The sequence below is a fragment of the Xenopus laevis genome, chromosome 3L (assembly GCF_017654675.1).
Source record: "Xenopus laevis strain J_2021 chromosome 3L, Xenopus_laevis_v10.1, whole genome shotgun sequence".
Taxonomy (NCBI): Eukaryota; Metazoa; Chordata; class Amphibia; order Anura; family Pipidae; genus Xenopus; species Xenopus laevis.
This window is the reverse complement of record NC_054375.1, coordinates 135442714-135514802: the sequence shown is the minus strand read 5'-3', so window position 1 is coordinate 135514802 and position 72089 is coordinate 135442714. Positions and strand designations below refer to the sequence as shown.

The following is a 72089-nucleotide window of genomic DNA, read 5'->3' as shown; positions in this document are numbered from 1 at the left end:
TCTGGGATATGTTCCTGCTCTTACTGAAACTCCCTCTAGTCCAGCTGGTTATGTTGGAAAGTCTAAAATATATAAACCTTGATGTATTCATTACCTGCACTGTACCGCAGTCACAGTCCTCTCCATTCTCAGTCAATTTATTCCCACACACGGGGGATGTCAGCATCCGAGTTTTATCTGGAAGTTCTCCTAAACTTGAAGGCGTACTATCCAGTGGTAATTCCTGCATGTTTCCGATATTAAAAATGAATTATAAGAAATATAGTAAATTAGGCCAAAAAGAAGACATTCCAGTAAGTTCAACCATTTCCATATGATAAAGGACTAAAGCTGCCCATAGACTTGCGGTTTTTATTCTCTGTCCGACGGAAGATCTTTGGTTTCAATGTAACAATCTACAACTGACCATTCAGATTAAATGAAGTAGTAAAAACGACAAATCGGATGATGTTCTGGCCATTAATTGACAGACAACATTCATACGAAAGTTATGTCTATGTGAGTAATAGTAGTGACAGCCACCCATGGATATCATCATATAGGCATTACATGCAAAGATATTAGTCGACAGAAATGTTCTGACCTGTCTGAAAGACTTCGATCGCCATGGTACAAACAATTTCAGGACGATAATTCTTAAACCCACAGAGGGTCCAAAAATCGTACGAAAATGAAGTTTAGTACAACTTTATCTTTGAGTCTATGGCCAGCTTTACCCTATTTCCTGGGCCCATAGACTTTAATGCAGTTGGAGCGATGAAAATTGTTGCATGCGTTTCGCAAATTTGACCTGACTGATTTGCTCATCACTAGTCAAAACCTGTCCAGGTGACACTGTTGTAACTAAATTCCTTTTTATTAACAGTACATATTTCCCTTAATATCTTTGATTCTTAGGACAGGGGCACACGAAGCTACTAAAGGGAGATTAGTCGCCCATCGACAAATCGCTTCTTCTTCAGGCGACAAATCCCCCCTGAACTGCCTCCCCGCTGGCTAGAATCTAAATCACCGGCGGTATGGCACTCTGAGTGCTTTGTTTTCCAAAGTCGCCTAAAATTGCCTCCTTCAGGCGACTTCGGAAAACGAAGCGCTCCGAGTGCCATCCCTACGGCGATTTAGATTCTAGACGGCGGGGAGGCAGTTCGGGGAGATTTGTTGAATGAAGAAGAAACGATTTGTCGCTGGGCGACTAATCTCCCTTTAGTAGCTTGGTGTATCCCTGCCTTTAAAGAAATAAATCAATAAATGTAAATTATAAAAGTGCTCAGAATTTTACTCTCATCAGTTTTAAGTTTACTTATGGCAACCGATGCTATAGAGGAAAATGTTCTAGAACACGTGGGAAACATAGTGCTTCTGTCTCACTGCAGAAGATTCCAAGGCCTATTAGCTGTGAATTAGTAAGAATTCCTGGCACCATCCTTTTTCATAGCAGAAATGAAGTGGCACACACCACAATGATCATCACTCTATATTTCTGGATGCCTCACCTTAGGTGGATGGGAGCCAGGTGATTTGTGACACCCTGCAGTAGAAGAATATAATGAATGGTGTCAATAATACACACAACCAGCCTTGCCCTTGTGGTACTCGTAAATGAAGCTTTTCAGCTAAAACCTGTTCAGGCTCCTAATATATATATACAAAGCCTCATGTACTACCACAAATACAAGTGCGGTCACATTTCTGTTGTGCGCCAATAATTCCACATAATCTCATACTGCAGGGGGTCCTGTTCAGTGTCGGACTGGGACACCAGGGGTCCACCCAAAAACCTTTGATCAGGGGCCCACCAATTAATCTTAGACCAGGGGCCCACTCTTAGAACTACTATTCTTCCTCTCCTCACTCAACCTCTATTCTCTTAGTATCTTTCTTTTACATACTATTATCTATTATTCCATCTATTTAGCCTGTTTGTTCTCATAGAATTTGGGAATGGCCATGAAACAGGCCAAATGTCTAGCAACATAAGGGCCCACTGACACCTTGGCCCACCGGGACTTTTCCTGGTATCCCGGTGGGCCAGTCCGACACTGGTCCTGTTTAGAATTAGTTAATATACATTTAGGATTGTAAGCATTTTTGAGCAGGGTTACCTCCAATATCAGTGAGTATTTGTATATACAGGTATGGGATCTATTATCCAGAAATCCATTATCCAGAAAGCTCTGAATTATGGAAAGGCCATCTCCCATTGACTCCACATCCAAATAATTCAAATTTAAATAAAATGAAAAGGATTTCCTTTAATAAAACAGTACCTTGTATCTGATCCAAACTAGATTTGAATTCATCTTTATTGGAAGCAAAATCAGCCTATTGGGTTTAGTTAATGGTAAAATGATTTTCTAGTAGACTTAAAGGGGTTGTTCACCTTCCCAATACTTTTTTTCAGTTCAGTTGTTTTCAGATTGTTCCCCAGAAATAAAGACTTTTTTTCAATTTACTTTCCATTTTTGCAGTTTTCAAAATGTAAGTGTAAAGTTGAATGTCCCTGTCTCTGGTGTTTCAGTCTGGCAGCTCAGTAATTCAGTAATTCAGATGCAGATTCTCTGTTACAATTTTGCAACATTTAAGGGGCAGATTTATCAAAGGTCGAGGTGAATTTTCGAATGAAAAAGAAATTGAATTTCGAGCTATTTTTTGTGTATTTTGACTAGGGAATAGTCCAAATTTGATTAGAATTTGAAAAAAATTAGAAAATTCGAATATTAAAATGTATCATGTACTGTCTCTTTAAAAATTCGACTTCAACCATTCGCCATCTAAAACCTGCCGAATTGCCATTTTAGCCTATGGGGGAGCTCCTAGAACCTATTTGGAGTCAATTGATGGACTGAGGGTTTTTTTTGGAAAAACTCCGAATCAAATTCGATCAAATGCACTATTCGAAAACGGACCCAAAAAAAACGTTGACTTAATTTCGGTTGGTCTTTTTGAATTCGAATTTCGACGTTTTTTTCAATTCATAATTCAACCCTTGATAAATATGCCCCTTAGTTTCTCAGCAGCATCAGTATTAGCAACTATTGTATCAAGTCTAACAGCTGCCTGTAATGAAACCCAGAGATTCTGCTCAGCAGGGACAACGATAAGAAAATTGATCAAACTAAATGTATCAATTTAGAACAAGTTACAGGGTCGGCGACCTCCCCCTCCCAGTGCTACTTTAGAAGATGAAAAATTACACTTTACACTTCAATATTAGGAAAATGGTGACACATAGAAAATAGAAAGTAATTGGAAAAAGTCCTTATTTCTGGTGAACCCACTAGTTGTTTGAAGGTAACGGACCCCTTTAAGTTATAAAGATCCATATTACAGTAAGATCCATTATCTGGAAAACCCCAAGTCCCGAACCTTCTGGATAAATGGTTACATATCTGTACTCTGTTTAATATTAAGGCACATCGCTGTACTCAGGGCTGGATTTACATAGCGGACGCCCCTAGGCCCACTGCCATTTGTCGCCCCTGTCCCCTCCCCTTTATTCGTGCAAATTTTCATGGAGATTGTATCTCCTGTGCATCCCCAGTGTTTTTGAACCAATGTGGATGTGGTTGGGCAGCATGCCGCCCCCCTAAAATCCTGCCGCCCTAGGCCCGGGCCTAGGTGGCCTTCCCACAAATCCGGGCCTGGCTGTACTCATAGGGGCAGGTGGGGGATGCACATACTGTAGGTGCCCCCCTATGTGCTCCCTAACTTGTGTGTCATTCAAATGTGCATCTTAGTGAGTGCTGGGGTGTACCTTGTAACTGTGCGCTCTGCACCTCTTGCCAGCTTTTTAGTGCTCACTGCACTTCTGCCCTGGGGCATAATAAATCAACCCCATTATCTCATTGTGTCTCAGCAAATGCCTCACCTTAGGATGGTCAGGGTGATGTGGCGATGGTCTGTGCCCTTCCAGGGGGTCAGATGTGAATGGCTGCAGAAGTGAAATTAAAGTTTATAACAGGTGGCCAATAAGTGCTGGTATATACTGTGTATATATATATATACTGTATATATATCAGGTGATCCCACTGGTGTCTAATAAAAGGGCAGCCAAGTATGGAGGTTTACTTTGAAAGCAGCAAGTAAGTTGCAGGTAAAACTTAGTCCCTTTGTAAAATGTATAATTAGGCAATAGAATTGTTAATGAATCAGATGAAAATTAAGCATAGGACTGGCCAGATATGGGATGACTTTGACGTAGTTGGCCAGCTTAAATATATTGCAATATATGGACAAACAATCCCTGTTTTGTTTAAAGGGTAAGGCATTTTTCAGTAGCAGTATGCACAAAATGTCTCTGTCTTAAATATATAGATAATGGGTTGAGTGCTGAGGACTCTTGTATTTGACTATATATATATATATATATATATATATATATATATATATATATATATATATATATATATATATATATATATATATATATATATATATATATAATATATATATATATATATATATATATGTATGTACTATAAATTTATATATACAGCCAAAAGTGTGCACTTCATTAAACAAGGTTACTTCTGGATATTATAAAACATCACATAACACCACACTCATGGGTTTCTAGTTATGAACAAAAAAATATATAAATTTATAGAACCAACATTTAGGTCAAGGTTACAGTACTGCACAAAGAACAGACCTAAATAACCTCCACACATATATATATATATATATATATTTACTAGATTATACAGCATCATATTACACCACACTCATGGGTCTTTAGTTATGAACAAAAAAAATATATATTCTTCACTTTTTCACTGCATTATGAATTTATGAAGATTGAAACGTTGGAATAATAATTAAAATGTTATCTCTTTTTCACCATATTCTAATATAATATATATATATTCACACTGCAGTTACCTGGTAATCTTGAGCTTGAAGTTTCTGTGGGTTGATAATCTCATGTTTCTGGGTTGCAGGTGATGCCCACACTTCCAACACTAAAATAAAAAGAGACAGTTACCATTGGCAATATATAGAAAGTTGAATGTTAATGAAAATGAACATACAAGAATTCCCACCATGAAAGAATGGTTACTTACTAAGAGCCTGGCATGTTAGTAGGCTGGTAAATAGCAGAGCTGGTGCTGGCATGGTCATATCAGTATTGTAACTTGCCTCAGCCGCAATCAGAGAAAGCACATGTCCCAGATGAGACGGATGATCCTAAATATATAGCCACTTTCTCAATTGGGCAAACAAATAACTGAATAATTGGAAAAGTCACTGTTTGTCTATCCTCAGGCGGTTTTGCCCTGTGTGCTAATGTAATGCTGTGTACCAGGACAGCCTGGCACAGAAAGAAGAAAATCTGCCGAAAACACCTGTTACTCCTCTCCCCGTCATTCCAAAACCAAATTTGTCGAAAGGGAAGATAACTCACCTTTATTTAAGGGCACAGAAGGTTATTCATGGAAATGTATTTCTACCTCGAAGACGGCAGACAGGTCCCTTGATCAATTTATGACTAGAGTTTATTTCAGTATTTTTTCACTGTCTAAAAAGGCATCTGACCATTTCTTAAAAGTATTTCATTTATCTGCCAGTACAACTGCCTCAGGGAGCAACTACCACGTCACACAGCAGTGGCGTAACTACCGAGGAAGCAGACCCCGCAGCCGCGGGGGGGCCGGAGTACAGGGGGCCCGGACAGGGCCTGCTTCCTCAGTAGTATGGGGATACCAGCATACCTCTCAACCGTTCCAACGGGACAGTTCAGTTTTTTACAGCTCAACCCGCTGTTCCCAGGGCCGGATTAACCGCTAGGCGCCCTAGGTCTAGGGGCCTGGGCCTGGATAACAGGAAAAATTCACATATGAATGTTCCGGGTTCTGGGCCCCCCCCCCGGCCCCATAACGTACTGGTGTGTTTATTCTTATTAACGTATTTATTCCCTGTTTGCTATAACTGCAGTAAAGCACTGCGTATCTTGACAGCGCTATATAAATAAATGATGATGATGATGATGGTGCAGTGACGCCGCGGCGCGTGAACGTCGCAGCATGGATTCAGTCTCCAGCAGAGAGAGAGACGTCACATCGCACAGCTGAACGTCTCCCTGGTTGTAACCCCTCCCACATTTCTCAATCCTCTTCTGTGTGTGCACGGAGGTTCAGAACAGTCAGTGCCCAACCGTGCCCTGCAGTGTGCAGCTTCCAAGTGTTCAGAAAACATTGTGTTTCAATGGTATTTGCTTTGTGGAAAATAAGCGGCACATGAAGATTTAAAAATCATGAATTTATTTTCAGATTTTTAAAAAATCTGAAAATGTGCGTAAAACGTGTAAAGTAACTGTTTAGTTAAGTCCCATAATGAAAGATACAAAAAGATGAAAGCAATTTCACCTCCCGTAATATGAAACTCTTCCACACAAAACTAGTCACAGCCTTTGAAAAGAAGGTCGTATTGCTGGTGCAGCATTAACCAATCACAAGGCAGATTACGAATGAGGCTTGGAACTCATCCAGTGTGTGTAGAAAACTTTGGTCTCCTTCTTCTGCGTGTGAGCACATAAATCAGGTAGGGGTCGCCCCGATTGTATTAATATTTCTGATGCTGCTATGGAATACCATTTTTATTATGTGTTCTGTTTGTCTTGCAAAGCTTGCCAAATATATATACAGACAGTTCAAATGATACTGTAGACCCTATTTTGGAAAAACAGAAAGCAGCAAAGACTTTGCACTTAGTCTAAAGGCAGCTGTGACATATTTGTACAGGGCTTGACGTGACGTTTTTTTTTTTTAATTGTTTTAGTATATTTTTGAAGAGTGGGATTGGGACTGTCTGACTGGCTCGTGAGAGGGTAGGAGGGGGCAGTCAGGGCAGGCTGGCAGGCTGTTCTGTAGCCATTTGAAAGTGATCTGGGGTTAAAATTGAAAAGGGTCTGTGGGACTGCTGGGGCAGTGTGTGGGACTGTTGAACTGTTGCAGGGAGGGGGGCAGTTAGAACTGAGAACTACAAAAAAAAAACTACAAAAAATCCAAAAACCTACAAAAAAATTATTTGGGGACAAAGTAATTTGTAAAGGGTCTCTGGGAGTGGGACTGTGCAAATTATATGTGAAATTGCCACTATACCATCCTTCTATGAGTTCAGAGGGTATTATACATGGAATTGCCACTGTACCAGCCTTCTATGAGTTCTGGGGGTATTATAAATGAAAGTCTCCCACTATTATATATGTGCAGAGGGGGGCCTGAAATTTTTTTTGCAGGGGGGCCCTGGCATCCGAAGTTACGCCACTGCGTCACAGCACTCGCTATAAAATACCTTACTATTAGTGATGTGCAGGTAAGCCTGATACACACGGGACACGCGGGTCGAGCAGGTTCAGACCAACCTCGCACCTCCATTTGTGGGTGGGTTGAGCGTTTCTTCTTGCTCTCCCCACCCGCCACCCGCAACTGCCGGCTTCTGACTTCCTGCTTGATTTTTTTACCCCTAAATAAACCTCCCTACAGCTTGCCCACAATAGAAGTCAGATTTACAGGAATGAGATTGTCAGGCTGATATTGTAAACCCTTTTTAGATATTGGAACTGCATCAGCTTTCCTCCAATCCATATGCACCATAACTGGTTAAAGTGAGTCTGAGAAAATCATATAACGTGGCCTAGCTAAAGCTAACCTAAGTACCCTGTTTTAGTTAGACCAGGGCTGTCCCCCCATTGTGTGGCCCTCCAGATCAAAGTCTGCCTTGCTGTGTCTTCTTACTGTACCTTGTGTAAACTTTAAAAAGTATCACTACAGAGATTAACTGGCCTCTGCATTGTTTAAACCTCAAATTCACACTGTAATCACCTGTATTGTTCACACCTGTGATCCCCCTCCATTGTTCACACTTGTAACACCTCTGTTGTTCACATAGTAAAGCCTGTACTGTTCACACCTGAAACCCAGACTGAAACTGGCCACATTGTTCACACCTTATTCAAAATGCTAATGGTGCACCAGCACTGTGTCACTGTATGTAGTACATTTAAGACTGTTCCTGATTTTCCTGTCTCCTGCTCTGTTCTGCCTTCCCTATGCTCCCTGTTTGTGACATACTTTGCCTGCTCTTTGCACCCTGTGCTTGCCATACTCTGCCTGACCATTAATTCCTATGGAACGTAAGTCTGGTATTTGTTCTGGGGGTTTGTTAGCATTTGAAAATTATTGTTAGGGGCCCATAAAATGTTTAATCATATGCTGGGGTACTGTATTATACACAGGGGAGGAGGAGGCATATGGATTTAAGGTTATGTCTTAATATGACTTAACTTTTATCACATATGTGTGACATCCCTGTCAGTGCCGGGCCAAGGTAGTTCGGCATCCTAGGTAAGAGCTTCAATCAGTGCCCCCTGTCCTGCATTACCATTTCCCTCCTTACCATGATGGTTTTTAAATAAAGAAAGCAAGAAAATGTACAACACTTTTTCATTTATATTACTGCCCCCTGTACCAGCAAGTTCAGCAGCCATCCATCATACAACCCTCCAGCAGCCATCATATTGCCCCCAATCTTTACCTGTGTCAGCAGCAGCCAAAAATAATTCTGATCACATCATGTTGCCCCCAGTATTTATGTACCTGTGCCAGCGCCCAGCCCCAGCAGCAACAGCAAACATATGGCCCCCAAATCTGTACGTGGCTGTGCCAGCAGGAAGCTTCACACTTTCACAGTAATAGAAAGAATGTCTTCAGTTCAGTGCAAATGTGCAAGGCCACGCAACCGCATCAGTGACGTCATTGATGCAAATACGCATGTCCCGCTGCACTGCCGCACCGCACAGAAGGAGCTATTACTTGCTGGCAAGAGGGAGAAGGTGAAGGAGGGGAATTCCACCCGAATGAGTGACCATCATTACTGTAACAAATTATTAAATAAACACTTGAAAAAAAGAAAAAAAAACCCCCATTAAAAGTGCGCCCCTCAACGATGGCGTCCTAGACAGCCGTTTACTCTGCCTACCCCTAGTTCCAGCCCTGATCCCTGCAGTGAGCACCAACCATCTGTTTTTTTGGTGTGCTATTAATGTGGACATGGTCTTGCGGTAACCTGGGTGTGGTTTAAAGTGGGCGTGGTCTAAAAACAGGGAGTGGCTAACACTGGCTTCCATTATCGGCCCTCCACCATGTAGATTAGAACAGTGTTTTTCAACCTTTTTTGAGCCAAGGCACATTTCTTTCATTGAAAAAATCCCGCGGCACACCACCAGCTGAAAATGTGAAAAAAAAGCTTATATTAACAATATAAGTGCTATTGTTAATATAAGCTTTTTTTTAAACATTGAAGAATGACGGTTATATTTATAACATCCTTAATAGGAATCAAATAAACACAAAGAAAAAAGTATTTTATAATCTTTGATATTTATACTCACTCAGTGTGAACCCTGGGCCTGTTTGGATGAACACAGAGCTGATATCCTGGCAGGAATCGATGAAAGACACACACGAAGATCTTCCTCCACAGCTCTCAGTCTTTCTCTGTTTTTAGATTTTACAGCAGTCAGGCTTGAAAAGCTCACCTCACACAGATATGTTGTGGAAAATGGGAGCAATGTCAAAATAGCTTTGTTGGCCAGCATGGGGAACTCCTTGACAGCTGCCAACCAAAAACTGTCCAAAGGTAGATCAGCAAAGTTTAGCTTGAGACCACGATCTTGTCTCAGTTCAGTTAGTTCCTCCTGCTCCTGTAAAGTCATGTCCTTTCCAACAGCTGATGCTGAGCTGAATGGGTCCCTAACCCAGTCAAGGCACTCCGTGGAGGCTGAAGAGAAATAAAATGACATCTTCTCCTGAAGAGTTTTCAAATGTTTAGCTATTAGCTCACACAGTACAGCAGTATTAACATCTTTCCATTTATCGGTGAGTGGGAACATTTCAAGATTGCCACTTTCCACATGTTGCTGCCAGAGTTGCACCTTTGAACGGAATCCATTTATTTTATCTGTACTTGTAAGCAGGTTTTCATTTCGGCCTTGCATTCGTGTGTTCAGCTCATTCAGATGATGAAAAATATCTGCCAGGTATGCCAGCCTTGCACACCACTCATCACTTGCAAGCAGCTTTGCGTAATCGGACCCCTCATTTGTCAGAAACACTTTAAGTTCCTCTCGCAGCTCATACACACGGGCCAGCACCTTGCCGCGCGACAACCATCGGACCTCCGTATGAAACAGCAAGGCTTTATGCTCCGCTCCCATTTCCTCACACAAAGCCGCAAATATGCGACTTTTCAGAGGTCGTGACTTCACAAAGTTTACCATGCGCACAGCATTATCCAACACAGGAACGAGGTCTGCTGGTAAAGTCTTGGCTACGAGAGCTTCGCGGTGTAAAAAACAGTGCGTAATGATCACATCTGGATTTTTTTCCTTCACTCTGCTTACAAAGCCTTTGGTGCGCCCGACCATGGCTGCAGCTCCATCAGTGCAGACACTCGTGCAGTTTTCCCACTTAAGTCCTCCTTTTTCCAGATATTCTGATGTGACCCGAAAAATTTCCTCTCCTGTTGTTTTTTCTGGCAAAACCTTGCAAAATAGAAAGTTTTCTCTGATTGCGTCTCCATCCACAAAACGCACATTGGCCAAGAGTTGAGCATGTCCACTTATATCAGTAGACTCATCAAGTTGCAACGCAAATTTATTACTGATACGGATCTTGTCCAAAACCAAACTTTCGATGTCTGCAGACATCTCATCAATACGTCTGGAAATCGTGTTATCTCAGAGAGGGATTTTGGCTATTTCTTTAGCCGCTTCGGGTCCGAGCATCTCATTTACAATGGCTTTGCAGGCAGGAAGTATTAATTGCTCTGCCACAGTGTGGGCCTTTTTTGATTTAACAAAGAATCGAAAGGCAGACGGCACTTCTGAAATTGGGGTTTATTGGAGTTCCTGCTGGAAAGACCTGACGCGTTTCGGGAGTTATCCCTTAGTCATAGGTTCACCTTTTTTGATTTAGCCACAAGTTCAGCGACGTGGTAGCTAGCTTTAAGGGCTCTCTCATTTACCTTTGCGGTTTTTCTCATGAAAGTTGCCTGTTTCTCCGTGTGTTCACGCAGGCGAACAAAATACTCCACATTTTTGTTTTGAAGTGAAGGGTGTTTAGTTTGGAGATGGCGTTTAAGTTTACTTGGGACCATAGCACTGTTGGAGAGCTTTTCACCACATACCAAGCACAACGGAATCGGTGTCGTTGCATCTCCTGTAAAAGTAAATCCAAATGAAAGATAGCTTTCGTTGTATTGCCTCGTGCCAGAAACTTTGCTTGACATCACCGTCTTTGCTTTCTTTTGACCTCCACTCATACTAGGGCCTTCATCTGGGTCCAGTTCAGAGTCAGCATTTTTCCTCTTCAAAAACGTATCCATCACTTTCACTGTCGTTCACAAATTGGATAATTTTTACAATGAGTTTTCAAACACAGTTCTGCAGGGGGGAAACATTAGGCACATTTTAATCATGTTTATGTTTCTCCTGTATACAGCAGGAGATAATCTGCCTCCCATGGTGTGCCATGTACATTTTCCTTCTTTCTAAATTTTAAGTAAGGTGTAAGTACTAAATAAATAAAATAATCAATAAAAAAAAATAATAAATCAAATGTTTTACAAAGAAATTGGAAGTAGCCCAGTGAGTAGCCCAGACACAGAGGCAGGGATGTGTGCAGACTAATAGTGTGCAGACTAATACTAATAGCATCCCCAAAGACATTAAAACTGGCAGCATTGGAGACCCCAGACTGCAGTGTCCCTGGGCATGCTGGGTAGAGGGGATCTAGTGATGCCGATGCATGGGTCTAACGAGACTATCATGTGGGAATGGATGCAGAAACAAATGTTTGATTGTTGTTTACTCATCCCAGATTATCTTCTGTTATAAGTCTTATAACCAGCAGATAAGTACATTGTACCTCCCTCTGGGTTCTGGCTCCTGCTTAAACAGATGGTAGCAAGTTTCAATTGAATAACCTACCAGCTTCTGCCAGGCTCTGCTATGCACAGTCACACATCGAAGCTGCGCGCAGTGCAGCCAGCGACTTCCCTGACCAGCCCAGGCACGCGCAGGTCACATGACGTCACGTCAGGTCCGCGCACTTCGGCCTTCGCATGCGCGCAGCAAAGCCGACTCCAGAGGTGAGGCGGTGAGGCGGCACACCTAACATTAGTTTGCGGCACACCAGTGTGCCGCGGCACACAGGTTGAAAAACGCTGGATTAGAAAAATTCGGCCCTCTGTACCATAGAAGTTGGACAGCACTGAGTTAGACCAATCTTTTGTGGTGGTTGAATTTGGTCAAAATGTCTCTTTTTGTATTAATTAGGCGTGATTTATACAATATACCCCAATAAGATAGGATTTGCCCTGGCATTGAAGCCCTTTCTATTAATAACAGAAGCTATCCTTCTGAAACAATGTATAGCCCTCAGTATTTACTGCCTGGTCATGTGACTATTTTCAGCTATGTTTCAGCAATGCGAGTTACATTGTATTTCTCTTCCAGTGCCAGTACCTCCAGCTCTCCCACCTTACCGACCAAGCTTCTTGCATTAGTAATCATACACTTTACACCATACTAGTATGGTTGTAACAGATACAGAAAAGGCAAATGTGCAAAATCAGTTCTTTTCTTCAGTATCAACAATAGAGGAGTCTGAACTAGGGATAGGCAGAGTAGGCGCCCCCTTGGACGCAGTCATAGGGGGGCGGAATTTTGAAAAGGAAAATTTTTACATTTTTTTTAAAAAACATTTTTTTTTATTTTTCTTTCAATTTTAAACTCCTTGCGGCTGCCCCAAGCCCCCAGCAGAGTTCCGCTCTGCTTTCGAGACCCAGACAGTCTCTACTTGTCCTGCTGGCTGGATCCATCTTCTTTAGAGGCAGCAGGCCAGCAGCAACACGTAATGCGCAATTGTGCATCCAACCAATGCTGCGCCTGCATCAAGAGAGGCGCGCCGCCGCGCCGGCGTGCGCGCTGACTTCAGAAGGGACCGAGGGAGCTGTGCGCCTGTGTGGTGTGACCAGGTGACCTGGCCTGGCGCGTCGTATGGGTGCGGCCGGCGTTCTTACTTAGCTGAAACTGTGGGTGGCTGCCTGTGCCTGGCAAGTGGCGACTGATCTGCTGCTGCTGGTATTGGAGCTGTTTGTCACACAACAACAACAGGTACAGACTTGGGGGGGCTGGGACGGAATACATTTTTTTTGGCACAACAGGTACAGATTTGGGGGGGCTGGGGGGGCAATGCATTTTTTTGGCAAAACAGGTACAGATTTGGGGGGGGCTGGGGGGGCAATGTATTTTTTTGGCACAACAGGTACAGACTTTGGAGGGGGGAAATATTTTGGGTGCTGCTGGCTGGCACATGTACAGATTGGGGCAATATTTTAGGTGCTGCTGGCTGGCACAGGTACATATTGGGGGCAATATTTTGGGTGCTGCTGGCTGGCACATGTACATATTGGGGGAGATATTTTAGGTGCTGTTGGCTGGCACAGGTACATATTGGGGGCAATATTTTGGGTGCTGCTGGCTGGCACATGTACATATTGGGGGCAATATTTTGGGTGCTGCTGGCTGGCACAGGTACATATTGGGGGCAATATTTTTGGTGCTGTTGGCTGGCACAGGTACATATTGGGGGCAATATTTTGGGTGCTGCTGGCTGGCACATGTACATATTGGGGGCAATATTTTAGGTGCTGCTGGCTGGCACAGGTACATATTGGGGGCAATATTTTGGGTGCTGCTGGCTGGCACATGTACAGATTGGGGGCAATATTTTAGGTGCTGCTGGCTGGCACAGGTACAGATTTTGTGTGCTGTTGGCACAGGCAGAATATCTTGGCTGCTGCTTGCATGGGTAGACAGATAATTGATGGATTGCACTTTTCTCTTAGTAGTTGTGTTAAAAGTAAAATGTTGTGGATATTCTAGTATTTGCACTTTGTTTAACAGGATAAAATTATCCTACTGTTTTGGTTTTTATGATATTTTTTTAGTGTACTTTATTTTTGTTTGTTAACATTACATATTTATATAAAAAATTCATTAATGTGTTGTAAGATATCTTTATTAAAAAAACTGTAAGTGATTAGGTGGTAAATGGTCCTACAGAACAGGGGGGGGGGGCTGATTGAAGTCCTTGCCTAGGGTGCCAAACTACCTTGGCCCGGCTCTGCTGTATTTTGACATTAGTTCCTGCCTCTAGATCTCTCTTCTGGGCCCATCATACTATTCCTATCCAGCTTCTACTTAATCCGGTGGAAGATAAAAGACCATTTACCCTCACGCAATGGAACAAACACATTTTAGTTATGTAATATGATTAGTGTTGTTTTATTGAAATGTACTTTCATTTATACTTGTATTTATATTCCACAAAATGCTCTGCTGCACATCTAATTTACATCAGTATATGTGCACCTAAATTTGAAGGTTTATTTGAAAGCAAGTCTCCTTTTTACCTAATGAATTATTTGTTCCTTGAGATATTGGGATTAATTAACCTTGAAGAGTTACCTATTATCGTGCAGGAATCCCATCACATTGTGTGACAATTACTGAGCGTATTCACTAATATAATGGAAATGACAGTCCATAGCTACCAATCAGCAATTAGCTTGAGCAGCTTTGTGCTATTAGAACAATCAAAGTGCCTGATTGGCTGATTTCAGACTAATAAATGAGCCTGCTTAATTAATTCTGCACCTGTTGAGCATCACTATGTTTTTTTTACAAGAATGCCAACTACTCTTTGCTATCATCAAGCTGAAGCTTAAAGAATAAAGTTAATTATTTATTACAGTCATTAATAGCCTTAAATGAGAAGTTATCTACCATCACCCAGTTAGTTGTACTATATATATATATTCTATATTTTTTTTTCATATAGGGATGTGATTATTTTGGCTTACTATAAAAGATATTTTGACTAAATGATTACTGTATCAGACTTTAAATACATTTTTTCTTATGATTTGCTCAAAATTCATTTATTTCGATTTGTGTAACGCTTCCACATTGCTAATCAATCCAAGAATCAGGTGGCTCTCCGGATAAAATTAAGGTAATTTATTGCAACTGGTGAAAGGTCTGACATGGACTAGATGGTGGAGCTTAATAAAGGAACACATTGCGAGGGGGTGAGTCTTGAGCGGTCTTTGCCATTGACTTTCAAGGCTTCCCCGTAGCTATTTAATTTTCTCATTATTATTTAAGGCTGCACTGGCTTTTACAATACAAAATCTAACTGTATCTTTGATTAATCCATAACTTCTGCACAGTATATTTTTATTGACAATGTGCTACATGCAGCACGAAAAGAAGGGACTAAGAATCCTATTTAAAGGATCAGTAACACTCAACAGGGCTCGCAAATGTAGTGAAATATCTGCAAGCCCTACACATGCGCACAAGATCTTTATGCTAATCGGGTCAGTGGCACTTCATAGAAGGAGACACAGAATGCTACATGGCCAACATGGCGGGAAAGTATGAGAAAAACTTCAATGGCACGGTCGCCCAGCGAAAAATCTTCTCTATGCAGGTGACTAATCTCCCAAAATGCCTTCCAGAGAGCAAGAATACAAATCTTCGGCTTTAGGGTGGCACACAGGCAGATTCGGGGAGATTAGTCGCCTGGCGACAACTTTTCTTCTTCTGGGCGACTAATCTCCCGAAATGCCTCCCCTGCAGGGGGAGGGAGACTGCAGGGGAGGCAGTTCGGGGAAATTAGTCGCGCCAAAGAAAAGGCGGGCGACTAATCTCCCTGAATTTGCCTGTGTGTCTCTGCTCTTAAAGGTCTGATCATATCAGTCAACAATTGAGTGGACTGCTAAATTATTCCCAGCTTTAACGTCTTCCTAAACCTCCCTCTGTATGCTGCCTTTATTGTTCTCTAGTTTGACCATCTGGTTGACTGCCTGCCCCCATGTAAGTTGCCATTAGCAGATACTAGCTAAATGAATCTAGGTTTACGAAATCTGCTCTTTCAATTATGCCTATGGAAAAACAGAAATGCAGAACTGGTATGTGACTTTCTTCATGATTATGATAACTCTGAAGAAGAGTTTACATGAAGTTTAGGAAATGTGTGGATCAGACCATCAAATAACTCACTTAATGGTTTATTCAGGTTTTAAAAAATCTTACCTTAATCCACTGCAGGTGCTCAGACTAACTAGTGAGTTTGGGTCATTGTTTACTCGCCCCTGGTATAAGCAATGATCCTGCAGGAAAGGGGGACAGGTGAGCAAACCCATTACATTAAAGGAATTCAGTAAACACACTGGGCCTATGGGATAGATGTATAGACTGAAAATAATCACATCAACAACACCCTAAATCATCTGAAAACTGGCTTCTGAGAGCAGTTTAGTTGTAAGGGTTCTTAAAGATAGGAGATGATACATATATAGGATAAAATGGACAGTAATACAATTCTTATATATTATGTTACTGTTGTAGAAAACATATGATGAGATGGTTATATTAGGTACTTACTGCAGCCAGAGAATATTGTATGACTAATACAATGTGCTTGTGCCGAAGGGTAGCATTTATGTTTGGGTGGCTACCAATAAATAGCTTTGCATTAGAGAGCATATAACTTTATGTTTCTACATGATGGGTGGGTTGTCTCTTTCTGATGAGGTCAAACCTCCCTAAATTTTAATTTTCTCAATCATAATTAAAGTGGTTTCTTGGAGATATAATGTAGGAGCACTGTTGACTATGCTTGACTAGGAGGTGATAGATAAATATATACCCAACAGCATAGATAATGTGATATGTCTGAAGTTTCCAGGAATAGAAGCTTTCAGTATGAAATCTCTTTGGCCGGAGTCTTTAATGGTATAATCATCCAGAATGCTCAGGACCTGGGGTTTTCCCCGCATAATGGATGTTTTCGTAATTTGGATTTTTATACCTTATATCTACTAGAAAATCATGTGATCATTAAATAAACCCAATAGGCTGGTTTTGCTTCAAATAAGGATTAATTATATCTTAGTTGGGATCAAATTCAAGGTGTCGTTTTATTATTACAGAGAAGGAAATCATTTTTAAAAATTTGGATTATTTGGATAAAATAATGTCTATGGCAGACGGTTTCCACACAACGTATCCAATATCTGTACTAATCATTTGTATTAAATTGTAGCCAACAAGTTCGGTACTCCTTGGTATACCTTGGTAGCCTGAAATTTTTTTTGTATATACAACTATTCCTTCCAAAGGGGTTTAGAACCCCAAAACCTCTGAGCTATATTCCCCTCCAGACCTCCACCAGACCTATGTACCTTGATCTTTGGACTACTTGTGGTTGGCGTCCCATCTTGTTGGTAACTAGTCTCAGTGTAATCCTTGTGTATAAGGCCTCTGCAAGAAACATACAGTTATACAGTGACAAACTGAAGACCTTTGTCTTTGCAGTGTTAATGTGCCATGCTACCTCTGCTTAGCAAGTGTTTAAATACCCCAACTCCAAAGAAGGGTCCTGCACCCCCTGTGCTTGTGGCCAGAATGCAGAGTTGGGAATGGGAGTCACCATGTTTGTACGCTGTGAATGCTGCATGGCGGTGAATGCCAAACTGAATCATTAACAATGAATGCCTACTTAGTCTTGGCTTACGGTGCATATGCTCCTTTTAAGTGTGCCGGATGTGTGCCAGTGAAACATATTGCCTGCCAATCTGCATTCCAGGCACAGGTGTGGGGATGATGGGGCCCTGTGATGGAACCCTAGTGCATAAAAATGAGTTTAGTTCTGCTTTAAATTGTATCTGTTTAGTCCTTCATTTTAGTTGAATCAAGAATGTAACACATTGTTGTGGGTTAATTCACCCTGGTTCAATTTCTGGCTAAAGAAGATAAATTCCATTCCATTGGCACCACTAGCAAGTTCAGAAGAATTGTAAATTTTTTGCCATATGGATAAATACAATAGGCATGCAAAACAAGGCACTGATCCCTGATTCTCTGATAATGTGTTATTATTAGTAGTAGTAATAGTAGCAGTAGTAGTATCTTATATAAGGTTCAAAAAACAAAGTTTGATGATAAAGCTAATATATTCTATCCAGTGTGGGGATCAATTTGCAATAGTATATAGCTAGAGATCATTTTTGCCTGCAGGGTTTTGGTCGCAGCTACATATGGGTTGTGATCATAGCACAACTACCCCTGGCAGATCACTTCCCTTTTACAGGAATGGAAAGTTCCGAGGTCTTATTTGCGGGACCTTAGACAGGGACAAACATTACATTACTTACTCTGTCTTCTCAAGGTGTAAAACCAGCGGTGTATTTTCCAGCAGAAATTCATACTGTACCATGTCTGGATAAGTGTCCTGTTGAGGCAATATAAGTATACTTATTGGACACCCAATGGTATAATAGTATAAAATGAAGGACTATAGGATGCATGTGATATTGTGGAGCAAGAAGCAAAGTGAAAAAACCAAAAGTGAAGCAATCCTGCATGGCTTTCTCTTTTTGCGAGGGGTGCAATCTTGCTCTTCTCTGTGCTCTTGTACTTGCTTATGGGGTAATTGCAAATAAGTCCTAATAGCTTTGACTTTTGTCTTGAATATCGCACAATATATCAATATTAACATTTATGGCCTTATTAATTATTATTATTATTATTAATTTTATTATTAATAATAATAATAGAATTTCCTAATCTGATGCATTTTATTAGTCTACTAGAAAATCATGTAAATATTAAATAAACCCAATAGGCTGGTTATGCTTCCAATAAGGATTAATTATATCTAAAAGTGGCCAAACACTATAAGATCCGCTCATTTGGTAAGGTCGCCAAACGAGCAGATCTTAACCCGATATGCCCACTAACGGCTGTCTGATATCAGGTGAATTCGAACGTTTGGCCCTGGGCCGAACGATCGGTTTACGATACTACGAATGGGCGCTGATGGGTCACTGGACCGCATCAACTAGCCAATGAGGTCCTAGATCATTAAAAAAATCAAACTTGACCGATCGATATCAGGCCAATTTTTGGCCTGATATTGATCGGGAGGACCCGTCGGGAGCCCCCACACATGGGCAGATAAACTGCCGAAATCGTTCTAAAGGAACAGCAGCTTTAATTTGCCCGTGTATGGTCATCCTTAGTTTGGATCAGGTACAAGGCACTGTTTTCTTATTACAGAGAAAAAGGGAATTATTTTCCGTAATTTGGAGCTTTATGGATAACGGGTTTCTGGATAACGGAAAAAAATCTTTTGAGTTAAATTGTATTTTTTAACTATTACACTCTGCTAAATATTCTTCATCCCCTTAATCTTTCAGTGTCTGCACGGTGCAGTGCTTAACAGAGCCGCTCGCTACAATTCTTTTGCATCGTCCAGACATAAAAGTTGAGCCATAGATTACCTGAGTGTCTCTCTTATACTGAGAGTGAAGTTTCTGGGGGACAACAACATCAAATTCTTGTGAGGTGGGTAATGCGCTTACATGTAACACTGAAAGAGAAAAATCATTTGTTAAAGGGGTTGTTCACCTTTAAGTTAACTTTAGGGGCCCATTTACTTAGTTTGAGTGAAGGAATAGAATAAAAAAAATGATTTTTTTTTGGCTACTTCGACCATCGAATTGGCTACTTCGACCTTCGATTACGACTACGACTTCGACTTTGAATCAAACGATTCCAACTAAAAATCGTTTGACTATTTGACCATTTGATAGTCGAAGTACTGTCTCTTTAAAAAAAAATTTCGACCCCCTAGTTCACCACCTAAAACCTACCGAAGTCAATGTTAGCCTATGGGGAAGGTCCCCATAGGCTTTGGAACCATTTTTAGGTTGAAGAAAAATCGTTCGATCGATGGATTAAAATCCTTCGAATCAAACGATTCGAAGGATCGTTCAATCAAACTATTTGCGTTAAATCCTTCAACTTCGATATTCAAAGTCAAAGGATTACAATTCGACAGTCGAATATCGAGGGTTAATTAACCCTTCGATATTCGACCATAAGTAAATCTGCCCCTTAGTATGTTATAGAATGGCCAGATCTAAGCAGCTTTTCAATAGGTCTTTATTCATTTTTTTTAATTATTTGCCTTTTTTCCTGACTCTTTCCAGCTTGCAAATGGGGATCATTAATCCAGCTAAAAAAAATGCTTTGTAAGGCTACAAATGTATTGTTAATCCAGTCTCTTATTCACAATGCATGGTTGCTAGGGTAATTTTGTCCCTAGCATCCAGATTGCTGAAACTGCAAAATGGAGAGCTGCTGAATAAAAAGCTAAATAACTCTGCAAACAATAAAAAGTGAAAATTCGGCAACTGTTTCCCAGTCTCAGCTCTCTCAATTTTTTCACAAATTGACCCTTCCTTCGTTGACAGATCCCCCAGAGGGTTTCCATGGAAAAGATAATAACGAGCGAAGAAGTTACCCTGGCAATTCGGCACCTCCAGACATCTAAATCCCTGGCCCAGACGGCTTTTCGGCACTTTATTATAAAAAATTCTCCCATGTCCTCGTCCCTCATTTTACCAAATTGTTTAATCAGATAATCTTAGGTGATAACTTCCCTCAGCAGACGTTAACGGCTAATGTCACCCCCACCCCCAAGCCCAATACCGATCCCACCGACTGTAAAAATTACCGCCCCATTTCGATCCTCAATATAGATATTAAGCTCTTAGCAAAAGTCCTGGCCATGCGCTTTAAACTTGATTTTGCCCTCGCTGATACACAGGGACCAGGTGGGCTTCGTAAGAGGTCGTCAGGCCACTGACCTAATAAGAAGACTCTCTATCCTCACTGATCAGGCTCACAAACTAAAAATTCCCTCTATGCTACTCAAACTAGATATCAGAAAAGCATTCGATTCCGTTAGAATGGCCCTATCTCTACCACACTATCTCTGAATGGGGCTTTGGTCCTAATTTCACGTCCTGGATTAAGGCTTTATATCATAATCCCCTCGGCAGGGTGACGGCAGGTCTCCAACTTTCCCAATACAAAGAGGGACGAGACAGGGGTGCCCTCTGTCCCCCCTTTTATTTGACATGATTCTGGAACCCTTGGCTATTATGATCAGAAATCACTCTGCAATACATGGTTTAAAGGTTGGGACCCAGGAACATACCCTGCATCTATTTGCTGATGATATCACCCTGCTTATTACCAGACCACTAACATCCCTTCCCCATATATTTGAGACCCTGCTAAATTTTGGGCAACTATCGGGTTTGGCCATCAACCCCACCAAAACTGAAGCATTAAATATCAACTTGCCCCCCGAGATGCTCAAGCTTTTGACGATAAATTTTGACATTCACTGGTGTAAATCTCACATGTCTATTTTGGGAGTACGGTTTACGATCCTATATCAACACCTGTACAGGGCAAACTACCCCTATATGTTTGGGAAGCTTAGGAAGTTATTGGAAGACTGGGGCAAGTATCGCATCTCCTGGTTAGGCCGTATAACAGCGGTGAAAATAACGCTCCTTCCAAAGCTGTTATACTTGTTCAGGGTCCTCCCAGTTGATATTGTGAAGCATGTCCTCTCTTTTATCTGGCAGTCTAAACCTCCAAGGGTTAATAGGGCGTCATTGGAAAGGAGACCTCAGGATGGGGGTCTGGGTCTTCCTAATTTGAGAAAATATTTTATAGCTGCCCAACTAGCTCAGATACCATTATTACATCTTCACAGCTCTCCCCCTTTGTGGGTGGAACTTGAGAACACTCTCTCCCTTCCATATTCCGCTGAAGGGTTAATATGGTCAGCCCCGATACTCCGACCTCGGAACTTGAGCCCTAGTCTGGGCTTTTTGCTTTCATTATGGGACCAAAACGCCAAATTATACCGCCTAACCTCGCCACATTCTCCAGTAGCTCCAATTGCAGGCAACCCAACATTCTCTCCTGGCCTCAACGTTCACTCCTTTGCCTGGTGGTTCTCCAACAACTTGACGAGATTGGGAAACTTGCTTACGGTTAGGGGTCCCCTGACTCTTTCCAGCCTGAAGGAACATTACAACCTTCCCAAAGGGGAACATTTTAGGGCGACCCAACTACTACATTGGGCCCGGGAGGCTTGCACCCTGAGAGTTCCCGACGCAGCTAGCCAGACTTATTTTGAGCGTTGGTGCACCAACAATACCATAACCCCACGTACTATTTCACTGCTATACCGAAATATGGTGTCCCCGGTTAATCTGCTTGACCTATCATATATTAAAACATGGCAAACGGAACTAGGTGTCACCATACCAGAGGAGGATTGGCTGAAAGCCTGGGATAATTTGCAACATAGTTCCCTTAATACTATTACGAAGGAGGCCGGATACAAGGTGCTTTTCAGATGGTACTTGACCCCTGCTAGACTAGCTAAAATCCATCATAGCTCTAACAACCAATGTTTCCGGGGCTGTTCATCCCCGGGGACTATGACCCACATCTGGTGGACCTGCCCGAAAGTCACCAGGTTTTGGGTTAGGGTCTATCACCTTATCTTCTCGGTTTTACACTTGAACTTGCCAAAGGCCCCTCAGGAGGCCTTGCTCGGAATACCTCCTAAGGGGACCCCAAAGATTAAACTGAAACTTCTAAACCACATATTCTTGGCTGCTAGACAATCTATTGCCAAAGCCTGGAAATCTCCTGCTATTAACTTCTCTCAGTTCAAGAATAAAATAGACTGGATTTACATGAATGAAAGGCTGACTGGTATAGCTTCCGAGAATTCCCAAAAGACCTTGAAAATTTGGCAACCATGGCTATTATATAGATTTAGTGGGTCCCTCCCACCTAACCCGCCCTAAAAATTATTCCTCAGGTCCCTCCTCTATCCCTCACCAGGTAGAGTAGTCTTACTGGGTCAAGTACCAGCTGTGACACCCTCTGTCAGTACCTCAAGTATGTTTGACCACTCTTTATTTTTTGTTTTTTTTATTTTCATTTTCTTTTTATTTGTATTGTTATTTCCCAGCTAAGTCTAACACTTGATTATTGTTTTTTGAGTTATTGTTTATGTAAACATACCTAATCAGTCTAACGGCACTTTGGTTATGGGGACTACTTATATGTTGATTGTTACAAGATTTGCAATTATAGCCTCCTGGGGTACGGGCTCGGTATTAGCTCCCCTAGTTCTTGCTGTACATTGCCGCTTACTTTGGCAAGCTACGGGGTACCCCTGGCTCTCAAAGAGCACCTGTTTATATGACAGCTCTATTGGCGTTGTGGAACTACTTTCTCGTTGCAACTGGGACACTCCCAGCCTTGGGATATGGCTCTAATTGTTGATTATATTGACCTCACGACTGAGATATATCTTTTGATCTATGTATACTGTAACGTTTCTATGCTTGTTTGCACTTTGCATATATTTTGCTGTATGACAAAATTTCATAAATAAAAATATTTAAAAAAAAAAAAAGTGAAAATTGTCTCATAATATCACTCTTTGCATCAGACTAAAAGTTATCTCAAAGGTGAACAACCCTGAAATGTAAACCTTTTAAACAAACGACTGTAACATTGCTTTGGGCTCTATTGTGAGCAATGTTTATTTTCTTCTAGTTTTCAAGATTTTTTTTTTAAATGATTGTTATAAGGATATATGAGACATATGACACTGATGAAAGGAACAGAATGCTGGCAGACCCCAAAGAGAAGTGGTTTGTACATAAGCACTAAGGGGTATACTTTTGTACTTCTGCCCAGCGTTATAGTAAATTACCCCTTTTACTGTAACTATAAGTTACTGTCCCCATGGCAAAAACATTTTAGATCTTCCAAACGTTGGCATCAGTAAGTACCTCACTGGGCCCTCTAATCCCCTAGCAGCCACTGGTCTTCTCAGATTTGAATGCCTATGGAAATAAGTACCGGAAAATACATTTTATATACTTCAGGAAATAGAGGCTACTTACCAAGAACCAGGCTTGTTACTAGCCCAGCAAAAAGCAGAGTTGATGGTGACATTGTCATATCAGTATTGCTGCTGTCAGAGTACTGGAGTAAATGCCTGGTCCAGATGAGATGGATGATCCTTAATATATAGCCATTTTCTCAGTTGGGCAAACAAATAACTGAACAATAGGGAAAGTCACTGTTTGTTTATCCTCAGGCAACTTTGCATTGTGCTTTAATGTAATGGTGTGTACCAGGACAGTCTGGCACAGGTAGAAGAGAACCCAAAAACACCTGTTACTCCTCTCCCGTTATTCCAAACCTTGTCCAAATAAGTGCGAAAGAGACTGTGCCAGGGGCTGGAACAATTAGTCTTTACGTAGAATTGGAAACAAAATAAACCTTAAATAAACACACACACTTATACAATAGAAATTCTGTTCCAAAGAAAACTATAAAATCTATTATCTAGTACACGTATCCATAAATCTTAGATGATATGATATATTCATTTTGAGAGACTTCAAGTTCCAAGTCGAAATCAAGATTTGTGGTGGGTTCATTTTTGAGCGGTTTCGCCAACGTTTCACGTTTAACTGGCAATCGCAGGCAGCATCTTGTATGTTGTGTGAAATAATGGGACATGTAGAAGACGTGTAGTTACACGGGGGGCCCCAATGACATAAGTGAAGCTGAATACTATTATAGGAACCTCCAAAAATCTGAGAGCATTGACACACAAGCCTGTAGTGATGGGCGAATCTGACCCGTTTCGCTTTGACTAAAGTTTGCACAACTGTGAAAATTTGCCAAAATGCATTGAAGTCTATGGATGACAACATTTTTTTGAAGCTCAACACTTTTTTTTACCCAGTGGAGTCAATTTCATGGCAAAATTTGGCAAAAAATTCGCTCATCACTATGACACAAGGCAGTTTTCCATCTTTGTGAAATATGGGAGACAAATCGGATGAAAATGCTGGTGACGTTTCATTTGATTGGCCCTACATTGCCCATCGATGCAGTTTCACAGTATTACCCATTTAACTGAAGGACTTGCAGTGATTCAAAGCTTCTGTTAAGGTAAAGCATTAAATGTCACCCACATTTTCATAAAAGTGGCAAACACCCCATGTGCCAGTACTCTGAGAGATGGAGTATACTGTAGGTATGGGACCTAATATCCAGAATGCTTGGGACCTGGGGTTTTCCGATACTTCATCTTCTCTTGGATCTTCAAACCTTAAGTCTACTCGAAAATCATTTAAACATTAAATAAATAAACCCAATAGGCTGGTTTTGCTTCCAATAAGGATTCATTATATCTTAGTTTGTATCAAGTACAAGCTACTGTTTTATTATTACAGAGACAAAATCGCTTTTTAAAAATGTGGATTATTTGGATAAAATGGAGTCTATGGGAGACAGTCTTCCCATAATACCGAAAATTCTGGATAACAGGTTTCCGGATAATGGATCCCATACCTGCTCCATGCCCAAGGTGGGGTTGGGGTGGTTTTCTACAGTTTGAACACATCATTCTAGGGAAGATGATACCATCTGTTTTCGGACAAGACCTTTGGCTACCCCCCTGAATACAGCTCTGCCTGCATTCTGTAGCATTGTATTCATGTGAGGTGGGTAAGACCTAAACATCTCTCTTCCTGGACTTTACCCGAACTCTAACTTGCATGTCATTCCGATTTTTTATCCAGAGTGAGGTACAGAGCACAGGCGTTTGCCCAAGCACTCTTGTGCCCTTAGTGCTCTTGCCCTTCTGCTCTGGGAATAGTCAATGCCCCCCATTAAAAGATGTTCACCATTAAATTAAGTTTAGTGGATTATAGATGAACCTATTCTAAGCAATGCTTTAAATGTTTTTTATTATTTACTCTAAATTTTCCTATTTCCAGTCTGCTTGACAGGTTCAATGACCCCAGCAAACAAACCCATCAGAACAACAGAGAGGGTTCAGTTTTCAGGCATCTCCCATTGATGCAATACAAATAATACAAATGATCTTAGAACATTTTACTAATACTGGGCAAGTTACTCAGTATACTACATGTTTTGATGATGTCATCCGAAGAGGTCAGTGGAGCTTTTGAGTAGGTTGCGGCCTTCATTTATGGTATGTGGAGTGATTAATGGCATTAATGCATTAGGGCAAGATAGAATACACCCTTGGGTTCTAAGAGAGCTTAGTTAACTTATAGGGCTGAACTACATGGTGCACTTACATCAGACATGTCGGATGTGCAGAAGAGAATAGCACTTAATGAAAATTGCAGGGGGCAAACTAAATGTATCCGACTGTCGGATGAAAACGCTGCACCCATATTTAACTTGTTCATTAATGAATTAGGGGAGGGTATTGTAAGTAATGTATCAGTTTTTGCAGATGACACAAAATTATCCAGCCCAATTAATTCCATCCAGGATGTGGCATCCTTGCAACAGGATCTTGACAAACTGGCAATCTGGGCAGCTAAGTGGCAAATGAGATTCAATGTTGATAAATGTAAAGTCAAGCACCTGGGATGTAAAAATATCCAAGTCACTTATACCCTTAATGGGACTGCACTAGGCAAATCCATTATGGAAAAGGACCTTGGAGTCCTTGTAGACAGGGGTGCTTCGCCAATGAGGCGAGTTGAGGCTGTCGCCTTAGGCGGCAGCGCCCCACTAGGTACCAGGGGCAGCAAAAATGCTGCTCCTGGTACTTTAAGAGCGAATTTCCGGCGGAGGGGGGCAGCAGCAACTGCTGCTGCCTCAGGCGGCGGAGGAGCCAGGATCACCCCTGTGGGTAAAGCCTGCGTTTTTGCGGTGTTGATTTTATACCATGATACTACTTGAAACCTCTCTATTAGGTAGAGAGGTCAAGGGATTCGTAACAGCCAGGAGAATATCGTCTGCGAACAAACCAATTTTCTGTTGCCCAGCAGGCGTGGGGATGCCCTTTATATCCTGATTGTCCCTAATACTGTGGGCTAAAGGTTCAACCATTAAGGCAAAGATAAAAGGCGACAGAGGGCACCCTTGCCTAGTCCCATTAGTAAGCTCGAAGGCGTCTGACAGGGCTCCCTTGGTACAAACTTTAGCTGTGGGATTTGAGTATAGTGGAGAGACAGCTTTTAAGAAAGTTGGTCCAATCTGGAATTTGGCCAATGTAGCTTTCATATATTCCCAATTTACCCTGTCAAACGCCTTCTCTGCGTCCAGGGAAAGCAATAGAGCTGGTGTTTCAGTGCTTTTGAGTAAGTGTAAAATATTCTGAAATCGTCTTGAGCTATCAGCCCCTTGCCTGGTTAGTATGAATCCCACTTGATCGTTTTTGATAAGTATTAAATTAAGCCGTTGAGCTAGCAACTTAGCGTAAATTTTGAGGTCAGTATTAAGCAAAGTGATGGGTCTGTAGTTTTGACACTGGTCGTGGGATTTGCCTGGTTTAGGGATGGTAACTACATGAGCATGTAGAAATTCAGGATTAATCAGACCTGTGTCCATGATGTCCTGAAATAATTTAAGTAAATGCGGGGATAATATGTCAAGGTATAGTTTGTAATATTGGTTTGTGAAGCCGTCAGGGCCTGGAGATTTACCAAGTTTCAGTTCTTTAATCACAGATTGCACAGATTAATCTTCAAGCTGAATGGGTTTGCGAAGGGATTCCAATTGTTGCGGGGTTGGTGAAGGGAGGTCCAAAGTGTTCAAATATGCGTCAATTTGTTCTGGAAGTGGTCTAGAGTTTGCCGGGTCAGAGCCTAAATTGTATAACTTTGTATAATAAAGCGCAAATTTGTTTGCTATTTGTTTAGGGTCAGTTATTTTTGTATGAGCGTCCTGTAAGTGTTGTATGCGGGTTTGAGCTTGTCTTTGTCTTAATAAGTTCGCCAATAAGCCTTGTTTCCCTTAGTGTAAAAAAGTTGTTTCATACATGTACTCTGTACGCCGTTTTAGCAGCCAAGATCGTATTTAATTTAGTACGTGTAGCCTCTATTTGTTTGACTGTATTCGCGTGGAAGTGCTGTATCAGGTCCCTTTCTAGGTCTGCTAACTGAGATTCTAGCATCTTCTGTTCCGATTCCCTTTGCCTTCTAAGTTGTTTTGCCTTGGCTATTAATTCACCTCGCAAAACAGCTTTGTGCGCTAACCAATTGTTTTGCCAGTTAGTGTCTCTAGGATTGTTTTCCCTGAAAAATTGTAATATCCTCTGCTCAATATATCCCCTGGTTTCCTCATTCTGTAACAATGTATTGTTCAGTTTCCAGGGAAGTTTGTCAGCTATTCTATCTAGGGGGAGCTCCATACCGATTGGGGCATGGTCTGACCATGTTCGTAGACCAATCCAAGGATTAACGACTTGTGTGGTGGATTGCAAGTCGGTGAGGAACATGTCAATCCTAGTGTGTGTTTGGAATCTAGGGGAATAGTATGTGAAGTCTTTCGCTGAGGGGTATTTAGCTCTCCATACGTCTATTAAGGCAAAGTTGTGCAAAAGTGTTCTAAATTTGGAGGCCTGGGCTAGCCGAGATTTGTTCGTAACCCCCCTACCATCTGCTCTTTGAACATCAATATGTGGGTTTAGGGTGAGATTAAAATCCCCAGCTATTATGCATTTCCCCTGTATATCATTAAGCAGTTTGGTAAAAGTTTGCGTCAGGAATCTACTTTGATTGTCATTTGGGACATACATATTTATCAGGGTATATTTAACATTGTCAATCATACATATGAGGAGGATATACCTGCCTGCGGGATCTACAACAGACTTCAATAGTTGCCATGACACACGGGAGGATATCAAGATGGACACTCCCTTGGTTTTGTTTTGTGAGTATGAGTGGTAGCTATGTGGATAATGCCTATCTGAAAACCGTGGCGGGTTCTTGACACAGAAATGTGTTTCCTGGTAGAAAAGTATATCAGCCTTGGCCTGAAAAGCATCTCTAAGGGCTTGATTCCTTTTATGGGGGGAATTCAATCCTCTAGTATTCAGAGAGTAAAAACGTGTCATCACAACAAATTGACCAGTTGCTTTACCCGTTGGGATACCCCTAAAATATAATGCGACACTGCAACAATTTCGACATAGCTTGCTCGCAATACAATATTACGCTGATTAAGTAAGACATAGGACCCTGCAATTGTATGATACCACTGAGGTATGGTAGAAAAAACAGTATAATAAAACATTGTTATCAACAAAACATAGAACATTAAACAAAAGAACTGCGAAAAACGCATGTGGTAACGTGTGGTAGATACCACGGTGTGACTACTCAGCTAATGTGGAGTCAATGGGGGCTCCGGAGATACAATATCTCATTGTGGACAGGGGAGTTTCTGGGTTACCTTACTGTCCTGTACTTTTAGCTTCCTCAAAGGGGCAACAAGATTCAATATCTCTGTTATGCAGCTGGATTGTGGGCAACTTTAAGCTTTCGTAAATATCAAAGACATGCACAGTTTCTCGCTTAAAAACATTTATTGGTGCATATTAACCACAAAAACTAACATGTCAATGTACAATTCACACACACCACAAAGCAGTGTCTCCCCCCCAGTCTGCCTACCTGTCGTTAGCCACACATATGTAACCCTTGAACCTGCAGAAAACAATTCTGCAGGCAATTAATACACAAATGTGCAAGTATCTAACCCTAGAACCTGCATTAAGTAATCCTGCAGGTATTTAAGGGACATGACCAGCACCAGCCACACCTCCTCTGATGAAGCGCCCAATAGCGCGAAACGCGTCAGGAGGGTGTGGCTAACAACAGGTAGGCAGACTGGGGGGGAGACACTGCTTTGTGGTGTGTGTGAATTGTACATTGACATGTTAGTTTTTGTGGTTAATATGCACCAATAAATGTTTTTAAGCGAGAAACTGTGCATGTCTTTGATATTTACCTTGGTTTAATTGGACCTGTGCACAGTACTCGCTGTATAGACAGCAGCTACCCCATAATTGATTTTTGTTTTACTACAACTTTAAGCTTTCGACCAATCCTTCCTCACTTTATGCTGCTGTAGGGGAGGCCTACGTAGTGCTGTAGGCTCTGTGTCTTGCTCCGGCGACATGATGTTCCATCTGATCGTCAGCTGTTGACAGCGTAGTGGGCACTCCATTCCTTTGCACTATCAACTTTACCGGATAACCCCATCTGTACGGAATATTGTGTTGGCGTAGCAGAGACGTAGTTTCAGCAAAGGCCTTCCTCTTTAGTAAAGTTGCTGGCGATAGATCGGTATAGATCTCCAACTTCTGGTAATCAGGTTGCCACCCCTCTTTCTTGCAAAGAAGCGATAGTAACTTCTCCTCGCCAGCACATCCCGTGGCGCCGCATCAGGGGCCGCCTTGGGTTTGGGAACCCGATGAATGTGATCCAGTTCTCGTTCGAGCTGGTGGGAGTCAGGCATAATGGCCGCCAGCAGCTGTTGTATGTGCTGCTCTAGGTCTTGCGGGCCTACCTCTTCAGGGATCCCCCTAAGCCGCAAATTGTTCCGGCGGGATCTGTCTTCTAGGTCAATTATCTTGTCGACCAGTCTGTCTGTCTCCGCCTGTACTTTCGTATGCGAGTCCGCGAGGTCATTATGGGCCTCCACAAATTCGGTTATTTGCTCCTCTAGGTGCGCCGTCCTCTCGCCAATGTCTTGGATATCTTTGCGAAGTTCATCCGACATCCGCCGAACATCATTCTAGAGGGTACATTTCACTTCCTGCAGCATTTCGCGGATTTGCGTTGCTGTCGCCGGAATGCTCTCACCCTGCGGCTCCGTCATAACAGAGGCCTGCGATTCCGCACCTTGCGGCGAATCCAAGTTGGCGGAGGAGCGTGTGCGACGCTCGAATAAAATAAGTGGAGACAGCTTTTTGTTCTTTTTTTTTTATTTCTCTTCTGGCCCATGACTTGGAGGGATCACTCTGCCAGAGTAATAGCCCGCAATGGGCAGCTTAGATTCGCCCCCATAGGATCTGTAGCTCCCTCGTGCACGGAGCTCTTCTCCTATGCGTCCATTAAAGTTGCTAGGCAAACTCCGCCCCCAAGCTCAGCTTTCTTAAAGTACAGATATCAGCCTTATCTGTACTTCTTCAGACAAGACTGGCACTAGATGAATCCATACGGACATTTCTGCAGGGAGTACAACATCTAAAACCTCCGTTCCGATCCCCAGTCCCAGGGTGGGACTTAAACCTAGTACTCGAAGCGCTTCTTGATCCACCGTTTGAACCAATGGGATCCATTTCTGAATCACTTCTGACTAAGAAAGTGCTTTTCCTGATGACAATATCCTCAACCAGACGAGTATCAGAACTCAGCGCTCTGTCTTCTGAAGAACCGTACATCATTTTCCACAAGGACAAAGCCGTACTCAGAACACTACCCTCCTTCCTACCAAAGGTGGTATCTCAATTTTACATCAATCAAGAAATAGTAGTGCCAACCTTATGCCCTGATCCCAAGAACGACAAAGAGCGCAGACTACACAAATTAGATGTCGTCAGAGCACTTTGTTGGTATGTGGAACTCTCAAAACCATTTCGGCATTCTACATCCTTGTTTATACTACCAGCGGGCCCTAAAAAAAGCCAGGCAGCTTCTAAAGCAACACTGGCAAGATGGATCAAAGAGACAATACGGCAAGCCTACTTATCCAAAGGGAAGGTTCCACCCCTGAATATACGAGCTCATTTGACGAGAGCAGTCGGAGCTTCCTGGGCATGGCACAACTCTGCCTCAATTGAGCAGATCTGCAGAGCGGCCACCTGGTTTTCTGTTCATACATTCTCAAAATTCTACAATCTTGACACGTACTCCTCAGCGGAGGCAGAGTTTGGCCGCAAAGTACTGCACTCCATAGTGCAGTAAAGGTGTCATCTCTTTTCAACTCAGTTTAATTCCTCAATTCCCACCCGTTTGTCTGGGGCTGCTTTGTTAAGTCCCCTAAGGTCCCTGTGTCCCCCAGAGATGACAGAGAAAACAGTATTTTTCATACTCACCGTTAAATCTGTTTCTCTGTAGCCGATAGGGGGACACAGGGCTTCCCGCCCCTTGAGGAATGGTTGACCACGTTGGTCTAAATGGGAATATTCTTCTAGTTTTCTTACCTGTTCTGCCATTCGGCTATGGTTTTATGAAGTTATTATAGCAGTATCCTTGGTACAAACTGATGGAATAAGTAAGTGTGTGGGGTTAAGCTGGCTATCCAGACACGCCCCCTGAATGATTTTCATAAGTGTCCTGCCTCCTGGAGGATGGAGCTTAACCCCTAAGGTCCCTGTGTCCCCCTATCGACTACAGAGAAACAGATTTAACGGTGAGTATCAAAAATCCTGTTTTTTTAAGTATATATTGTGTGTCCACGCAACATGTTTTGGGGCATCAAGGGCCTTTTTTTCACACACTTGAATAAGGGCCCTTGATGCCCAAAAACAGGTTGTGTGGACGCACAATAAAAGCTTAAAATAGCAGTTATTCTGCTTGTGTGCATTTCCTAACCTCTATATTGTGACATATATATATATACTTCTAAGCATCCATAGCTGCTTCCTGTAAAATACAGAAAGACACCCTAATGCAATCAGAATACACAGTGCTGGTGCTCTAATACAGGCACGACAAGTGACCCTATAATACCGGCAGAATACATTGAGGAGAATGGGCACTATAATTCAGGCACATTCAGAAGTGTTGGAATTCTAATACAAGGAAATAAATGAAAAAAGGGCTGGTATTCTAGTTCACTAAAGGGGTAGGTTCACCTTCAAGTTAAGTATTATTATTATTAACATGTATTTATATAGCGCCAACATATTGCGTAGCACTGTAAAGTATGTTATAGAATGGCTAATTAGAATGGCTAATTCTAAGAAAATTTTCCATTGGCCTTTATTTTTTCTTCTTTATAGTTTTTGAATTATTTGCCTTCTTCTCTGTCTCTTTTCAGCTTTCAAATGGGGGTCACTGACCCCCATCTAAAAACAAATGCTCTGTGGGGCTAAAAATGTACTGTCATAGTGCTTTTTATTACTCCTCTTTCTATTCAGGTCTCTTTTATTCATATTGCAGTCTCTTTTCAAATCAATGCATGGTTGCCAGGGTAATTTGTAAAAGTGCAAACCAGAGAGCAGCTGAATAAAAAGCTAAATAACAAAAATAATAAAAAATCAAAACCTTTTGCAAATTGTCTCAGAATACCACTCTCTACATCATACTAAAAGTTAATTCAAACGTGAACAACCCCTTTAATAATACAAGGAGAAGAACTCGCATACTAATACAGGCTCAATATAAAAAGAAAGATGATACATATAAACCTGATACAGGGAGAAATCTGGCATTTTAGTACAGTTACTACTGGTGGGTAACTAAGATCTTCCATTGGTTTAGAAAATATTCTGGCACTGGTTATTTTAGAGTTGCATTTGGCCTCTCACCTGCCACTTTCTATCATGTCCTGCTCCCTTCTTCCAAATGATACAGACATAGGGACTGACAACATAGACTGTTATGTGAAGCTCTGACTATTAGAGCAGCCGTCTCTTTTCTCTGCAGGCTGACGGAGGAAGCCAGAACCTATAATCGGCAGGAAACAAGAACCAGGTGAGCAGATCAGACTTTATATCCCTCTGTTTCTTCTGTCCATTCCAGCCTGCTCAATAAGTAAACCTTAAAAATAAGTGAATGTAAAATTGATGAGAGAGTGCTATTCTAAGCATTTTTGCAATGTACATTAATTTTTTTTTTTTCATTCCAAGATGTTAAAGGATACATGTACTGTTATTATGAATGAATTTTCTTTCAACAGCACCACCTGCTGGTCATTTTCTGACCAGTCTGACCACCAAGTAGTCAAGGAAGTTGTCAGTCGAAAGAAGGAGGCTGCTCTGATGTTCTTCTGGTTAAGAAATTAGAAACCTTTATCATATCTTTAATAACCAAAAGAACATCAGTCGCTGTTGTAACAAAATTCATTCATAATAACAGTACATGTATCCTTTAAAATCTTGGAATGAAAAATAAAATAAATAATGAATATACACTGCAAAAGTTCTTAGAATAGCACTCATAACACATTTTAAATTCACTTACTTTTGAGGTTTACTTATCCTTTAAGATCTGCCTCTAGTCTCTCCACCTTTGCATCTTGTTGTGCTTCGTTTGCCTACATGGTTGTCAAACCTGGAAGTACAACTAATGTCCTGCTGCTGACAATGGTTGGTTACAAGATCTGCTAGTAATTCTATTTCATTAAATGGGTGCTTGTTTGTCTGCCCTTAATATTATTCCCAGGCTCTGCGTTGTTTGCAGAAGAGAAAGCTAGTGGAGCGTCGCATTACGGAGCTGCAGAACAAGCAGGACAACATACAGGGAATCTTGGAGAGGATATCGGCTGCCAAAACAGACCGCAAGGTGATGGCATTTAGCACTGAAAGAGCAAGAAACCCACAAGAAGTGACTTGTATTAACAAACTGGGCTAATGATAGCGATATGTTTACGGCCTTAGGTTGTCTCTGCGTACCAGATGGGAGTCTCTGCTCTTAAACAGGCCCTAAAAGATGTCACTTTGGAGAAGGCAGAAAGTATTGTGGATTAGATTCAAGAGGTAATAATGGCTAAGGCTAAAAGGGGAATTGTCTGTGCCTTTTGTATGAAGACATCATTATACTGTAATACCTCCCAGCTAGGATTGCCACCTCACCTCTTTAAAACATATGGAATCCACAACCTGCATGGCTAATTAGCAATTCATTTAGATTCATGCTGCAGACTGAACTGATTTTATGTGCAGCCATGCATCATGCCTCTAAATAAATTGCTAATTAGCCATGCACGCTGTGGATTCCATGGGGCAAATTCACTAAGGCGCGAAGCACCGAACGCTAGCGTTAATTCGCTAGCGTTTGGCATTTTCGCTACTGCGCAAATTCACTAACGAACGCTGTCGTAGTTTCGTTAGTGTTACTTCGCAACCTTACGCCAGGCGAATCTTCGCTAGCGACGAAACTACGCAAATTCACTAACTTGCGCAGTGTAGTGAACGCTACCTTTTACGCTAGACTTCCTTCGCCATCTCAGACCTGGCGAAGCGCAATAGAGTAGATATGGATTGTTTAAAAAAAAAGTCATTTTTTTTTTCTAAGTCCCAAAAAACGCTGGCGTGCTTTCTACATGATGGGTGATAGGCTGAAAAAGATCAAAAATTTTTTGGGGCTCCCCTTCCTCCCCCCTACATTTCCTGACTCATGGCAACTTACCTAGACAGTGGGCACATGTGTAGGGCAAAATAAAATTTTTATTTGCTGATTTGAAGGTTTTCTAGGCATTTGTAGTGCAGATACGTGTTCCTCCATTGAAATTTGAATTTCGCGCCGTATGCAAATTAGCCTTCACTAGCGCAACTTCGCTTTATATAGCGAATCAACGCTAGCGCAACTTCGCAAGCTTACGCTACCCCTGTGCGCAACTTCGGATTTTAGTGAATTTGCAGAGCCCTGGCGAAACTACGCCTGGCGAAGTGCGGCGAAGTTGCGCCTGGCGCAACTTCGCATCTTAGTGAATTTGCCCCCATATCTTTTAAAGGGGTGAGGTGGCAACCCTATTCCCAGCATGCCTTCTTTGTCTCTGACCAATCAGCCTTCTGAGGATGACCTCAGCAGGGATGTAGCGAACGTCGGAAAAAAAGTTCGCGAACTTGCGCAAAAATGCGAGCGGTTCGCGAACGGTTCGCGAACCCCATAGACTTCAATGGGAAGGCGAACTTTAACATCTAAAAAAGACATTTCTGGCCAGAAAAATGATTTTAAAGTTGTTTAAAGGGTGCAACGACCTGGACAGTGGCATGCCAGAGGGGGATCAAGGGCAAAAATGTATCTGAAAAATCTGCCTGTGTGTGCTTGGAAGAGATAGTGTAGGGGGAGAGCTGTTAGTGATTTCAGGGACAGATGATAGTAGGTTTGCTGGCTAGTAATCTGCTTGATACTGCTCTGTATTGGAGGGACAGAAGTCTGCAGGGATTTGAGGGACATTTTAGCTTAGGTAGCTTTGCTGGCTAGTAATCTACTGTTCTCTTTAAACAACTGCCATACGTTGACCTTGTAGGCATTGTTTGCCCAGTTTTTTTGGACGCAGCCACTGAAGCACAGTTGCCAGAAAAAATATGCCATATAAATGCTGAAAATAGTAATTTTTCGCCATACGTTGACCTTGTAGACATTGTTTGCCCAGTTTTTTTGGTTGCAGCCACTGAAGCACAGTTGCCAGAAAAAATATGCCATATAAATGCTGAAAATAGTCATTTTTTGCCATACGTTGACCTTGTAGGCATTGTTTGCCCAGTTTTTTTGGTCGCAGCCACTGAAGCACAGTTGCCAGAAAAAATATGCCATATAAATGCTGAAAATAGTAATTTTTTGCCATATACGTTGAGTCAACGTATGGCAAAAAATGACTATTTTCAGCATTTATATGGCATATTTTTTCTGGCCTCTGTGCTTCAGTGGCTGCGGCCAAAAAAACTGGGCAAACAATGCCTACAAGGTCAACGTCGTTGACCTTGTAGGCATTGTTTGCCCAGTTTTTTTGGCCGCAGCCACTGAAGCACAGAGGCCAGAAAAAATATGCCATATAAATGCTGAAAATAGTCATTTTTTTGGTCGCAGCCACTGAAGCACAGTTGCCAGAAAAATTATGCCATATAAATGCTGAAAATATAAATTTTTTTGGTTGCAGCCACTGAAGCACAGAGGCCAGAAAAATTATGCCATATAAATGCTGAAAATATGCATTTTTTTGGTTGCAGCCACTGAAGCACAGAGGCCAGAAAAATTATGCCATATAAATGCAGAAAATATGCATTTTTTTGGTTGCAGCCACTGAAGCACAGAGGCCAGAAAAATTATGCCATATAAATGCAGAAAATATGCATTTTTTTGGACGCAGCCACTGAAGCACAGTTGCCAGAAAAAATATGCCATATAAATGCTGAAAATAGTCATTTTTTGCCATACGTTGACCTTGTAGACATTGTTTGCCCAGTTTTTTTGGTTGCAGCCACTGAAGCACAGAGGCCAGAAAAAATTAAACCAGTAGGGTTTGCACCCTAGTTTGTAACGGTGGCGGAGGGAGGAGGACGCTAAAGGACAGCTGTGTGTGGAGTCATGAGGCTTGAAGAGAAGGACAGCTGCATAGAAGTCAGAACAAGTCTTCCGGCGTGCAGTAACCCTCCGAGATCCACCCCTCATTCATTTTAATAAAGGTCAGGTAATCGACACTTTTGTGACCTAGGCGAGTTCTCTTCTCAGTTACAATCCCTCCTGCTGCACTGAAGGTCCTTTCTGAGAGCACACTTGAGGCTGGGCAAGACAAGAGGTTCATGGCAAATTGTGACAGCTCTGGCCACAGATCAAGCCTGCGCACCCAGTAGTCCAGGGGTTCATCGCTCCTCAGAGTGTCGATATCTGCAGTTAATGCCAGGTAGTCCGCTACCTGCCGGTCGAGGCATTCTTTGAGGGTGGATCCAGAAGGGTTGTGGCGCTGCCTTGGACAGAAAAACATTTGCATGTCTGACGTTACAGACTGGCCAAAGGGCTTTGTCCTTGCAGGTGTGCTCGTGGCAGGATTACTGGCACCTCTGCCCCTGGAATGTTGATGAGTTCCTGAAGTGACATCACCCTTAAAAGCATTGTACAACATGTTTTGCAGGCTGGTTTGTAAATGCCGCATCTTTTCGGACTTGTGGTATGTTGGTAACATTTCTGACACTTTATGCTTGTACCGAGGGTCTAGTAGCGTTGCGACCCAGTACAGGTCCTTCTCCTTAAGCCTCTTGATACGGGGGTCCTTCAACAGGCATGACAGCATGAAAGACCCCATTCTCACAAGGTTGGATGCAGAGCTATCCATCTCCGCTTCCTCATTATCAAGGACTGCATCATCCACGGTCTCCTCCCCCCAGCCACGTACAAGACCAGGGGTCCCCAAAAGGTCACCACTAGCCCCCTGGGAAGCCTGCTCCTGTTGGTCCTCCTCCTCCTCCTCCACAAAGCCACCTTCCTCCTCTGACTCCACTTCTGGCACCTCTCCCTGCGTTGCAGCAGGTGCCTGGGTTCGTTCTGGTGATTCCGACCAGAAATCGTGCGCTTCCAGCTCCTCGTCACGCTGGTCTACAGCCTCATCTGTCACTCGTCGCACGGCACGCTCCAGGAAGAAAGCGAAGGGTATTAGGTCGCTGATGGTGCCTTCGGTGCGACTGACCATATTTGTCACCTCTTCAAAAGGTCGCATGAGCCTGCAGGCATCGCGCATAAGCACCCAGTAACGGGGGAAAAAAATCCCCAGCTCTGCAGATCCAGTCCTACCACCCAGTTCAAAAAGGTACTCGTTGACGGCCCTTTGTTGTTGCAGCAGACGTTCCAACATAAGGAGCGTTGAATTCCAGCGAGTCTGGCTGTCAGAAATCAAACGCCTGACTGGCATGTTGTAGCGCTGCTGAATGTCAGCAAGGCGTGCCATGGCTGTGTAGGAACGTCTGAAATGGGCCGACACCTTTCTGGACTGGGTGAGAACGTCCTGGAATCCTGGGTACTTGGAGACAAAACGTTGGACTATTAAATTTAACACATGTGCCATGCAGGGCACATGTGTTAAATTGCCCAGTCTCAACGCTGCCAACAGATTGCTTCCATTGTCACACACCACTTTTCCGATCTGCAGTTGGTGTGGGGTCAGCCACCGATCGGCCTGTGACTGCAGAGATGACAGGAGTACAGATCCGGTATGGTTTTTGCTTTCCAGGCACGTCATCCCCAAGACAGCGTGACAACGGCGTACCTGGCACGTCGAATAGCCTAGGGGGAGCTGGGGGTGCACAGGTGTGGAGGAGGAGAAGGAGGACCCAGCAGCAGAGTAAGAAGAAGAAGAGGAAGAAGACGAGGTAGAGAGCGATGGAGGAGTAGAGGTGGTGGCAGAACCGCGTGCAATCCGTGGCGGTGACACCAACTCCACTGTTGTTGTTGAGCTACCCATTCCCTGCTTCCCAGCCATTACCAAGTTCACCCAGTGGGCAGTGTAGGTGACATACCTGCCCTGACCATGCTTGGAGGACCATGCGTCAGTAGTCATATGGACCTTTGGCCCAACACTAAGTGACAGAGATGCGGTAACTTGGCTCTGCACATGTTGGTACAGGTGTGGTATTCCCTTTTTAGAAAAAAAATTGCGGCTGGGTACCTTCCACTGCGGTGTCCCAATTGCTACAAATTTGCGGAAGGCCTCAGAGTCCACCAGCTGGTATGGTAAAAGCTGGCGGGCTAAGAGTGCAGACAAGCCAGCTGTCAGACGCCGGGCAAGGGGGTGACAGTCAGACATTGGCTTCTTACGCTCAAACATGGCCTTCACAGAAACTTGGCTGGTGGCAGATGACTGGGAATGGGAAACAGGTGGTCAAGGTGGAAGGCGGAGTGGAGGGTGGTTCAGACGGGTCAAGGAGAGCAGAGGTAGAGCAGTAAGATGCTGGACCAGAAGGAGTGTGGCTTTTAGTTTGCCTGTTGCCTTTGAGGTGTTGCTCCCAAAGTGCTTTGTGCTTGCCGCTCATGTGCCTTCGCATAGAAGTTGTACCTATGTGGCTGTTGGGCTTACCAAGGCTCAGTTTCTGACTGCACTCATTGCAAATTACAATGCTTTTGTCAGAGGCACACACATTAAAAAAATCCCACACTGCTGACTTTTTGGAAGTGTGCGATCTGGCGGTAACAGTAGAAGTTGGCGGCATTGGCGGCAATGGCGGGTGCGTTGGCCGGCTGAACACAGGTGCCGATACATGTTGTTGCCCTACTGATCCCTGCGGGCTGTCCTCCCTGCTTCTTCTAAGTCTTATTCTCCTACTGCCTCTCTGACTCTCCGTCTCTCCATCTGAACTACCCTCCTCTTGCTCTCTTCTACTAGGCACCCACAAAACATCAATCTCCTCATCATCATTCTCCTCAGATGCATCAATTTCTTCTGACACATCACAGAAGGAAGCAGCAGCGGGGACCTCCTCCTCATCACTCATTATGTCCATCTCTGTCGTGTTCTCTGCCAGAATTAAATCTGGTGTAACGTCCTCATCTCCTTCATCTTCTTCTGGCAATAATGGTTGCGCATTACTCAGTTCAAGAAACTCATGGGAAAATAACTCCTCTGACTCCAGTGAAGAAGGGGCACCGGTGGTGGAGGAAGTGTTACGTGGGGTGGCCATAGCAGTGGAGGATGAGGAGGATGTTGTGGTAAAGTTAGAAACGGTAGAGGATGGGGTGTGCTGTGTAAGCCAGTCAACTACCTCTTCAGCATTTTGGGAGTTCAGGGTCATTGGCTTTTTAAAACTGGGCAATTTGCTAGGGCCACAGGATTGCATAGCAGCACGGCCCCTAGCACGGCCTCTGCGTGGCGGCCTGCCTTTGCCTGGCATTATTTTTAAAAAAACAACAACAACAAAAACTCAGTTGGTTTTTCTGGAAACGATAATACACACAGCTAGATGGCAGTTTGAAGAAAACAGTGTGCAAATAATGCCTACAAGATCAACGTATACACTACTACAGCGGTGGATACGGATTACGTAAAATATATGAATCATGCTTGAAAAAAAGTAACTCAAGTGGTTTTTCTAGAGACGATAATATTATCAATATTTAGACAAAATGTGAACAAGCTCACACAGCTAGATGGCGGTTTGAAGAAAACACTGTGCAAATACTGCCCACAAGATCAACGTATACACTACTACAGCGGTGGATACGGATCTCGTAAAATTTATTATGGCTGCTTGAAAAAGTCACTCCGGTCTTTTTTCTGGAGACGGTAATATTATGGATATTTAGACAGAATGTGAACAAGGTCACACAGCTAGATGGCAGTTGGTTGAATAACACACTGGGCAAAAAATGCCTACAGGGCAAATAATGCCTAAAAGGTCAACTTATACACTACTACAGCGATGGATACGGATTACGTAAAATATATTATGGCTGCTTGAAAAAAGTCACTCCGGTGTTTTTTCTGGAGACGGTAATATTATGGATATTTAGACAGAATGTGAACAAGGTCACACAGCTAGATGGCAGTTGGTTGAATAACACACTGGGCAAAAAATGCCTACAGGGCAAATAATGCCTAAAAGGTCAACTTATACACTACTACAGCGATGGATACGGATTACGTAAAATATATTATGGCTGCTTGAAAAAAGTCACTCCGGTGTTTTTTCTGGAGACGGTAATATTATGGATATTTAGACAGAATGTGAACAAGGTCACACAGCTAGATGGCAGTTGGTTGAATAACACACTGGGCAAAAAATGCCTACAGGGCAAATAATGCCTAAAAGGTCAACTTATACACTACTACAGCGGTAGTAAAATAAAAAAAAGTAAAATAAAAAAAAATGAATATTAAAAAAAAAAAATTAAAGTTGGTGCTGCTGAACTACTAGGAGCAGCAGATTAGCACACCAGTCCCACTCCCCAACACTGCTAGACTAATAGCACTGGGCTCTTATAGTAGTAGTAGTAGTAGTAGTAGTAAAACAACAAAAAAATAAATAAAAGCAGTCCTTACAAGGACTACTGTTATTGCAGCAGTCAGCAGATGAGATCAGAAGCAGGACAGCTGCCCACTGCAGCTACATACAGAGCACTGCAGTAGAAGGTAGATTACTAGCCAGCAAAGCTACCTAAGCTTAAATGTCCCTCAAACCCCTGCAGACTTCTGTCCCTCCAATAACAGAGCAGTATCAAAACGATTACTAGCCAGCAAACTTTCAACTGTCCCTGAAATCACTAACAGGCAGCAGCTCTCTCCCTACACTATCTCTTCAGCACACACAGGCAGAGTGAAAAAACGCTGCAGGGCTTCGGTTTTTATAGGGAAGGGGAGTGGTCCAGGGGAGAGCTTCCTGATTGGCTGCCATGTACCTGCTGGTCTGGGGTGAGAGGGCAAAAAAAAGCGCCAACAATGGCGAACCCAAAATGGCGAACGTCGCGCGACGTTCGCGAACTTCCGGCGAGCGCGAACACCCGATGTTCGCGCGAACAAGTTCGCCGGCGAACAGTTCGCGCCATCTCTAGACCTCAGTCAGACACTGTCCTCAGTCACCGACGCAGGTAAGATATGTACTTTTATTTGATGTATCTTTATCTCTGTCTGCTAAGGATTTCACTCCTACTCTACTGCTTCTTGTTTCAGATGTTGACTCTGATGATTTGGAGAGAGAACTCAATGACATTCTCCAAAATGAAGAGATGATTATTGACCTTCCTGATGTTCCTTCAGGCCCAGTGATCATTCTCCCCAGCGCCCTACAGAATGGAAGATGGACCAGGGTGAGTCTGCAGCACTTAATATTGCTAAACCTGTTGCAAAATATACACCACACTCTGTACTTCATAATATACAGTACAGCCCTGCCTCTAGTTATACATGATAGGTTTCCCCTGCTCTTTATATAGTATGGCTCTTCTGTATCTTAGTTTGTAGGGTGAACCCCCGGTGTATTTCCCATTTATACTACAGGACTTTGGTCTGTATCTTAGTTTATATATCTTAGATTCCCGGTGTATATCCCATTTATACAATATGGCTTTTTTCTGGTCTGTATCTCAGTTTATAGGAGGGATCCCTGGTGTATATCCCATTTATACAATAGGACTTATCTCTGGTCTGTATCTCAGTTTATAGGAGGGATCACCGGTGTATATGCCATTTATACAATAGGACTTATCTCTGGTCTGTATCTCAGTTTAGAGGAGGGATCCCCAATGTCTGTCGCATTTATACCAGGACTAACTAGATAAAAGGCTAAACTACTACTGTATGTTGTCTATCCTCAGCTGCTCATTCTCCAGCAGATGGATCATTCTTGAGGTCTGTTCCAGAGCCAATGCTACAGTGACAATACCAAAAGGTTGACTTTTATGGCTGCTTGTGCCCTACTCACAGGACCTATGCTGAGGAACCACTATGACTCTAATGAACCAACAGAGTAATTTCTTATGACCTTTACGATCATTTATGACACCCCAGACCCCTCTATAAGACTTGAGAGGACAGATACTTGCATAAAATCAGGGGTACTGCCAAACAGAGCCTCATTTAGGCTGCCAGCCCACATAGGGGGTACCAATAGCAAATCACAGCACTTATTTGGCACCCCCAGGGATGTTTTTATACATATATATATATACATATATATATTTATTAATTTCTCCTGTTAATGTTGGCATCATGCTCAACTATGACCACATAAGCAATAACTCAACCAATCAAAACCATCCATTGTGTCCTGCACAGCAAACCCCTTGTCTTCTACATATCAAGTAAATGTATATGGTCTCAAGCCATCAGTCGGGAATTGTATATTTCCAGTATCACAGATTAATGCCTTAATATTTATTTTTGTCTATATCTTTAGTTTTGTCCAGAGAACAAATACATCTCAATGACATCTAAAAGCAAGAAATTCCCTGTAGTTCCCCTTCTCATAGCTGTAACATTACAAAACTGAGCTTGTCAGTCATTATTACTCATTGATTGCTGGTAGTCAGTCCCACTTACTGCTTGCAGAGCACATTCACATGCATATGCTTTCACTGTGCCAGGCTCATGTTAACCGTTAAGGGATACTGTCATGGGAAAATATTTTTTCAAAACAAATTATTTCATAGTGCTGCTCACACTTCTGCACGGAAATTCATCTTTCAAAAGAGCAAATGGATTTTTTTATATTTAATTTTGAAATCTGTCATGAGCTAGACATATTGTCAGTTTCCCAGGTGCCCCTAGTCATGTGTCTTGTGCTCTGATAAACTTTAGTCACTCTTTACTTCTGTGCTGCAAGTTGGAGTGATATCCCCCCCTTCTCTTCCCCCAACCCCAGCAGTCCATCACAACAATGGGAAGGTAACCAGATAACAGCTGCCTAGTAGAACTAAGAACAGCACTCAATAGTAAAATCCAGGTCCCACTGTAACTCCTTTAATTACATTGAGTAGGAGAAACAACAGCCTGCCAGAAAGCAGTTCCATCCTAAAGTGCTGGCTCTTTCTGAAAGCACATGACCAGGCAAAATGACCTGAGATGGCGCCTAAACACCAATAGTATAAATTAAAAAAATACACTTGCTGGTTCAGGAATTAAATTTTTATTGTAGAATGAATTATTTCCAGTGTAAACTGTGTAATTTATAAATAAAAACTGCACCATAAAAATCATGATAGAATCCCTTTAAAGGGTAACTATTGCAAAAATGAAAATGTTATATTAGCTTCATCATAATGAAATAAGCTTAGAGCTCACTCAAATAACTGATTCCAGTACAAACAAAATCTAACAAAATAACTGCCTTTTGCACAAATCCTGCATGTAGAGAGACATGATGTCTGGTGATTTTAATAGAGTGAACTCTAATACATCTTCTAGGCAAAAGGAACCCCCCTATAAGATATATTGGATCTAACTGTCAATGAATATCTGACACCCAACTGCTGCATGAAGAGAGAATGGAGAGAAAAAGATGCTGAGAGAGAAATAGTGAAGATAAACTTGATTATTTCAGAAACAGTACAGAATATTTAATTGAATGTATTTAGAAAGTTTCTTATTTCAGTATGATGAAGCTTGTATTCCATTTTCATTTTCGCAATAGTTACCCTTTAAGTGCCAGCTACATGAAATGTGAATATGTTCACTTTAACCCCGGTACCATACCTATTTAGAAAAGTGGTTGTGGGGGGGGGGGGTTTGTCGGGGGCCAAATCTGTACGTGGTTCAGTAAGGCAGCCGGTAAGGTGAGTGTGGGCAGAGAATAGAGGCAGGGTGGGAAGGTGTCGGCAGCCCAATGAGGAAGCAGTGTATTAATTAGGCATTTGTATCATGTGACTGGCGAATGTGAGTGTGTAATGACTAATGTTATGCAGTAGCACAGAACATTCTATGGAAGAAGCCAAACATTTGCACATGCAGCACAGTCTGACCCAACACAAAGAGCAGATATAACATGTTACTATGGCAGCCAGCAGTTTTATATAGTCACCTACAAGTTGATAAATGAAAACAAATAACTGATTAGTTGTTGTCTGCAACTGTATTTATGCAAGGTGGCACCTAGGTTTGAAAATAATCATTTGTAAACAAATTATTGGCCTGGGCAGAACTTAAGTGTTTCCATCACTGCTCTGTTGTGCCGTCACTAACCCAAACGCTTTTGGTCACCTATTAACCCTTCCCTGGCTCAATCTGGGCACTATTTAATAACTAAAGTAAATATTTTCCACTCCCAAAATAACATTATAGTATAAGGAGGAGTTGTTTCTACTGTGGTGCTTTATAAATATATATGGCCATTGATTTATCATATTTTATAGTAAGTAATAAGTACAGTATGTAAGAGAGATGCTCCCTGTTGTACATCACAAAGAGTACAGCAGCTCTGTCCTATGTAACACAAATATACAGTATGTTTATGGCCCTTTAATGAATACCATATTGTTTTTTCTGGAAGACATACTGTATACAAATAGTGCTTTGAAAGGGGAGGGTCATGTATTGAATAATCCCATGTAGCGGATGAATAGGAAACTCTAAGCGGTGGTGATGCTTTCCCTTTCCTCATATAATTTCTCAGAATGTTTGGAGAGCTGCCAGCAATGTGAGATTACACGCCGGCTCTGCTAAATGTGACAGGCGCTGGGAATTTACCTGGAAATCCTATGTCCCTGCCCCACAGCTTCATGGATTGATTCAGAGCAATTGCCTCGGGCTTCCAGATCTACGGGGGGGTCACTTTGGGTCTAAAATGTAAATAAATGTACATATACTATAAGCTGCTGATCTGTAACTAGCACTGCTGTCCGGAGGCTTGTAGTTCAACAACATCTGTGAGGCTGGACTGCAGAGTTGATCATTACTGGTATAAATAGCAAAGATCACTGAATTCCTTTATTGTTTCTTAATTGCAGAAGTAGAAATCATGCAGAACATTGCCAAAGTGGAACTGTTAGTTCATGAGTATTAGAAGAGGCATAAGAAAAGGAAGTAAAGGGGAAATGGAGATCCTGTGATAAAGGGCAACGGCTGAAGTCATCCTACCCAAGGTAGTTCTTTCAATATATTTGGTCAAATGAGAGAAAATATCCATAAACTTTAAAGGGGTTGTTCACTTTTGAGTTAACTTTTAGTATGATGTAGAGAGTGATATTCTGAGACAATTTGCAATTGGTTTTCATTTTTCATTATTTGTGGTTTTTGAGTTGTTTAGCTTTTTATTCAGCAGCTCTCCAGTTTGCAATTTCAGCAATCTGGTTGCTAGGGTCCAAATTATCCTAGCAACCAGAGATTGATTTCAGTAAGAGACTGGAATATGAATAGGAGAGGCCTGAATAGAAAGGTGAGTAATAAAAAGTAGCAACAACAACAAATGTGTAGCCATACAGAACATTTGTTGTCTAGATGGGTCACTGACACCCATTTGAAATCTGGAAAAAGAAGAAGGCAAATAATTAAAAAAAACTATAAAAAAAAAGAAGAAGACTAATAGAACAGTTGCTTAGACTTGGCCATAACATACTTTAAAGATCATCCTCCTAGTGAGCAGGGTTTTTCCTATTGGCTACGCAGAGACACCTAAAGCCAATCTGGGGTCAGATTTCATTTGGCAGGAGCGAGCATGCTGGGTAAGTTGCCGTGTTTGTTCTAGCACTGGATTGGCAGGCTTAGAAGCATTATTAGGGGATGAGTTGGACTATTCCAGTTTTAAAAGGTTATAGACCTGGATTCTGGATTTAAGTCAGCCCCACCATGTGACAATGAAAGAAAAGTCACGAAAACAGCTGAAATGTAAGTCCTGAAGCGGGGAAAAGACCCAAAGTCACTAAAGGAGTCGAAGTTAAAGGCCTGAAGCCACGAGTTCAATTCTATGGAACACCAATGTATTATTTTAATAATCTGTAGGCCCCTGCCACCAAAGTTTTTTAAAAAAATATTCTCTGGGGCCATAATTTTTTTTACTTATAAGGGGGGCACTGGCGCCAATGTTTTTTTCAACTCATAGGGGGCCCTGGTCCCCAATTATTTTTTTTAACTTGTAGGGGGCCCTGACCACCTAATTTTTTTTTTTTAAAAAAAACAAAAAACTTTTATTGGGGGCCCTGGCACCACAGTTTTTTTTTAACTAATATGGGGCCCTGTTCATCAATAGCTTTTTATAACTTGTGTTTGTGGGGGGAGGGGTTACCTTTTTTAGCGCTGATGTCTGTGTGGTCTTTTAACTGTCCTGTGGAGTGGGCGGGATCTGGGATGGCACTTGTGGGCCAGGGTGGATGGGCCCCAGCAGGCCCTGAAATTTTCCCATGATTTTTAATGGCGGCCCTGGCTCCATGTCCTCTCCCAAATAGCGTTCCACCATGCTGGAGTGGAATCCTTTACAATGCATTGATTGTGTTAGTTGCTGGGGACTCTATCCCGGGGCAACAAATAAAATATGGAATCCATTTCACACAAAGTAATATCAAAAATGTTTTGGCTACTCTGAAGTTGGAGACAAAAGGTTTATGTTAATTAGACTATAACAAACAAGGGAAAGTTGTGCTCACCACCGGGTGCAATGAGGCTCTGAGCACACAATCCATACAGACAAATTAAAGAGATCCTCTGCACTCATCACATTATCAATATATTAAGGACATTGAGACATTTTGTGCCTTAAGCTACTAAAAATGCCTTCCCCTTTAAACAAAATAGGGATTGTTTGTCCATATATTAAAATATATTTAAGCTGGCCAAGTCATCCCTGGTCTGGCCAGTCCTACACACAACTTTCAGGTGAGCACAACTTTCCATTGTTTATTATAGTTTATACAGGAGCAGTGGCCAGCCCCATGTTGTGGCCCCCACCCCTTCCAGCTATAGTCAGGTGATAGTCGTTAGCCAACTAAACCCTAGTGGCTAAAAAATTCACATTTTATATACTGAACTTATTGCACCAGCCTTAAGTTTCAGCTTGTCAATAGCAGTAATGATCCAGGACTTCAAACTTGTCACAGGGGGTCACCATCTTGGAAAGTGTCTGTGACACTCACATGCTCAGTGGGCTCTGAGCAGCTGTTGAGAAGCTAAGCTTAGGGGTCATCACTAATTATCCAGCAGAAAATGATCTGTAATATAAGCTGATGCTACAGGGCTGATTATTAAATTCTGATGCTAATTGCACAGGTTTCTGTGCTGCCATGTAGTAATTATCTGTATCATTATTATCTGAAGATGGCGCCTGTTTGCTCCACTGCACATTTCTGCTTGTATAGGTCAGCTTTACTATGAGAAGCACTGTTTATTGAAATAGACTCTGCGGGGATGGAGAAGAGAGGGGGCTCATTTGATGGCTGTGGATGGGGACTTTTGATGAGGGGGGTTTAGTTCTCCTTTAAAGGAACAGCAACATCAAAAAAGAAAAGTGTTTTAAAGTAATAAAAATATAATGCAGTGTTGCCCTGGACTGGTAAAACTGGTGTGTTTGCTTCAGAAACACTACTATTGTTTATATAAATAAACTGCTGTGTAGCAATGGGGCAGCCATTCAAAAGAGAAAAGGCTCAGGTTACACAGCAGATAAGCTCTGTAGAACATAATGGTGTTATCTGTTATCCACTATTTAACCTGTGCCATATAGTCTTTTTTTCTATTTCTACCATTGCTACACAGCAGCTTGTTTATATAAACTATAGTAGTGTTTCTGAAGCAACACACCAGTTTTACCAGTGCAGGGCTACAGTGCATTATATTTTTATTACTTTACAACACTTCCATTTTTTTGGAGAGAAAAGAATTTAACGGTAAGTACATAAATTTTCTTTTCATTTCTTTGGTATTACTGTTCCTATAAGGGTTTCTCCTCAAAGGCAGGTTTATCTAGCCCACCGAAGATTCTGCGTTCCTCTGTTTTCTTACACAAAGGTGGACTTCATCTTAGAAAGACTTGTGGATGTGGTGAGCACTAGTATTTGTTGTCAAGTGTGAGCAAGAAAGAACTAGATCACTTTAACAAACCTGCCTGTCTATCTGTCCCAGGGAATAACGGACAGGTGGTGAGTCAGCACCAGGGTTGTCAGGTCTAATTTCCAAAACCAGCCAAAATCAGCTACAAAACCAGCAGAAAACTAGCCAAGAGTCACTTCAAAAGTAGCCCAAAAATAGCACAATATGTGCAGTGGAAAAATCTAAAAAAAAAAATACATACATATATATATATATATATATATATATATAAATACACCTTTTTCAAATTTTTACTGATTTGCAAATTTTTCCATGAAGTAAAATAGGACAGATTCGCCCGTCACTAGGGCCGTAACTACAGAGGGGGACCCAGGAGGTATAGGGAACCCATGAGGCCCTAATTCATATACAATTTCAATAAATGTTGGTAAAACAGATCAACCTATTGACATTTTGGTGGCCAGCAGATTTTTGCCCTAAAATTGTCTGAAATTGAGAAAAGTCACAAGATAATGTGAGAGGGATGGGAGACTGGGGTACAGAGCCCAAAATCTACTCCAGACTTCTACACAAGTCCGTCCCTTTGCATGCTGGGTATTGTAGTCTTACATTAAACTTGGCTGTCAGCAAATTGTTAATCAAAAACTACATTAACCAACATGCACTGGGAGATGCAGGCCTGGTACATTAGGGGCGGATAACAAAAAACTTTGGCTGTACAAACTAGCCAAAGGCCCAAAAAGTAGCCCAAATCTGTACCTTGGCTAGTTTGTACTTTTAAAACCTGCCTGGGCTTTAAATTAGTAGCACAATTTGGCTGGAAACCCGCCAAACTAACAACCCTGTCCTGTGTAGCACTTCCTTCCTGTCAGCTCACAGAGGTGGGGACTCCTCCCCCCTTGCACAGAAACTACACAGAGGAGAGACAAATATACACATCTCCCCTGCATTTATATAGTCCTGTAGCCTTTTTATACTAAGATTTGTTTGTTACACTAAGGGGGTTATTTACTAAACTCCGAATGCAAAAATCACGAACAATTCATGATTTTTTTGTTATAAAATCACTTTTAAAAAATCACAAATTTTTTTGAATTTATTAAACACAAAAAGTCTGAATCTGAAAATCCGACATCTCAGACCTGCCGAGGGTTGCATAAAAATCAATGGGAGAAGTTCCAATGATTTTTTGATGTGCGCTGGGTTTTGTGCAATACCAGCAAGTTCACTGAATTTTCGAGTGGAAATTCCGGAAAAAAACCCGCGAAATAAGTGAAAATCGGATGAAAAAAACCTAAAAAAAATCAAATTTTTACCCGCAAAGCTAATTTTCTGGAAAATCGAATAATAAATAAGCCTAAAAAACCCAAGCGGATTTGATTGGACTTTATAGCAGAAAATATTGAGATAACTTTGGACTTTGATAAATAACCCCTAAGACTTGTTTATTTTCCTGTTTAGGCTCAGGTAAATTCTACACCAGTAGAGAAGTGCTCAAACCATATTGCACAGCCCGTTATTTTTCTGAACTTCCTGACAGTTGGATTCCAATAAAGCAAATGACATTCTGCATGGTTGATCATCTTTATGGCTCTAATTGTTATTTTGCAAAAGTTTCTTTTTTTAATTGTGAGAAACCAATATCCAATAGATATCTGTAGGATAAGACATAACATTTCCCAGGAAATAATAAATAATTGAGAGTCTGCAAAACTGATGCATTTCCATATCATTAAATCACACAAATTGTTCCTCACACCAGTTACTAATACAGTAACTGATTTTCAGTTTCCCCTAATTTTACATTGTTGTTTTGTGGTCCCACCATATTTTCCTGGATTTTACACCACTTTTTCTGGTCCCCTGAAAAATGTAAAATGGGGGTTCTGCTGTAATTCTTTTAGAACACGTTATGGTGCTCTGCTTATTCTCAGAATATATGACTACACTGACAGAATGTAACACCTCGTACTTACACACTTATATTTCACAGGTACAAAGCAGAACTAGCAAACAAATTATGCTGGACAGTGGGCGCTGGATCAGGTAGGGCAGATTTTTAATTATTACATTCCAAATACATATACACACACACACACGTGTATGCGACCCATTATCTGGAGAACTGTTATCCAGAAAGCACATCTCCCATAGACTCCTTTTTATCCAAATAATCCAAATTGTTTTTTAAAAAAAATGATTTCCTCTTTCTCTGTATTAATAGAACAGTGCCTTGTATTTGATCCTAACTAAGATATAATTAATCCTTATCAGAGGCAAAACCTGCCTATTGGGTTTATTTAATGTTTACATGATTTTCTAGTAGACTTAAGGTATAAAGATACAAATTACAGAAATGTATCTGTTTTACTACATTGGTGTGTATTATTTGTTTCTTAGTGGGGTCCACCGTAGGTAGGTGTATCCCTGGATCCCACTAAATTCCATAGGGTTACACTAGCAAATTTATAGTTAGAGAGAAGGGGTGGATTTTCCTCTTTGGCTTCTGGTGTTTGACCCAGCTGGATATTTCCAGGGAGCCTGGGTGCAACAAGGCCCAGTAAAGCCATTCTGTCCTAGAGGGACCAGTACCTCTAGAGAGTAAAGTCCAGGGGCAGGGACCCTGTGAATGAGGCCAGCTACAAATCTGAGATCCTGAGGGTGTATCTATCCAGGTGTTAAGCTATGTGCAAAACCAGTGGACCATTTGTCTTGGACAAATAATCTGTTATATTTTTGTTGCAAGAACCTCCTGTTGCTCTACATCTCAGGCTCCAGCCTGGTGTGTTAGAGTCTAATGTACACATGCTCTATTCCCATAGCTGGCAGACATTAACCCTTTGGATCTAAAATAGCCCAAAAAAACATTACATTTTGGTGCCCAAAGGCATGGGTTAATGATTTTTCTGAAGGCTGAGCTGCTGTGTGTACTGTTTCTTTAAATCCTCATGGCAGGCTGCTGGACCGAATAGGAGAAGACAGCCCTGCATTTTTTGCTCTAAATTATTTGGCTGTGGGTTCGATCTGCGAGGTTCGTTCTGGAGTACCCTCGTTGGCCAGCGCCTGTGTCAATCAGCCCAGTTGTGCGAGACTTCCGCGTCTCCATTCTTTGGGTGCGAGAAGCACTTTGAAGCACTTGGGGGAAGACGGGTCCAGATGTTCATCACTGCCGCCGTTTTGTAGAGAAGTTTCCTGGAGACGGATGTGTCTGCACTGTCCCTGATCCGGGGGTGCTTACTACCTCTAGCAGCTGCTAGGAAGCAATTTATTGTGCTTACACACACTACTGGACCGCAGTTGTGGCTGGATACACCTGTGTGAACTGTCGTGCATCTTGCATATTCTATCCTGCAGTTGCAGGTGAGAACTGATTCCTGTTCATCACCCTCCACATGTATTTCCATAATGGCGTATGGTTTAGATGGATGGGAGGATTTGGATGTCCAGGCAAGGAACCCTAAGTTATGGGACCCCTTCCTGAGATCCTTTCAGCTTTTCTATGGGCTCCAGAGTTTGAGATGCCTAGAGTACAGCTTTATCTGTTGAAGGACTTTGAAAATAGTGGGTTCTAATGAAAAAAAATATACTCCACGGAGTAGCATCTGTTCCTTGTGCCTACTACCTTCCAAGTGGCTGTCATGCTGTGGGACACTTGTAAAGGTGGCAGGGGCAATCTTTGGGCTGCTGCCACTTAGGCAGCAACCCCGATGCCGCCCCCCTCTCCCGTTCCGTGCTTAAAAGTTTAGCGTCGGAGCGGGCCAAAAGGGGCGGCATCACTAGTGCAACGAGCGCATACTGCACTTTCTGCACTAGCAGAGCTAAATTTCCGGTTTAAAAAACGGAAATTTGGCTCTTAAACTTACAGGAGGCGGCTTTTTGCCGCCCTTTGTAACTGGCCAGTCACTGCTGCCCGAGGCAAGGTGCTCAGGCGGCAGCAGCCCACGGATTGCCTCTGCTCATGGCAGGAACGGCCCTGGAAGGGGGTGATGTGATATCTGGGATAAAGTATAAACATTTTGTACCACTTGCCAAAAACGTTGCCTCAGTTTCCCTTCTTATTTTTTTTACTTTACTACACAATTTGAAATCATTTGAGAAAAGCAATGCAACAGTCTTGGTTTCAATCTTAATTATTCCAAAGATTAATTTCACTCCATGTTTACACCAAAAATAAAGAAATTGACACATTTTCAGTTACGTAGGCTATTGCTTGTCTTATTACTTTTCTAAGAACAATGTTCTCAAATTAAATAATCTTCATTACTAAACAGACATGGAAATACTTAATATTAAACTGTATTGCTTAATTGTGTAGCAAATGTATGGTTTGTCATTTGAAACAGATTTAAGGCAACACTGTCCCAGGGACAACTGTTGTTGAGAATAATATGCTGAATCAAGAAAATGATCCTCAGTAATAGGAATCCCAATGCTATACTTTAGAACTGTTGTATACAGGACTGTGTGATCACAATGAATATTGTAGTATAGAACGATGAAAATATTAGGAGCTAAGTGCTTGTTATAATTGTCTTTGGGAAGTGTAGGGTTTTAAGCATATTACAGCAATTATTACATAAAAATGTTGGTGTTTGCACATTAACAGGGAAATCACTAGTGAGTGCTATAATTACACGTGGGCTGCTTTTAGAATCCTTCTTTTTTCTCTGGAGGCTGAGTGCAAGTAAATTTGTGACATAAAAGCGACATACTGAACCATATAAACATTGATGATCAGGGCCCCAGACAAGATGGTGGCTAGGGGCGTAACTACAGAGGAAGCAGACCCTGCAGCTGCAGGGGGGCCCAGGAGGTTTAGGGGCCCATGAGGCCCTACTTAATGAGCATTTTCAATATATATTGTTAAAACAGGACAACCTCTGGATATTGTGGGGGCCCTAAAAAAAATTTGCTGTGGGGCCCAGTAACATCTAGTTATGCCACTGATGGTGGCAACCTGTGTTTGTAGACCTGTTCTTCTCTGATGGCTGCTCAGCCTTTACTGAAGCTGACACTACTTTTATTATCCTTTTCCATAAGGTTATATGACTGCAATAACATTTTCAAGGTGCTATTATAATGCCAGTGAAAAAACATTTAGCTACTAGCTTTAGCATATTTTTTATATTGTTTTTTTGCTCATGCGATCAACTGACTACCAACTGAAGATCTACTGTAGATTGAGATCTCCATGTCCTGAAGGGAATCGTGGGGAAGCAACATGTGCCATAGGATGATAAAGATTATAAAGAGATAATTGAAAAAACTGCAAATCTCAATATGAGAATGATTTTTGACCCCCTAGAATACCTCTCTAAAATGGCTAATCTGAACTTAGTTTCCTTCTTATCCAATGGCTTCCCTGTCTACCCATGCTTATGGATTTGCCTTGTTAATTTTAGGAGGGATAAAAATACTCTCATTTTACCAAATTAAGTTGATATTTTTCAGGGGTGTCCGAAATATGGGCAGATGTAAAATTAAAAACAAGATTTATAATTTTATTTTTAACCATTGTTAGATTTCATTCATAAAAATATATATTTCCTACATACACGCTAATTGGCAGATTTATTAAGGGTCGAGCTATATCATACTTAGTGCTCTGCCCCAGTGAATCCAAATGTGACTTCAAAGCACTGTAAAACTGGGACAACAATTTTTGTTCCAGATTATGCAATTTTTTAAGGAGTTTGTTCAGATTCCAGTATACAAATGAGGGTTTGGAATCAGTTCAGATTCATTCTAATTATCATGCCAAGAGTATTTGCCCAAATCAAAAAGTTATGAATTCATATATTTTTTATTGTTAAATCTTTGTGTTAAAAATGAATGTGTATGAGTGTGCCTATGTAGCTCAGCTTCTTATTGCTGCAAACATTGCAAATAAATAGTGATAGGCTAATTTGGGCGTGGTTTAATTGCTAGCAAATTTTGGGAATTTATTCACCGGCTTCAAATCATTGAAATTCGCCGTGAATTTGCGTTTACCAAATAAATTCACCCATAATAGGTAATAAACTAACTCAACATGCACTTAATTTTCTGCAATAATCAATGGCAAGTTGAAAGACAGTAAGCCATACAGGAACATCTTTTTAGGGTCCCAAAACTTCATACAGATGTATATTTTTGCAAATATATCGAAATGCACTTGTGGCCCATAGCTGTTACAAGGTCATCTGCAGCATAAATAATAAAACAAATCCCTTTTATTAAAAAAAAAATGAAATTGCAGAAATTAGTTAAAAGGTCAACCAAACGAGCGCCCTACCATCATGAAGCTAATGGATCCCATCTGTTAATAATAAAAGTATGTTTGAATTTCCCAAAAAAAATAATTCAATTATCTCAGTAGAACAAGATTTTTTTAACCATGTGCCAAACAAGCAGGTAAATATCTGAACAAACTCTGTCCCAATGTTGACACACAGAGGTGTAAAAATGGAGAGAATGGACCCAATGACTAGTGATGGGCGAATAAATTTGATTTAGTGGAGAATTTCTGTGTTTCGCTCCGATTTTCAAAATTTTATGTGAAAATGTCTGATCTTCCCGATTTTTTGTGAAAACCTTCAGATTTCACGATTTTTTAGTGAAACCCTTCAAATATCATGATTATTGAGTGAAAACGACCGAATTTCACGATTTTTTTTGTGAACTTTACGATTTCGCAATTTTTTTTAACCATGTGCCAAACAAGCAGGTAAATACCTGAGCAAACTCTGTCCCAATGTTGATTCACAGAGGTGTGACAATGGACCCAATGACTAGCCATGGGCGAATAAATTCGGCTGCCATGAATTAGTGGCGAATTTCTGTGTTTCGTTCCGATTTTCACAGTATTTTTGTGAAAATGTCTGATTTTCCCGATAATCACACAATTTTTAGTTTTTCAGGTGATTAATAGCAAAAAATATTGGAAAACCTGTAAAAGTGTGAATGGCTCAAAAAGAAAGTCCAATAGGATCAGCACAGCTCCCATTCACTTCTATGGGACCTGGACTGCTTTTACTTGGAGAAGTTTTGTATCAGAGTTTTTTGTGGTTTTTACACTTCATAAATCTCAGTAGAGTATTAGAGAAATTTTAAAAACTCAAATATTTAGAGAAACAAAATATGATTAGTAAATAAAAAAAATCTGAATGTTAGTAAATAGGTCTCTTGGTGTTTTCGGCACACTTACTGATAGAACTGTATAATGGATGACCTGAAAAGATTCCACTTGATACGAGTGGACTGAATATTCAGGAGAAGAGAAGACATAATTACTTTATTGTGGAGAGGAGGATATTATATTATTACAGGAATAGAAGGGCAGAGGAGTTCATCTTTATGTACAGCCAGAATTAAAGCCATGCACTAAAATAAATGAAAAAGAATGGAATTGGGGAGGGCGTGGAATCCTTCTTGGTAGAGAATTCACCTGGACTAAAGTTACAGAAAATGATTATTGGTGTATGCTGCAAACTGCCCACTATATGTGAGGAGAATGAAGTCCATCTGATATTAAAAATGGAACAAGCTTCATCATTGGGTTAAGTTGTTATCATGGTTGACCAGTATCCAGACAAGAGTATTCGCTGATAATTTGATCTTTGTAATGCCCAACTTACTGGAGTCATTACCCTCCTTGCTACAGAAACACAAGGGAATCATTTATATGGCAATTTTCTCCTGTTGGCCTCAAAGCACTTTTCACAGCAAGCAATGCAGCCATTATAGGTGCACAGAGTAAGCCGGGACACCAGGAGATTGAGTTACTGGTCTAAGGAGTTGTAACAGGGAATCAAACCAGTGTCTCTAATATGAGATCCCACCTCAAGGCTGATCATTTAACCTCTAGGCCAATGACTATTTCTCCTAGAAAGCTCCCTTCAACTATACAATCAATATGAACAAATCAGAAGTGCTTCCAGCGTTTCTTCCCCCCTCACTTGAAGTTAATTGGGAGATAGCTCAGATATCTGGAAGTCTACATTCCAACTGACCCTTTAGATATTTACACATATAACTGCAAAACAATGCTGGCTTCCATTGGAATTGTTAATGTCCCTGCACCTCTTGCACACAAACTGGACTATAAATGATTTGAACTCAATGGGCAAATTTGCACCTGGGCTGTAACTAGGGTTGGCACCTGGCTGGTATTTCAGTAGCCTAACTAAAAAGGGGCTTGAATTTCAAATTTAACAACAATGTACTTGTTAATACATTTCAATACATTTTACCCTTGCCTGCCTACCTAATCCCTGATCCACCCCAAATATATATTCTCATTTTACCGCATGTCTGCTGTGATGTTTGTCCCATCACATCATCGATCTGCTGAATTCTATGTCATTACCCACCTCCAGCATCCAGTGCCTCCTGACGGGTAAAAGGTGGAATCCCTAGCAGTAACCCATGGCAACCATTAAAGTTTTGTTTTCATGTTCTACCTGTAGTTGGCTAGAAAAATCTAATCACTAATTTGTTGATATATTTAATTCCCATGTGCTCCATTGAGCATGAGTAATTTACAGTATGTGTATATTAAAACAAAGATAATGCTATCTATAGATTTCATTGGGTTTAAAAATGTTACAAAGCGACGATTCCGTGAAATACAGTACAGGCGGTGTTATATGTATTTCTTAGAAATCTCTTAAATCAGGATCTTATTTCATGGAAAAGCTAGTAACATACAATGGAGAATCTTTGACACCTCATCAAAGACTATATTTCTGGACCTTAAGGTTCTATTGGGTTTATTCACAAAAGTGCATAATCTGTTTCATTCAAAACAACTGCAAAAAATAACAACAAAATAGACTTAAGACTTTGTGAGGTCATCACAATGGTTGCATTGGTTACCACCATTAGGTCATCACAATGGTTGCCATGGATTACCATTGTGAGGTCATCATAATGGTTGCCATGGGTTACCATTGTGAGGTCATCACAATGGTTGCCATGGGTTACCATTGTGAGGTCATCACAATGGTTGCCATGGGCAACCATTGTTATGACCTCACAATGGTTGCCATTGTGATGTCATCATATGACATTGTGATGTCATAATGGACCCTAAGCTTTCTGTACATGTAGGACAGGAAACAGGATCCAAGTTGTCATTTGATTTTCCAGCCAGCTGAGGTAAGCATCAGAGGCAGAGGGTGTGGTATATTAAAACTACTAAAACTGATATTAAGGATAGAAATATATAAATAAATAAGAGAGAGAGGTGTATATATAGTGAATAAAGTACCCTTTGTAAAATATAAGGAAATTAGAAGTTAGCGAGGAGTTCCAGGCCATGGAACTCTGAAGTTAGTTCTAATATCTTCATATTTTGCAACAGGGGATATTTATTTATTATGAGTCATGACAGAAATAACATCACTAAGCTCTGATTACAACAATGACATCACTAAGCTCTGATTACAACAATGAAATCAATTCAATGACCATATAAGGTCAAAGGCTGAGTGCTTCCATAGTGATGTCATAATGGACCCTAAGCTTTCTGTACATGTAGTACAGGAAACAGGATCCAAGTTGTCATTTGATTTTCCAGCCAACTGAGGTAAGCATCAGAGGCAGAGAGTGAGGTATATTAAAACTACTAAAACTGATATTAAGCAAAGAAATATATAAATAAATACATAAGAGAAACAGAGTTGTATATATAGTGAGTATATATAGTGAATAAAGTACCCCTTGTAAAATACAAGGAAATTATAAGTTAGCGAGGAGTTAAGGCCATGGAACTCTGAGGTGAGTTCTAATATCTTCATATTTTGCAACAGGGGATATTTATTTATTATAATACATAATTTCCTGTGAGTCATGCGACAGAAATTACATCACTAATCTCTGATTACAACAATGACATCACTAAGCACTGTTTATAAGGATATCATTTACAGGATATTTATGGCTCTTGTGTATTATTATATATGTATGTATTATAACATTTTTTTTTCTTCCTTACAGAAAATCAAATAACAAAATCAAATAACAAAATCAAATAACAAAATCAAATTACATCTACATTCTACAATGAACACTTTAACGAAAAGACTTTGGAAATGTATTTCTTATTGCTTTCCATTTCGTAAAAAGGTAAGATTTCAAATAATATAATTAAATGCAATATGTTGTTAAGTTATAGGAATCAGCTCACCAATAAAAAGTCTCAAAAGTTGTAAAATCTGCAGTAACAATTTATCAGAATTTCACAAATATTTTATTTACCTTTTATAGTAATGCTAATCTCAGTTATCTGCATAATATTAGCTAAATTATCATTTTAAGAATATTAAAATGATTCCTGTAAAAAAAAAAAAAAAAAAAAGATTAAATGTGCATCTTAAACCCTCCAATCATCACAATCAAAGCAATTCTTAATGGCAAAATTAATTTGATACGTGTGATAAACCCACTATTGTTTATTTACCAACACAAGGAATTGTTGTGCCTGGGCCGTATCCAATAGAGTTTTTGCTTCATTGTTGTACTTGTAGCTGGCAGAACAAATATAGTCACTGACTGGCTGCTATTTTTTGTGGCCACAGGTGCAGATTTCCCTAGTGTTAGTAAATAAGTCATATTGTTTATTCACGAATAATTAAAAATAAAAGTCCATATAAAATTTGGATTCAGGTATTTGTCAGTTGGCACCCACTCCATATTGGGCCACATATTGTGGAGAATGTAGGTACATGAACATACTTTAATATGCTACAGTTGATATGTATGTTCAGTGTATACCAATGTGTAGCATTTCAGGTCTGTTAAGAAGAATCAGTGATACCTTTCCTTTGACTTGTGCTGCCAGATGTATACAGTACATGTTGGGTATATGGAAATCATGGGCTGTAGGGGGTCCTACAAATAGGTTTTTCTGGCCTGGGGAGGTCTAGTTCTGCCCCATATTAATAGGGATAATTTGGCAAAGAGCTATGTTTAAATACCCAGTATTAGAATATTCTTTACTGTCAAATGAAGCACTTAACTATAAACTGATAATATATATTTTCTTTTTTTATCAGAAACCTAATGACAATGCTGTTGAAGAAATTGAGGTAGGCAGGAGATATTTGTAGATTAAAACAGAACATTCTTTTATTCTTCAGACTGCCTTTCCTTTCATAGTACAGATTTACTTTAGCAACTTTCCTACATACTGACCTAATACATAATGGACGTTTAAGGTGCATGTGGAGTTTTTAACGTATCTTCAGTGCAGACCGAATCCCTTTTCCTCCTTTTTACCTCGTCTTGTTTAAAAATAAAAAAGTGTGTGTATATATATATATTAAACTTCTACACTGCTGCTTTATGAAAAGGCACATGTAGTATTGCTGCCAAAAATACCTTATTTACATATATATATACATATATATATATATATATATATATATATATATATATATATATATATATATATATATATATATATATATATATATATATATATATAGGTACAGGATCTGTTATCTGGCAAACCGTTATCCGGAAAGTTCCAAATTATAGAGAGGCCATCTCCCTAAACTACATTTTATCCAAATAATTCCAAATTTTTAAAAAATGTTTCCTTTTCTTCTGCAATAATAAATTAGTTCCATGTACTTGATCCCAACTAAGAAGAAATACCAGCCTATTGGGTTCATTTAATGTTTACACAATTTTCTAGTAGACTAAAGGTATGAAGATCCAAATTACAGTAAGATCTGTTATCCAGAAAACTCAAGGTCCCGAGCATTGTGGATAACCTGTCCCATACCTGTATATACACAGTTATACAAGAGTGGACATTGGCTGCTCAGGAATCTTTGGGTTTTCCTATAAAATTAGACACATTTCTACATTGCACCAGTGGGTTATGGGCCTAACGTGTGGAACTGTAGCATTTACTTTACACTTTTACCTTACTTTTGTGAATCTCTTATTCTTGCAATATTTTATCTTAACAGATCAAACAGGAATCACTAGAAAAACAACCTATTGAAGCTAATAGTGAAAGAGAAACGAGTTATGAAGTAAATAGTGAAAGAGAAACAACTATTGAAGCTAATAGTGAAAGAGAAACGAGTTATGAAGTTAATAGCGAAAGAGAAACAACTATTGAAGCTAATAGTGAAATAGAAACGAGTTATGAAGTTAATAGCGAAAGAGAAACAACTGTTGAAGCTAAGAGGAAAAGAGAAACTACTACTAAAGCTCATAGGAAAAGAAAGGCGGCTAACAAATCTAATAGTACAAGAAAAACTGCTAAGAAGCCTAATGGTAATTAGTTAAATGCTTAAATGCTATCTTCTGATTGGCTGAACACTTTCTACCTGTTACTAGAAATGAACTAGTTGGTACTTGTTACTACTCCATGTCCCATCTTTAACCTTATAGTCCAACACTTCTTTCATATTAGTGGCAGAACATGATTTAGATGAATAAATGTGTTCAACTTCTAATCTTCACCTTTATCAACTGTGAAAATTTGTTGTTATTTGTTAACACTTTCCTAAATAGATTTGCCCCTGTATATGTCCTAGTACATGATGTTCTACAAGATTATTTCAAAGAACTGTCTTGTGTTATCATGTGGCTTCATAAAATATGTTCATGGTTTTATTCTGAATTTCTCCAGTCCTGGGAATTTTGTAGTAAATTGCCATCTTTATTTTGTACTCTTTGTGGTTTGTTAAAATATTATATCATTATTCATCACTCCTGATAATATAATATATGTATGTTATATCTCTTTTGCAGATGCAGTTTCACCTGAACGGGATAAATTGTACTGTGACGAATGTGTATCCAGACAGAAGATATGCTTCGAAGACCAGGTTAAAACATCAATTGCGGTAAGTAATTTACCAGCACCAGGAATTCTTTTAGCCTATGTTGTGAATATAAGTATATTAGGAGAAAAAAACCTAAAAATGACATTGCACAGAGAGTCCATCTCCTACAATGTAAATGATCTTAGTTTGGTGCCTGACTTCCCCAAGGCTATAATGACTTTACATAGAAAAGTTAAAGAACACTAGGAGTGAATAACAGATAAGCCACATTCTGCTCTTCATGTGTCCTGTTGTGAGAGCCATGATTGGCTGGAAGGAGGCACCTGGGTCTAACATAGACACAATCCACTAAAGTAACATAGTAATTCTGAATATACCTGTAATGGCCATTTTTACAAATGTAAAAACCAGTGTATTGCTGTGAGTAGATATGCTGATAGCCAACTCATAAGGAAATAGGTAGATGGGAAGAGCATTGTTACATTTATCCCTGATATCTGCCCAATATGCAACAAGTACACAGTTAGTATTGGTTGTATAACAAACTATTATGTTCTTCCACTACAGATATTTCCAAACCCCAAGACTTATGAATTTGTTTCTTTTATATACCTTAAGGTCCCTTAATATCACACAGAAGAAACATGATCCCATGCAAGCAATTTATTCTGTATAAGCCACCTTTAAGAAATTACTGTATTTGGAATCTCTAATGCGTTTCTCTTTAAATATCCCACAGAAAAAGAAAGTTTTCTGGACTGACTTTAAAAGATCCAATGACTTCGAGAGAGGCCTATTAAGTAGAGGATGGGTGAAGAAAATTGCCCCCACCTTCAGTAAGTCTGCTTAAAAAAAACATCTCTTCAAGGATTTTAGAGATATTGAATTGTTAATGATAAAAATGAACCTAGTGCTCCCCACATGCTAGCATATAAATGTCTGCCCTGGGGTTTCATGAGCACAAAGTTGATGAAGTAGAAGTAGAGGATAAAACCTCATGGAATAGGCGACAATTGCATGAAAGTTGCATCCAACTTTATCTTCCAGTGACTTTCTGATCTGAAAATATTCCACGTAAACATATCCGTAGGCCAGAATTTATAAGGAATACTTTTTCTGTAGGCACCTGACACCAAAAAACATGGTTTTGTTACACAGTTGAGTACTCTAGTCTTAAGCCTTAATATTATAGAGATAATATTATATTCCCTAATGTGCCTGGGAAATATGGGCAGAATCTGCTACTAGTGGAACCTTTCTGAGCAATCTAATAAACTGCGATAATGATACTAATGCAATGTTTTTACTTGATAGATGCTGGTCCCAAGAAAACTGTATTTCGTGACCCAACATATGGACATAAGGTAAATTCATATTTATGTTTGTACAATACAAAGATCTATGTAAGAAATGTGTGGGTAATCTTAATCTAACCACTCATGGATATGGCCAATTTAATTGAGCATTAAGATAAATATTGTTAATGTTTAATATTATATGCTTTCTTTTATCACACCATTGTCATTGTTCAACCCAGAACAGTGTACAATGACTTGCCCTTTCCTATAGCTAAACATATTTCTTTCTATGAACATAAATATAAATGCACTACATTTACTATTCAGTTAAAGTGCATGATGTGACTGGTGGAGAGGAGCCAAGCAAGTTAGCAAGCTACAGTACTTAGTGCAACTTAATTACAGAGTATGGTAGCAGCATAACTAGCAGTTACTAGGCCAGTTGTTATTTCTTCTGTGGTAAAAGAAGTAATATAATGCTCCAGAAGTTTACTAATCATTTGAGTGTACTTGCCTTCCATGAATAAACTTTGTATTTATTTTTCTTTTTAGATTATAAGTCGTTATGACATACAACCCAACCTCATCCTGACACGTAAAAGAGTTGAACTCCATCTTCTGAGAGAGGATCAGATAACCAATCACTTTTGCAGAGTGCACGCCACAAGCAAGGTGAGCCAACTGCAGTGACTTACAATGACCCATAGCAACCAATTAGATCTTTCATTTCTATCTCGCAGTAGACTGATCAAAATGAATTGCTTATTAAATACTATTTGTGAATATATTCACATTCTCAGTGAAATTTGCCGTTTTATTATAATAGCACAACAAAAAATAAAAAGCAACTTGTTTTAGATGATTTGATCCATGTCTGAACTGGAGGTCCCAGTATTTAACCAGTGTAAAGACCCAAATAGTTCCACATTAGCCCATTAATAAATACTGGTGCATGGCATTTTGATATTTGCCCGTTTACAGTCTGCCTGTGCAGGACTGCTTCTTTCATCTGAATCATATGGCTTCCAGTTAACATGATTGGAACCCATTATTTCCAAGTCAAAGACGGTTTCCAGTAAATGGAAGTGGAAATTATTTTACATAGGGTTTCCAAGAGAAAACAAGGCTATGATATGATGCCTCTTGTCACTGGTCATACTCACAATGTAACTTCTTCGGACACAGGTGACCTGGTGGGAATATAGAAGCCAGAAATGTGGCCAATCAGTGGCTCTCTAGATGTTGTTGCATTCTAATTCCTAGAATTTTTTGTATATTTATTTGCTATAATCTTTTTTGACTTTTTATATTTATAAAATGCATAACTAAATATGTTCTTTGTATTCTAGAGTGGTCTGTGCAAAGTATTAAGGCAATGGTGTTTGTCGTGTGATGCGAATCCACACACTTTCTTCCCTCGTTGCTACATGTTTAGTAAGATAAATGAAAAACAAGCATTCATTGGTAAGTGTGCATAAAATACTGTATCATGTCATTATGTCTTGGGTATAGTATCTTAAATCTGGGCTTTATATCCTTCAAAACCAAAGTATTATTTAACTTAGTGATCTACAACCAGTGGCTTATGAGCAACCAGTTGCTCACCAACTCTTTGGATGTTTCTCTCGTTGGCCTAGAAACAGGCACTTATTTTTAAATTCCAGGCTTGGAGGCAAATTTAAATTGCATATAAACTAGGTGTACTGCCATGTAGAGGATCCTGTATGTTGTCAGGCCACGTAGGGGCTACTAAATCACATCACTTATTTGGCACCTCCAGGGACTTTTATCATTTTTGCATTGCTCCAAAACTCTTGTTTTATGTGAATGTGGTTCATGGGTAAAAAATGGATGGGGCCCCTTGTTTAACACTAAGGTTATTTTATATATTGCATTTTTTTCATGGAATAGTTATTTTGGTTTAGCTTTTACACAAATGTATTTATATAACATTTGAAAAGGCAACAGAGCACACATTCCAATATAGAACACTGACCAGGCCATGACTAGTCCCTCCCCTCTCCTTGATGTCTCTCACTTATCACCTAGTCATTAGAATGTTTAAGAGGGATTCTGAAATCACTGGTTCTATATAGCTGTCCATATGAAATAATGTTCCACCCTAAATAAAATGTGTTCTAATGTAACAGCTATTAGAAGTTCCCATAAGTATATTATAGTGCATATTAACGACAACTCTCTGTATCTCTTATAAATTGTGCCTATATACATTAATATGTAAAGGAAAATAAATCCATAGTATCACCTGCTTAGAAATATAATTCAAAGTTCCATCTTTCTTTAGAAACTAAATATTTGCCCTGTTTGTTCTCACAGTTATTGTTAGTGTCATCTTTTGGTTAAATAGAGTATTCTAACAAAAAATGTACCTTTATTTAGATGACTTTACCATGACTGCGGCTTGTGGTATCCTAAAATGGGTTTTGAGAACCAATGGGAAGTCTTTGCAAGATGAAGTTATTCCCAGCCGGAAAGAAAAGGAAGAAAAAACGGCTATTTGCATGTCAGGTAAGGGAAAAGCAGCGGCACCTGGTATAGCTACAGCTACTCTGATAACAGAAAATGAGTTACTTGTAGTATTTAAACAAGACCCCTTCTTTGCAGTGACTATAATTGGACAGTAACACCTTGTTCATTTTTACACTGTAAGATTAGACTTGAAATGGAGTCACTGGCATCTCATGGTTTTCCAACCAACTATATTTGTTTATTGTTCTCACTTCTTATTAATCTCCTCCTGTTATGTTCTTTTCTGTAGATGCTAAAATAAACAATCATGGCCCTGCAAGAATTGTTCCAGAAGATATTATAGTAACAGCCCTTGTGGTTTGCCAGTTTCATCTGTACGACTTGACACATGAGGATGAAGACGACATAATATGTGCCGGGATAGTTGATAGAAAACATTTCATAAGTGACTACTATCAGGTTATGCAGTAAGTAATGTCAGATGAAACCATTCATAACAATTTAGATTTAGAAAGAAATTGTCCTGATTATAGGAAAACAATGACAGTGAACACTCTATGGGGTGATTTATGAATGTTCATAGAATGTTTGTTTCTTCGAATCATAGTTTTTGCGCAAATTCATGAATTTTTCTTATAGTTACTTAATCCATGATTTTTTAGTTATTTAGCAAGTGTAAAAACCATAAAATCTACGAATACAAGGGCCTAAAACAAATCAGATAGAACAGATATTTATCGTAAATAATAAACTTATTGGTATACATTATAATATTCTCCATAAACATTGTATTGCAATAGTGTGATGTGTATTATGTATAACTGTCTCTCATCCCTGCCCTTGTATTGTTACAGTCATGGTGCGCACATACAGAATTCAGACAAGTATGTTGATTACTGCCACCAATTGTTATGTAAGCTGAGAAGAGTGAACCCACAACTAGATATAGATGGAGAAAAAAACATCTGGATTTCAAAACCAAGAAATTTATCTAGAGGAAGAGGTAAGAGAATCTGTGAAATGGGTACTCAATTGTTGTTTAGGGGGAAACAAAAGTTCAGGTTACTGGTGGGTGCCCCCACAGGACATTAAATGACTCACATACAGTAACTAATGCAGAAAATCATGCAAGGGCTTATATAGTAATAGCTATTTCTATATGATCCATAGAAGGGTGAGGAACCTCACCGCCAGTGAGGTTTTGGGAGGATCCATGAGGGTTTTCATCTCATCTCATACATTTTGGCACATAATAAATTCCCATTCTTCATGGCCAATTCACAGTTATGATTATGGTTATTTCTGTGCAATAATGCAGAATATGTATAAATGAATTCCTAATTAGATGTGTGAGATGTAGGACCAATATGGTTTCAAAGGAGCAACCTTAGTTATTGGTCCAACGCATGCTGATTTTGTTGCTTCAGGTGTTACAGAATGGTTTACTACAATATTGATTTAAACAGAGATTGATTCATGTTTTACATGTTATTACAGGGATACGTTGCAGAAATGATCTGAAAGACATATGTTCCTTGGGAAGGGAATGGGTGGTTGAAAAGTACATAGAGAGGCCACTTCTTGTATATGGAACCAAATTTGATCTCCGTCAGCATTTCCTCATAACGGACTGGTACCCGTTAACTATCTGGTTCTATAAGCACAGTTTCCTCCGTTTCTCATCTCAGCCCTTCACGCTGGAGAGTTTAGATACGTAAGTAGAGGGTGCAAAATCTTGCATTCTATTTATTTGTTATACAGTAATGACGTGATGTTGATATGACTTCACTGCTTTGTACTCTCAGAGGCTCATGTACAAACAGAAATAAGACTACTCTCTGCCTTATTTTAGCATGTTACAAACTGGTATAAATATCATAAGACCTTTTTTAATTGAACAAGTAAGAATTACATTATAAAACACCTTGGACAATTGTGCCATTGTTGCTTGTAACTTAAAGGTAATTTATAGGTTTAATCCACGGTGTATACGATAATGTTTGGGATAAATCACTTTATGGCATGAAATGTATTTGCTTGTTTCCTTTACATCTGTGAAGTGGATGAATATGCTAAAGGCCCTGTTCTTCTAACCTCTGATTCTGTAACAGTTGCATTGGTTACAGGGCTCTGTAATTTTGCTCTAACTATGGTCAGCTTGCTAAGGCTAATGAATGGCTAAGGCAAGATTAGAATATTTAGTGACTCACTGGATACCGACACTGGATTACTAGTGATGGATCAGGCACATAAACCTGACAATTGTATTGTTTTATCCTTCCAGCGCCACCCATGTATGTAATTACGCCATACAGAAAAAATTAAAGAATGCACCAAATCGTCACCCCAACCTGCCTGAAGAAAACATGTGGCACAGTGACGAATTCAAAGAGTATCTTTGTACAATCGGAAAAGAGCAAGTCTGGGATTCAATCATTATACCAGGGATGAAGAAAGCCCTCATTCATACAATGAAGGCCACTCGGGAAAATGTGAAGTACAGGAAAAACAGTTTTGACCTTTTTGGTTCAGATTTTCTGTTTGGAGAAAACTTCCAGCCCTGGCTACTTGAGATACAATACAAACCTGGCATAACCAAAGACACGTCAGTGATGTGGAAAATTGTTCCACCAATGGTAGAGGACATGCTACGTGTGGTGATTGATTACAAGGATGACCCTAACTGTAATGTGGGAGGATTTGAACTTATATATAAACAGGTAAGTGCAAGTCAAGGGACAGAAACTTTGATACTGATGAATGTCTAAAGAATAATATAACCTCAGGCACATAATCTGAGTACATAATGTTTTTGGGCTGTGTTTATTTATATAAGTATGCCATGGGTGGGTACTTGCTACTTCAGGCTCTCTTCCCCCATGGGAATGTCTTGCAGATTGGACAAAATTGGTGTCCAACCCCCTGATAAGTTTAACACGGGCCCCAAGGGGATGAGGGGGTTGCAATTGCACCCAGGCAAGTAGTTATGCCACCAGCACTCACCTCAGCCTTGGAAATGGCTATTAGTTGCAACGCTCAACCCAAATCTAAGCAGTTCCTCTTAACTTAGAACAAGGTTACAGACATTTGTAAGCCAATACGTTTTAATAGTATCCAGAACAGTAAAATATTCAACTACCTTATAATTATAGGAAGGTATTACGTGAGAACATACAAATTAAGATTGTAGGCAATATAACACAGATTTAACACTAGGACACTGGGTATAACTTTTGGTATTACATCTGAGTATAGGAGACATCATTTTGAATACATAATGAAAATGATTCATTTAAGCCTAATGGACTATATATATATATATATTTTAGTGCTAAAAGCTTTCTGTTTTTTCAGTTTTAGGCAAATTATACTGGAAATGTGTCACGGTCAGCACCCAACACCAGAACAGATGCCAGGCACCCTGGTCTCGGCTCGTACTTCACCAGTTAAGTGACCGCCTTTGGCCTCGGGAGGAGCCCTCAGCTTACTCAGATGCCACCTGGACTTAACGAGAGGTGCAAGGCGTAAGTTCTGGCTGGCAATGGGGCACGACTGTTTACAAGGATGCTGGAAGATAGGAAGCCACCAGGAACAGGTAGGCCGGGCCAGCACAAGCAGTAGGAATCGTCAGGCAGGCAAGGGTCGAAACCAGGTTATCAATCGGAAGGATTCAGCATGAGAGTAGTAGAGACTCAGGCAAAGGTCAGGATTGGAGAGATCAGCGTAGTAAGCAAGCAGGTATGGGTCAAACACGAAGGATCAATCAGGATTCACAACAATAAGCTCCCAGTAACAAGCTCATTGAACCTACAACGGGCAATGAGCTAATACTAAAAATCCCCTTTTATACATTTGAATTTCCGCGCCAATGCACGATGGCGCGCCTGCGCCTTTATGAATTGCCCTAGAGGACCGGAACCAGCATGGAGCAGGGAGCAACGCGGTATGGACCCCGCTGCCGCTAGACCACCAGGATTAGTGCCTTACGAAATGGGATTCTCAGTAAAGAAAAAACATTTAGAGATCTGAAGATAACAACCATCTCTGATCCATAACAGGTGGCTAGTGGGATGAGTCTTGGAGGAAGGAATAGTCCAACCAACCATTTCCTTTTGATGCCTATTTTTTTCTTTGTTATACCTTTTTTAAAATAAAAATTATTTCCTTAATCACTTTTTTGTCTTCCTTATGAATAATATAAATACTTTTTAACGTTGGTATCAGTTGACACCCATAGCTCTACACCCACAAAGACCACCTATTAAAAAAAAATAGAAATATATATATATAGGTACAATAGGTACAATAATTCCATCAAAAGCACATTTAGTTTGATGCAGAGAGTAATGTTCCAAAGAGTATGCCATTTATTTTGTGGTATTTGATTTATTGATCATGTAATTTATGTAACTATTTTTTGGTTGAACGTGTCACCATTTTCCATCTTTCCCCGCTGTTAACTCCAGGCCGGGTGGTGGGTCAATGATATCATGGAGGGCAGGTTGGTGACATTGCGAGGATGGACCTGTGATGTCAGTGGACACTCCTCATGTTAGGATTAATGCTGGATGCAGTTTGCAAAGTGCAAATAAAATGGCAGTAAGGACAAAGATGTGGCACCTCCTTGCCCCTCACCCTTAGTTCTGTCATACTTTCCCATTCAATGGAAGGGAATATGGCGGTGGACAATGGTGGTGATTGCTTACCCCCCGGACCAAAAATATTGTTGGAGTTGTGAGCGGACCCTTTGGAGACTTGATGCTGCTTTGTAAGATAAGTCTTTATTGCAACACGTGTGAAGGAGAAATGAGCAACCACTTTTGATTTAACCCTGCAGCCTACAAGGTTTTTATAGTCTCTCAGCTGTCACTCAGAAAAAGGGGGGCTCATACCTCAAGGAATTCTGTCTCCTACAAGATGGTCTCTATATGCTTTACCTATTACTTACACATACCTCCCAACAGTTTCAAAATTGATTTGAATAAGAGACTGGAATGTGAATAAGAGAGGCCTGAATAGAAAGATGAGTAATAAAAAGTAGCAATAACAATACATTTGTAGTATTTGTTTATAGATGAGGGTCAGTGACCCCCATTTGAAAGAGTCAGAAGAAGAAGGCAAATAATTAAAAATCTATACCAAATAAATAATGAAGACCAATTGAAAAGTTGCTTAGAATTAGCCATTCTAAGCTGCAAGTCACACAATTTCCCCAATAAATGCTCAAAGTAATGAATAGCACACCCAATATCAAGAAAATAATGGAAAAATGTATTACAAAAAATAAAGAAAATACAAAACAATTATACAAAAATACTAAAGAAACAAAGAGCCCAACGCGTTTCGACCTTAAGGGTCTTCCTCAGGGGCACAAATAGACAAAAAAACAAAAAGGCAGAACGAGCCTTACTGTCCATAAGGGTTTTATACCCCAAGCTGTGTGTCTTCGTTCACAAATCGGCGTCTAACGTCACTTCTGCTTCCCCAGATAGTAAAGAGGCCAAGCAATGAATTGTGGATCATCAAATGGAACGCATATGCGTTCCAACATATCGTCCAAGTTAGATTATATGCAGTAACATTTAATAACATTTCTAGCAATGCGACTGTGTGCACAAAAGTATCTAGATCCACTCCTCATCAATGAAGACATTAATTCAAAGTCACGCAGCAACGCTGCTGCATCCTCACGAAGGTCTGAAATATAGAGAACACGTCACTTCCTGTCATTCATCCTATTTGCGCATATGTTCCTCACATTTCTAACGCATATGCGTTTCAACTCATTATCTAAAGAAACGGATTAGATAAGTGTCATCTCTATCTAAGGCTCCAGGGAGTACCTAGCCAATTAGCACCCCTCTTTTTACTTCAATGGGTGTGCGGCTTCTCTCTATATCTTATACAATTTCCCCAATAGACCTGCTTATCTTAAATAGTTACAATTGCTTCTTTGCTTATCTTAAATTGTAACTAATGTATAGAAGTGCACCTGCCAGATATTCTGGACTCTCTCAAGTCAGTTTTAGAAACTTTGTATCTTTTTGTGGCTGGAGATCAAAGTGCAGGAGATCAAAGAGAAAGTCAGGACATTTCAGTAACAATCTGGGAATGCTGGTTGAGCTGTCAAAATTGGGACTGTCCTGCGAAAAATGGGACAGTTGGGAGGTGTGCTTACAGACAGCTCCCTGTAGCCCTGATACTGGCTGCCCAGCTGGATGATTACACAGAAAAACAAAACTATTTTCTACAAGGTCACGTCTGCATATACTGAAAGCATATTATGTGTAACTCTTAAAGCAACAGTTACATGAGTATGAATGGATATGCAGAGGGTGTCACAATATCACAATATGATCACAGTAGATAGATAAGAATTGGCATTTGTTTGATTTAATGTCCAGGCTGCACTAGAGAATACCCCAATGCTTATAGTGCTAAACAGCTGGAGGGCCTCCCTATTATTAGGGTTGCTACCTGCAAAAATATAGGAAGGCCGGTATTTTTTTTCCAGAAAAGGTGGCAACCCTCCCTATTATACATATGTACAGATATTTATGTCATGTA

The 72089-nt window shown here is 40.5% G+C and overlaps 1 protein-coding gene and 1 long non-coding RNA gene across 12 annotated transcripts; both read left to right on the top strand.

Annotated features, from left to right (window-relative positions):
- Nucleotides 1-33448: 33448 nt before the first annotated feature.
- Nucleotides 33449-34655, top strand: LOC121401583. The gene is made up of 3 exons (XR_005966378.1): nucleotides 33449-33522; nucleotides 34213-34332; nucleotides 34428-34655. It is a non-coding gene; the product is annotated as an uncharacterized LOC121401583 (long non-coding RNA).
- A 7371-nt stretch (nucleotides 34656-42026) lies between these two features.
- LOC121401582 (tubulin monoglycylase TTLL3-like) lies at nucleotides 42027-69691 on the top strand. 11 transcript variants are annotated; one of them, XM_041586991.1, is made up of 19 exons: nucleotides 42047-42063; nucleotides 42146-42282; nucleotides 42790-42941; nucleotides 45916-46050; nucleotides 50940-50992; nucleotides 58925-59053; nucleotides 59983-60015; nucleotides 60907-61219; nucleotides 61700-61794; nucleotides 62474-62570; nucleotides 63049-63098; nucleotides 63585-63704; nucleotides 64382-64496; nucleotides 65433-65561; nucleotides 65812-65989; nucleotides 66377-66525; nucleotides 67020-67236; nucleotides 67807-68242; nucleotides 68883-68994. In XM_041586991.1, exons 6-19 carry the CDS (start codon nucleotides 58991-58993, stop codon nucleotides 68970-68972), a joined length of 2085 nt encoding a protein of 694 aa, XP_041442925.1. In that variant the 5' UTR covers nucleotides 42047-42063; nucleotides 42146-42282; nucleotides 42790-42941; nucleotides 45916-46050; nucleotides 50940-50992; nucleotides 58925-58990; the 3' UTR covers nucleotides 68973-68994. The 11 variants fall into 11 exon arrangements, with proteins under 11 accessions (XP_041442930.1, XP_041442925.1, XP_041442934.1 ...); XM_041586999.1 differs by lacking the exon at nucleotides 42047-42063 and adding an exon at nucleotides 69513-69691 and having other exon boundaries at nucleotides 42077-42282; nucleotides 68883-68898; XM_041586993.1 differs by lacking the exon at nucleotides 42047-42063 and having other exon boundaries at nucleotides 42077-42282; nucleotides 42790-42823.
- Nucleotides 69692-72089: the final 2398 nt, after the last annotated feature.

What these genes read in the sequence shown, in the direction of transcription:
- LOC121401582 (XM_041586996.1), top strand. Translation starts at nt 58,991, where the DNA reads ATGAACACTTTAACGAAAAGACTTTGGAAATGTATTTCTTATTGCTTT. An exon ending in ACCCAACATATGGACATAAG is followed by an intron (nt 63,099 to 63,584) that starts GTAAATTCATAT and finishes TTTTCTTTTTAG; the next exon opens with ATTATAAGTCGTTATGACAT. An exon ending in GAGTGCACGCCACAAGCAAG is followed by an intron (nt 63,705 to 64,381) that starts GTGAGCCAACTG and finishes TTTGTATTCTAG; the next exon opens with AGTGGTCTGTGCAAAGTATT.